This window comes from Salarias fasciatus, chromosome 20 (assembly GCF_902148845.1).
Source record: "Salarias fasciatus chromosome 20, fSalaFa1.1, whole genome shotgun sequence".
Classification (NCBI taxonomy): domain Eukaryota; kingdom Metazoa; phylum Chordata; class Actinopteri; order Blenniiformes; family Blenniidae; genus Salarias; species Salarias fasciatus.
The window spans coordinates 21,498,533-21,559,618 of record NC_043764.1 but is presented as its reverse complement, the minus strand read 5'-3'; the positions used below and the strand labels follow the sequence as shown (position 1 = coordinate 21,559,618).

Genomic DNA, 61,086 nt, shown 5'->3' with positions numbered 1-61,086 from the left:
GCCCTGACCGGATTTTTAATAGCCTTGGTGTCAGCTGGCGTCTGATCAGAAACTAATTTTATGGTGTCACCCACAATGACTGCAAACATTCACCTTTGACTGCATAAATGGAAACTTACTTTGCATTTCACAACTACTTTCTCCGTTACTTTCACTGTGCGAACCGCCATTGACTCGCGCTTCAATATAAGTGCATAACGTTCTGTACTTTGCGTGAAAAGCTCTTTTTGCACAGACTGCCATCGCTTTTCTCATGAGTTGTTGCATTCTACGAGCGACAAAATATCAAGGAGGCATTGGATCCTGGTTTGTCTGCAGCTTGGCTGCGGTTGCGAGAATCTTCTTTCTCCGTGTTTGACCGCAGTACGAATGGCGTGTTGACACCGAGCCTGTTCCACTGCACACAGTCCTAAAACCAACACGCGAAAACACAAATGTGCTTGACTCAAAGGCACCCTTCAAACACAAGGGCTACAACAAAAAAGGTCTAGAAAGGTCAAAGCTGTGCCAACGTGGGAGAATCTCCATGAACAATTAATGACTGCTCTCATCTCTGGAAACTGTTGTTCTGCTCCAAACAACTCAGAAATTCATGCTATTTGGCTTCTTCCTATATCTCCCAAACCCCCTTTGCACACAGTTGTCTCTGCCAAAGCCTCAGACACTTATGCTGTGTTGTACTGTTCTACATCTCAAGCAGTTTCTTGCTGTTCCTCTCACCCTGAGTATTCTCCTGTCCCTCCTGAACTGGGAGTACACCATTCTTCAAGAACAAGCATCAAAATAAAAATGTTAAGTCTTTATGCCATAGAGATGGCGGTGTGAGCTGCAGGCCTAGGGCATGTTCTGCATGCCAGTGATAAAAAAAAAAAAGAAAGAAATACAGACACAATTCTAAAGTAGAGCTCAACCATATCGTGAAGGTGGCAGGGAACAGGGAGGACCCGACTGTTTCCCACTCATAAAGACAAGTGCTGATTTACGCCAAATAACAGCACTCACCTCCCTGTCTCCCCTGTGATCACTATTATGTCTCTATCCTTGTCTGAAGAACTCCCCCACCGTAGGTGAAGATTACCTTCAGCTGAATGGACATTATTATTTCTCGACACAATCCGCTTTCAATTTTTTCTTTTCTGCTCTGCATGTGAAAACATGTTCTTTCGTAATCTTCTTTTATGCACCTCACTGTAACAACGCCAAGGAAAGCTAGGGACTGAGGGTTTACTTCTTCCCTTTTTCTCACAGTCTTCTGTCGGGTTTGATAAAATCCAGACTTCCAGCCTAAGTTTCTGGGATTAACTCCTAATCACTTAAAAACATTAACCATATTTAGAGTCTCCCAAATGTAGGGCAGAGTCGAAACTTACAAGAAGAAGATAAAGGGAGTAAAAGTAAATGTTGCCTCAGGAGAGACAGAAATCCTTTCTAAATGTAAATAATTGCTAATCATGTGGCCACAGCCGTGTGAGCGGTGCCTGCTTCTCTGATTTGCATTTGTCAGAAGCGTATGATCAGATGGATTCCCTCTATGCCATCTAATCCAGAGGCAGTCTGGCTTTAAGACATGTGATACAGTCTTTACACTCGGCCAGGCTGTACGGGAACATTTGTCTCTCAGAGCTCGCTGAGGAGGGACTCAGCGAGCGCCGCTGCTCAGAGGCTGCCTCTCACTGGAAGGATGCAGACGGTGGAGGGAGAGATTCCACTACAGTTAATTAAGGAGCACTCCGCACGTGCCTATAAATGCGAGGGGGCAAATGAATTCAGTGTCAGTGGGAGCAGCTCCTCAAGGGAAGCAGTGATATTTTCAAAGGTGGAATTGAAAGAGCTGTAAATCTATTTCCCGACTCCGGCTTGACGGTCATTTCTGAATCACTGGACTGTTGCTATCAAAGTGTGGAGCGGGGGACGCAGAGTCACCGGAGTTTTCTCCTCCAGCCGTATTCAGAGTGATTGGATGGGATCAACATGAGCAGAAATATGGATGGATTTATGTCACTCTGTTGAGATATTTATACACTCTTTGTTGGATTGCTCAGGTGAGTTTTTTTTCTTTTCTTTTCTGTCTGCTCTGGGGGGAAAAAAAAGTAATTCCTGTCCTTGTAAAAAGATTTGGATTTTTTGCATAAACCCAATAAATGCATGCATTTAGTCAGATAATCTGAACACATAGAACAGTTTGGAGCTGTAAAATGTATTTTTCTTTCTTCTTATTCCAAAGCATGACTCAATTGATTGTTCTGAATAATGCATGGGGTTGCATTAGCTATTTATCTACTTTATGATTATTTCATCCTGCTAAAGCTTCTCACAATCACATGAAGACAAAGACAGTCCACACCGCTCTGACTGAAGCTTCACATATTTTTTTTTTTTCCTTTTTAAGGTTTGATCAAAGTTTACTGGCTCTCTTTAAGGTTTAAAAATAATGTTTAATTCCAAAACGTGATACAGAAGTGATGTATTTGAACGATGGTTGATAAATCAGTTTGCTGTGATTTCTCAACATTTTCATTTTCTCTCTCAAAGATTTCTTCCCTGTGACCAGGAGCATTCCTCGCTGTTGTTCTATTTTTTTTTCCCCCCTCTTCTTATCTAAACAGTGCGGTGAAACATTACAAGCTTTTTGATTCCTATTACTGCCATGTCACTGTCACATTATTCTGACAGATACAGAAAAGCCTCGGCAGCCAGCTGCTCGCGAAATCTTATCTTTCTTTAAGTTTGATTTTGGTTTTGAGGCAGGAGCACAGCTCAGGAGTTGAAGGGAGCCAGCCTGTCAGGGGAAATCTCTGCTGCATGGGAAAAACTCCCCAGGGATCACTCCACATTTGCAGTGTTGTGGCTCAGGGACAAGACAGGGCAAAACTAGGAAGAGGAAACAGCGAAGAACTCATTCTTATATAATCATGCTAATGATAAAATCAGATGACTAAAGAAACTCCACTGAGGGGTGTTAAGTCTAATTACACACAGAAGTGCTTGTACAATTAACTGGATTTGCGTGTTTGTGTTTGTTGATGTGTCTGGTCGAGGTTGGGGGTTGAGAACAAAATGTTTTGTGAGTTGATTCCACCTGTGCTGCTTCGCAGCAGATGTGTCCTGTCATGTCCTGGCTGCTCTGCCTGTGCCTCTGGGTCAGCGTGACTGCCATCCAGCTGTGTCAGGCCACTTTCTACGACACCATCCAGCAGCATGGGACGAGGCCTGGCCGGACCACCATCCACATGATCGGTGAGTTCCTTCTTTAATTTTCTTTTCACGCTTGGCACAAATTTGACAAAAGAGGGAAAACAAGGAGAGTGTGTTTCCTCCTGCCATCGCCTCATGACTATTAATTGTGTTTCGGTGGTTGAAGTTACCTTAGAAATTAATTAAGTTGCAAGCTCATTGAAAAAAGGGCACAGTTTGCATTGCAATCTTTATTGTGTTAAGTCATTGCTTTCATTAATATATCACTGCCTAAACAAATTATTTAGCTGGCACATTGTACAGATACTGATTTCCATTAAGATTTGTGCCACATAGCTTGAGAATTTGTGCACTGCCCTGTTCTGACAATGAACGCGCTTTCCTTCTTGAGCTATTACAGTTGATATTCATGCTACGCTGCTCCTTCTCAATTTGATCTGTGCGATTGTGCGCCCTCTGAAATGGCAGCGAATAGAATATGACCGAAACATCGAACTTTTTTGTTTTCGCGAGGCGGCTGCGAGTCCTGGTTTATGGTAAATAATTACGATCTCAGGATTGGAGAGAGGAGACGGAGCTGAACGCTGTCAGAACTTCAAAGGGGAGAAGGAGCTGCATGAGCGTGCAGGTCCTGGGTGTCTGTTATTTCCTCGATGCGCCGCTGCACCTCAAGCATATCAGCAAGGGGTCTTTTCAATAGTCTCAATATTGTGAGTCAGAAGACTTCCTGTTCCAACACCCTCGTTTCATTACCAAGAGCCCGAGCGTGTGTGTTGGAGGAGAATAAGTGGAAAAATGTAAAAGAAAAGACGCTCGCAAATAAGATATCTACTCCAAAGTGTTCTCGTGTCAACAGAGGGGAAATGGAATTAATATTTCAAATGTCAGAGACCTCTTTGGAGAAAACAAGTTCAAAGAGAACAATTCGAATCCTTCAGGACCCTTTGCTACTAAAAGTGTAAATGCCCTGTCATTCCATTTACCATAGTCCTCACTCCTGGATAAATGAGATGCCAGTTTTATGAGAGGAGGATGGGATGCCTGTCTGGATTGATTCTGACACAGGGACATTTGTTCTCTGCTCTCTGTTGTGTGCCTGTTGGATTGGTGGGAGGATTGGGGTTGACGGGTCATGAATTGGTGGCAAGAAGGCCATTGGTTGCAGACCATTGGGCCAATCATTAAAGGCAGCAAAATGCCACAAGTTCACCGTGAGTGGTATTACCAGAGGAAATCGAGATTACAGAGGGTGAGAGATCGTCTGTGTCCTTGCCAATAGAAATTTAGATTCACAGGGAGACGTATCGAATCATTCTTATTTGATTTGGGGGCGGGGGCAGTTTTATTGCGACCTGAGCCTAAAATCTTTAACATACATACAGGAAAATCTTGAAATTACATCAGACATGAAAATTACCGAGAAGCAGCGGCCACACTTGTCAAGCAATTTCCATATTTTTTTTTTGACACAAGTACATGTTTGCAGCCTTTTATTGTGGAGATTGTGTGTCCAAAAGTCCATTAGCAGGATGACCCCCGAGTAGCTGCTTGCGTATGCTCAGTGATTCGCACAAGGTGGCCTGCTTTCCTGTCTAAAGCCTTACTTACAGATTGCTGCCTGCCACTCTCTCAGATATGCTCAGGGCTGTTCTCTGCCTTGCTGGTGCAGCAAGCGTTGCTCTCTGCGGCATGATTCATAAGGTCTCGTATTCATTTGGTGCAAACGGCATGAATGGTGCACAAAAGGAAAACAGATTGTGTTTGTCGTGCATCCTTAAAGTGCCGGGCGGAGAGATGCTGCTTTTGGGGTCGTGTATTTCTCAACCTCTGAACGTGTCCAGAGGAAAACCACAGACACATTTTTATATATATATATATTTCTAAAAGTTGGACTTTCTCGACAAAACAATCACTTCCCACTCGAAGGGGTTTGAAAACTTATTCCAGGCAAGGCTGTGCAGGTATAAAATCATTACACTGTAGAAGGATCGCCCCAGATTTGGCATATCAGGTAAAGACTAAGATATACAGTATGCTTCACTGCAGAAAGAACAAAGGTGTGTTGAATGTGCTGAGCAGCAGTCTATTTCCAGAGGAAGAAATAGTGCCATTGGTGATGCAGTGCATCGTGTGGAGGTGTTAGCAGAAAGTACGACAAACAGTAGACAGTGGCTGCCTGAGGTGGCCTTGCTCCCTCCTGAACTCACTCCCACCAACAGTTGGCTTTGCAGGGTCAAGCCGTTCAGAACTGAAAGGTCACCGATTCCTCTGCGCTCGGCGGCGGATGATCTCAAATCAAGTTTTCTGCGGTAAAATGCGGCGTCTGCAAATGAACATGCGTAAGGAGATGTGATATGCAGAGCAGCAGGACTGGGGGAACACGGAGAAGCAACTCGCTTGCAAGTATCCCCTGTATATAATAACTAATTCAGATCCCAGTCATAAATACTTTACACAGTGTTATATCCATTTCATTGTCTCCCTCTCGCCTTGCACCGTTACCCCCCCCCCCCCCCCCCACATGATCGCCTTTCATTGTTACCCTTCCTCTTTAGTTTCTTCAACAGCCCTCAGTGCATATTCTCACCAAGACCTGAATTGTGAATGTTTAAGCAATGAAAGTATCATTTTTTCCCCGCTTTTAATATATTGAATGCAACTACAGTTTCATTTCTTTGAAAGTACCACATAAATCCTGCATGTCTCTCCTTTCTGGAGCTTAAGCGAAGACTACAGGATGAGGACTTTTTCTCTTTTGCTTTCTTCATTGTGCTCCAACAAAAGAAACCACTCGCTTTAAAGAAGCTCACAGTGCAACAAACATGAAAAAAGGATTTTCAGCTGTCACAAACAAAGGTTGCATCCTCCATGCACTGTTTTAGACACTGACAATTTAATAGCCTTATATAATACATCCTGGAGGCACATTATTTTGACATACATCTTCCTCCACCCCTCCCCTAGACCTCCTCTCAACCACGCTCGCACTAGTGTCATTGCTGCTTCGCTGCAGCGCCAATGGGAAGTGGCGTGCAGCCTCAGCCCGGGGCCGCTCCACATCTGGAGCTCAGCAAACCCACTTTGTCCTGATGTTGTTACACATGTTACGCTGCGATGTTGAAGACCGCTGGACACTCTGTTAAACACCAGAAACTTCCTCTGTCAGCTTGAAAAGCAAACAAAAAAAAAAATTTCTATTATGAAAAAGAAAAGTTGGATCGTAGTTCAACTGCAGTGTAGTATTTGTGCAATTTCCTTGGTTAGCCCTGAAAGTAAAATATATTCCTAAGTAAATGAATCTAAAGACAATCAGTGGCCTAATTTTTACTGTATGCCCACAGCTACAAATAGGTTTTACATATTCTACCATTTCCCATTTATTTGCTCTTTCGGGCTATGAATTATTCATAAAAAAAAGAGCTCCTCTAAGCTTGTGGATATTTGTTTAAACAGCATGTTTAATTGAAGTCTTTCAGCCAATTCTGTGCTGAGGCTATGGTTTGTGGTCACAATGCTTATATGCAAAATGAATTTCTGTGGCCCACAGCTTAATTAATTAGCCAGCTTTCCCTCTCTCTCTTTCATAACTATGCCAGCTGTTTCTTGAAAGCCACAATCCCCAGGTATTATTAGCAGAGGTGTTAAAAGCACGCAAACTTCATCAGCTCGATCGTGGCCTCGTTGACGGCGCTCCAGTTATGCTTTAAAGAGAAACTAAATAAAATTCAACACATTGTTGATCCTTTTTTTTTTTTTTTTTTAGGGGGAACTGTTGGTCACTGGATAAAATAACTGACACACTGAAGAAAATAAAGTATTTTGAAGATTCTGTTGACAGCTGGAGCCTCTTCACCCCAAACCAGTGTAATTTTATGCCCCTTATTTTGTTTCACCAATGATTCAATGGTGATTGTTACTTTGTGTAAGATGGATGTACTGTATATCCTCTCAGTACTGTAAGTGGTTAACGGCTCCCACTTATTAGTCAGAATAATTATCTCATATCAGTCACATCTTGAGGTCATTGCAACGTGCCGCTGGTAAGCAGCCTGCTGTTTTTCTTTTTTTTTTTTTTCCCTTCTGTGAAGCTCATTATCTCCAAGGTAGCATTGTCACAGTCATATCTGACTGATCATCAGGAAGAAAAATATAATCCTCATCAGGTGCTTCAGCAATGTCTTCATTTTTAGATTTACTGCCTTTAAAGCCTCCATCCTGGCAACACAGAAAAAAAAAAAATGCTTGATTCCCATCACCGCAAACCTCGTGTGGCAGAAATGTAACAAACAAATATATTCATCTTCGTGTCTGCATTAATTTTATAGCATCGGCGGCCCAGAGTGCAGCACAGCGACACCAAGCATCCGCAGATATTACCTATATATCTTAGAAGAAGAACTATGCTCTTCAGCGTCTTGCAGCTCATGTTTTTGAGAATGTCGAGTTCATGGAAATGTATTTTACACCGAAATATGCTTTCTACCCTAAGCGCTATCAGTCTCATACAAATGAACGTTTGACTGAACGAATCACTCCCCCTGACTATAATTTTGATACATTTAAAATGATCAAAAATGAGATGGTGAAAAGAAAAAACCTTTTTGTGCTTTTTTCCTCTTTCTTTTCTTGTTTTGAATGAAAATGCTGAAAGAACATGAAAAAAAATGTAATTGCAGGTTATGTGCAGAGTGTCATTTCTGAAAACTGTTATATTCGGGCTTTAGTCCAAGGTTTCATCCAGACATCGGTGCACCTGTTGTATACATAGAAAAGGTGTTGATTTCCCATTTATTATTATTATTATTATTATTATTATTATGATTACTTTATGCATTATGAGCCCATTTTGTTTGATCTGAACATTGTCACTTAACCCGGCAGTGAATTTGTGCCTGATGTACAAACCTGCCTTTCAGAGGAGTCCAGTCAGCCGCAGCATCCAGTGACATGAACAGATTTCTAATAAAGGAGCAATGGGCTTATACTGGATTTCAGTGAAGGCTGGTCTTATGTACCCCCACTCACGGCTCTGCCGGGCTGCTTCCTCACTCCTCTGTGCCTTCGATGTATTAGGGAGAATGAAATACTGGATTACAAGTCAGCACCTCATTCAGGCACATTGCCCAGTGGTATAAACTCAGGAAAAGTTTTCCAAGCATGCTTCATGAGGTACCTGGATATTAGGCACACCTGTAAAATTGTAGCCCCACAGTATTTCTTAAATGAGATCAAAAGCCTGCAAATTAGTCTGCTTCTTTTGCACTTTTGATGCCTGCATAGCCTGCTCTAATTCCGTAAAGGTTCTGATATGTTTGGTAACTCCCTCCAACAACATGGAAGTAATATTATTTCCAGTTAACTGTCCTTGTGTAAACAGTATAAAACATGCAAAACCCCCATTTTGATGTTTGTGCATTAACAACAAAGAATCACACACCCGCCCAGGCGTACTCCCCTAAAGGCAATCCAGAGTCACCATTTCCCCTAACATGCATCTTTGCGGGGAGGAGTCATAGTAACCAGATTTCCAGAGAAAGGCCATGTAGACAGAGACAGATCATCATTTCTACCTTTCAGCAAATCAGTGTCTTCTCGCTGTGAGGCAGCAGGGCGAACCACTACACCACCATGCAGCCAAGCAGTCCGATACCTCAGATAAGGTCTGAAATCATTCCGACTTCAGCTAAATGTCACATTTTATTCTCTAGCACGAACAGCATCCGTTCAATAAGAAGATATCAAGGGAAAGGAATAACATTTATATGCTCGACTCTGAATGGCAGCTTTATGGAGATGCGCCCCATGAATGATGAAGCGAGTCGGACCCCTAGAGTCTGGGCCCTGGTGGTGCCGGCCGATGAGGAATTAGCCCACTCTCTGGCCGGCCCGGCTACTGAAGTGGAGCTGGTGGTTACTAAGGTTCAAAAAGGTATATTGAAAACATACATGGCTCCAGATACATCATCAGAACGATCACTGGAGAGGTGAGTTTGACTGTGTTGGAAAGGTGGAGTGACTTCAAGGATAGAGCAGAAGAAAAATGATTAATAGATGTTACATGTATCATGCATCATACCCCTTTAGCAGTCTTTAAATGATCACTCACATTCACCCACTTACACACCGTCAGGGACAAATTGTGCTCAAAGGACTCTGCGACACGTGGCCAGAGCGTCACGGGAGTTCAAACCATCAAGAGTGGGATTGGTTGATGACACAGTTCACTGAGTCACAGCCACCACGTTTAAGCATTAAGCTTCATTAAATAAGCAACACCTGATGTTTGGATCTTTTTTTCCTGCTCTGAAAAAGCCTTTGCAAACGAAAGGGTAGAGAAAATCTGCACAGGTTTTCTAGATCTTCGCAGGGAAGCACAAACCATCCAACCTGGTTGACTCACTCTCTTGCAAGTTTCATCCAAAGTGTCTTGTGAATTAAGCAGTTCATGATATTTTCAAGGACACATTGTAAGAGGAAAGACTTTTGCAGAAGAGGAAAGAGCACAAAGCAGACTTCCAAGTCAGACGCCTGGTGGTGGGGAAGTTTTGTAGTTACATTATGACAACAATTATTAACTTTTGTCGGCTGTATCTATTCAAAAAACCAGAGGAAATCATATTTCTTTAATGTTATCTTTCTAAATAAAATATGTTGCCATCACTGATCTTTTTTTTCACTCACCATCCAACAATGAAACAGAACAAAATCAATGGAAAGATTGTTACTACCAGTACTTGATGCTTGTTTCCCCGTGGACCATGCTCATTACTGTCTTTCTCTTCCGAGCTAGCAGTAACCATGCATGATCGGCTGACTTATGTTCAGCTCCCCAAACGCGTGTTCCAGCCTCGGTGAAGCATATACTTTTGAATAGTTATTGTACTAATTTGTAGCTCTTGGAAAAAACTACTTTCCCAGTGGTTCCTGTTGACAGAAGTACTTTGGGCCAGTCTATATCATGTAATGAACATGGCGGGTGTAGTGCCGTTTGGCAAATGCACCAAGGCGTAGGAGTGTCTGCATGCTCCCTGTGATAAGGACAAAAAGGCCCCTCAGATGTAACTTCCAGGTCATCTGAGGAGTAGACATGAAAATAAGGTCAATGGAAAAACCCTGAGTTTGAGAGCTGAAGCGTACCAGCAGTTCTTTGAGCTCTGTTTATCGAGTTAAATCTTTCACCGCTTTTTTTTTTTTTCTTGCTCTTGAAATGCTCCCCTGTTAGTAAGCATGTTTTGTTACCATGGCAACCGGCTCTCCAAGAGTCTTCAAGCTGGGTTTTTCAGCCAGTGTTTTGGATATTTATTGTGGCGGTTTGGTGGTTCGGTGTGTTTGAAAACACTAAAACAAAACCCAGTTTGTCAGTGAATCCATCTCTAACCGTCTTTAGCGCATTATTCAAAATCAGACAATAAATTACCAATGGTACAATGAATAATAGACCCTTAGATGCCCACTTCTTTCCTCTGAAGCCCACGATTAAGGAATTAAAATTCACTTCACGCCCAAATAAATCACCAACAACAAGCTGTCAAATGTTAATAAGTAAAAATGCAATATAACAGATGTAACCTGCAAATAAGCAGTTTACTGGCCATGACTAAGCCACAGCAAATTGATTTTGAGTTTTATGAGGAGACGAAGGAGGTGACTGAGATTAAATAAGACAATGTTAAGCTGGTTTTCGGCATCTGGACAAAATCAGATGAGTAGGTTGACCTTGGTGGATAAATCAGTGAGGACCCTACAAGTTGAGTAAAAAGCTGTATTGAAGGAAGACACTGCATGAAAGAGGGACTGATGTCAGTAAGCAGTAAACACCAGGCTGCTCACGGGAACTTGAAGGCAGCACAGAAAGCCACCGGAAGGAGCCAGGAATTGACATGGAAGGTCGATCTCCGAGCCCCGAGGACGGAAGGAAGCTTTCACGTGTCACTTTAAAAAAAAACTGTAAGCTATACAAATGCAAATCAGAATAATGGTGTGTGTGTGTGTGTGTGTGTGTGTGTGTGTGTGCGCGCGCGTGTGTGTTTGTGTGTGTGTTTGCAAAATAATCACTTTTCATGCAGCTTTTATAAGAGTAAAGTCTAACTAATAGCTTACTTTAAACTCGTACCTGAACACCTTAAATCTCATTCACTCTGCAGGGCAGCATGACTACAGTCACCTTTTCTCTTATGCTGCCAACCAGGGCGAGATGATGATGGATATGAGGCGCACGTTCCCGGCGAGCTCCAAACTTGTGCTGGCTTTCCATAGAAATGTCTGTCTGAATGGGGATAAAGCCAGGAAAGTCATACAATGACATAGATGTAGTGCTTTCTGGCATGACATTAATAACTAGCTATGAACTGCTTTATAATGGCAGGTCTTGGTTCTGTCAAAGGGTCAACAATGGGTTCCTCAGACTTATGCTGACGTTTCTGCGCTGCATCAATGCATAGAGTAGGTTACATTCAAATATGTTACCATTTGTATGAAATGGCAAAACTGGAGCGACTCAATTTGCAGGGTACACTGATGGCACGTTGTCAGTATTGCATGTACATCAAGCTCCTCCGTGATAATATGTTGAAATGGAGACAATGGCGTCACCGTATGTTTTTCTAAGAGGAGCCTTTCTGGAGACAAAACCGTGCTTGTCGGCTCTGTCGTCATGTGATAAAGCCCAAACCATTTTCCTCCAAAAATACCGCCAAATTTACCATAGTCACCATGTCCATGGAACACTGAGAAGGATAAGAATGAGGTCGAGAGGATGTGGGATGTCGAAGATGAACGAATGACATCAGGAAGGAATGAAAATTGATGAATACAGGTGGAATGCATAATAATACTGAAGTGAGGGATACAGGGCAGGGCTGCAGTTTGAAGATGAATGGATGAAATGGGGCATGCAGGCTGGACGTGAACTGATGTTTGCTGGATGAAGCAAGTGATGGCCAGAGAAAGCTGTTGAATGAATATGAATGGAAGAATTGAGTGAAGTTAGGAAAATGAGGACGAGACATTGGACGTATAAGTGAGAAAAGACAAATGAAGATCAATTGATGGAACATATAGGAGAAGGACTGTGCTATTGGAAAAGAAATAAGGGGAAAGAGGTTAGGGCTGTTGGGTTTAAATGAATGAATGACGCTGGATTAAAAGAGTAAAGGACAGAACGATGAATGGTTGAAGCAGTGTTTTATCAATTTTTTTTCCTGTTCTCTTCCACAGTCCACCAACGTGTGTTTACTGTAGTTTGGTGAATCTAAACGGAGGCAGTGGTGGAGTCTACAGAATGTAAATCCAGCCAGATGAGAAGCAGAGGCGTTTCCGTGCTCCCAGACTTTGGTTTCTTGAAGAAAAGTCAGTTCATGAGGCATCTGCACGGCTTCCTACAGTATTCACTGCTGCTCCTAAAATTAGTGCATTCACACTGAAGCTTTGCTCCCCTGAACTGAGGCCTCCGGCCAAGTGCGTCTCTGAGACATCATTAGGATTGCGCATACAGGACGTCTCCTGTTTAATAACTGCTGAGAATTGCGGAACATATTTTGCCTATTAGTCGATTGTTTTAAACCATTTTCCCTTCTCTCTTGGGTAAAGTAGGCGCCGCTTCCTCTTGGGGTCGTTAGGAAAATCGCACGACCCCGGTTTTGTTTGTCGTTAGCAGCAGTTTTTCTAAATATGTTGCAGTGACAGCTGACATAGCTCAAGGATAGTTGACTCTGAAGCCCTGAATCCTGATAAAAGTGTTCGTCTTGCTTTAATCCAGAAATAGTCCAGGACTGGAGCTCAGCTGTTAGAGACACAGTTCTTTTTTTATTGTGTGCAAACGGCAAACTAAATAAGCCACTTTTTTTTTTCTTTTGCTAAGATTAATGCTCCTGAAACTCATCAAGCCAGCTTATCTCTAACAACAATTATCCGCAGTGCAGAATGAAATTGTAGCGTCTTAACAGAGGTTATGGATGACATTAATGTTTCATAATAATTAATACATAATGACGATGTTAGGCATAATTAGTATTAAACTTTCAGCAGGGTGAATTGTACATCTCTGCTAGACGAAGTCAGGGATGAGAAAGGTTTAAAATGGGGCGAGAGTCAATTGAGTTGAAGCCTTCAGATGTAAAGGAGCGCGTCGTTTGAATGAATAAAGATGTGTTCACACTAAATAAACATTAAATTATTAAAGCCGATATGCTAAGGTTATAATAGATTCTATTTGTAACTGTGAATAGTTTAAAGCCATGGATAGACTATGAGTCAGCAGGCCTCTGGCCACAGACGTGTAATCAGCTGCCCACACCGGAGAAAAAACACAGACAAAGAACAATTAGTGTTTGATTTTCTCATTTTTTGTCTTTTTTTGTTTGTTTGTTTGTTTTGTCAGTGTCCTCTTAACATTTTTTTTATACTCGCTTTTGTGTCTAGTCTTGGCTATGTTGTTTTTTTTTTTTTTTTGTCCTCATGTCCCTTTTTGTTTCATTTCTGGTCCAGAGGCCGTGAGCCTGCACCCTGCAGGCCACACCCTTCCATTAGACAATGACAGGGAAGTGAGGACCACTAATCTAAAGCGTTTTACGGCCCCATAGCTGGAGTGTGCACATTTCCAGCCATAGGGCGTCCACGTTGGGTGTCAAAGCCTTAAACCCGCTGAGTGACAGGATAACAGACTGCAGCGACTGTTGTGCCAGACTCGGTGACAGCACTCCAAATTTCTCTTGATTATTAACACTGGGGAAAAAAATCAATTCAACCCTTCTTTTTTTTTGTCTTTTGTTCCTAAGCCAGAGAATCAAAACAAGTCCTCACACACTGGATGGGATCCCACCATCAGCACACTTCACAGTAATTGCCGATGTCAGTGGTTGCACAAGCCTGTGTGGGTTCATGTGTGAACGCTATTCCACTTTAATTCAAACATATTCCCCGCAAAACCAAAACGACTGGTGAATTAATGATAGTTTGTGGCCCCACTGTTTGTAAATATTATATTAGGAGGTTCAGACCTTCTTGTCGTCTGTGTAGTGAGTACTGTTCCAGCAAATATGCTCCCTGCCAGAGTAAAAAGCCTTCCCCTGGCGCCCGGTTCCCTCTTAACCCACGTTATATGGATGCGTAGAGATCCGGAGATACAGCAGAGATGTAACAAACTCCGTCATGAGGCTTTCTTCCTCTCTGGCTGCCTTTCTTCTTCTTCTTTGTGGAGGATTTTGAAGGTGTGGCAGCCCCCGGGCGCTCGTTGCTCCTGCGACAATTTTGTCACTTCATTGTTGGCCACTGGAGCCGGAGCCGAACTCCGATTCCGTGGATTTTCTGACCTACTTGTTAGACACAGCCTTTATTAAAATGCAGTTAAAGCTGGCCCTGTCTCCGTTATTTTATGTGACTCAAACCCCCCCTGTTGTTCCCAAACAGTATCCGCTAGAAGAGGAAATGACCTCTGTTAATTTGTCTTTTCTTGTCCGTAGTCGTGAAATTAAAGCTTAACTTTTAGATTTTCTCAATGAAAGAAATACTCATTGCAGAAAGGGAATTAAGTTTGATAGATCTCTTCTCGTGGCGTTGCGGCTGTGGTAGGCCTATTTTAAATGCTTGGCAGGAATATGAAATTCATTATCATTACTTAGACCTCATTAAACTGAAAAGAAGCATCTCAACTTACTAATTGGTTCCAAGGGGGAGGGCAGTATTAGAAATAAGCAAAGTAATTAATACTGAGTTTATCAAGCTCTCTTGCAGATTTCAGTCTTTTTTTTTTTCTTCCTGTAATATCTCCTTGGTGTGCCATAAGTCTTCTGGCATATTTACACTACAGATCCAATTACCTTTCCTGCAGAGACTCAAGCAGACACGTGTGAAAATGGGGGACAAAAGTGGGGATATTACATTTTTGTCAAATATGAACAACATGATGGAAGTCGTGCATCACCCGATGAAATTAAATTACAATAAAAAGACAGCACTTTCTTTCTCTTTTCTTTTTTTTTTTTTTTTTAAACAGAATCACATTGAAATATAATGCCGTACCCTGTAATTTAGCAAAATGTAATGAGGCTGCGTATAGGCGGTGTCTAATTCAAAACATGTTGGATATGTGCAAAGAGAAAAAAAAAAAAAAAACCACGACAGAGCAACACCTGTTCAGCGTCTTCCATAATAGCAGTAGGATGTGATTAAGATCATATGACACAATCTGTTCAAGAGTGGCATCGTGGCAAAATGAAGATAATATCTGCCGTATTCCTCCGATGATCAGCAGGCTTGTATGTTAATCCTCGCCATCTTTCCAGACCATGAAAGGTCATTTAGCTTCAGCGTTTCGTAAGTATACTACACGGTTTGCATGTTAGTGGCAGGTTGGCACCCTGCGCGGTTCGTGCGGACAGCAGAGGGCCAGCGGTCACATCACAGGCGGGCAGCCCTTCTGAAAAGACTCTTTGTCGGTTCCATCCCTGCTTCCTTTTCTTCTCGCTGAATGTAACACTTTCATCAGAGCAGAAGATCTAAAAATATGAAATACCAGTTCTGGACGTTTGCCAGACAGGGGGGGAAAAAAAAGGGGGTGAGATAGAGGGACGGGAACAGCTTGACATTTAAAAATGACACTGACAGAAGACATATTTTTACATTGCAATTTTTTCTGTTGGCACGTTTTTAGAGGACTCTGGAATAAATGCGAGCTACAAGAGGAAGCTAATGTAGACGGAGTGCCTTTGTTTATGTATGTTTAATGAACATGAAAGCCGCTGCGCGATGCTATTCCTCACTACCACACAAATCAAATAGCAGGGTTTTTTTTTCTTCTTCTTTTTCTTCCAGTGTGAGTTCCTTTTGGTTGAGAGCGAAAATATCTTTTAATGCTCTTGATGAGGACTCGCCTCGCGATGGCCCGGGCCCGTGCTGTATGTGACAACATGAGATGACAGGGGTTTGAGCCTCACATGCAAACGACAAAACCCATTCCCTACCCCACTACTCGCTCTCCGCTCCCTCTCTCTCTCTGTTGCATGCAGTTTTCATGCATCTTAAAACAACACCAGCTCTGCTCTGTGAGTAGTCATTTTGCATTTCAACAAAGTATCACCAATCCTTGGCCCACTGCACAGGACCAATCTCACGGCCCCCTTGCGTGACATGCTGTCAAATCCGCCAGCCATATTTCATGAATTTCTGTGCTTTTATTTGTCATGGACAGTGCCTTTTCAGAGTAGCAATTGGTTGTTTTCAATGCTTTTAAACTGTTTTGATTCTCTTCTCTGTCAGCCGCATGCACACACAAGTGCAGATCCAGGGAGCGGGCAGGTTAGAACAAGAGCCCCAGTTTGTAAAGATGAAAGTCATCCTCCCTTAATGAAACAAATTGAATATGTGAAGAGATGTCATTATCATCAAAAACATTTTAACGATTTGTGAAGTTTAATCTTTTACACCAAAACGTAGTTCATTAGCGTTTTTCACGAGCACGCAACAAATTTGCCTCTCACTTTATCGAGCAGTGTGTCGTTCACTTTCACCTCGGCATTAAATGCCCAGAATAACAACGCTGCTAGAGGGACTTCAGATGTTTCTCACAGGAGGCAGGGGAAGAAAATAGTCACTCAATTTGACACCATGCAGTCACATGTTTTGTGCCTCTCACTGTCTTCCATCTGCATTAATTTGACATTCTCTAATCTGACTCTACCATTTCCTGTCAGCCACCAAACCGCTGTGCCCTGCTGGCTCCGGCGTCTGCGGAGAGCGTGCACGGAGAAAGTGAAGCCCATTATGGGTCACCTTGGATGCGTTTCCCATTAAAAGGTGACAGGCATGGCGCTCGAAACATGGACTGCTGTGGTTTGGAGATCGGGGCCTGCTGTCTCCGCAAAATGACTTTCAAGCAACAAAATAATTAACCACAGGCGCTGCGGACTTGCGGGGACTTGCGCCTGACATGGACTCGACTCGGAGCTTGTTTGGAGTTTTTCAGATGTCACACAGTTATCAAGACATATTGTCACATTGCTCTCGTGTGTGTGTGTGAGTACACATTTAGTACAGGGTGCGCACACAGCGCCACTGGCTGCCAGTCACCGGATTCCAAAGCCCCAGGAGACAAACTGGTTATCTGCTAAATTGAGTCCCTTAGGCTTTCCATTTGGTTTGTATATGGAGTGCAGTGCCGACTACCCTCGGCGTTATCCTTTCTGCTCCACGCTGTGTTCATTAAATCCACATATTTCACTCCAATTATTACTTAAATGATAGATGGTGTTTAGAGCCTCCATATAAACTGCACTTATAGTATTTTTTTTTCTCCCATGTATACACTGTGTCGAACGCCTCAAACAGATGGCACAGGAGTGTTGCCATTCAGAGCGTATTCTCGCTATCAGCGTCTCCAGAGACAAACCGCAGAGTCTGGGCTCATTACAGTAGACAGCGAGTCATTGCATACTTATTGCATAGTGACATTTCTATTGAGATATACTGACCATTTTCCTCTGTGCAGTGGCTGTTTCATCAAGTCTGAAGAACCATTTACTGGTCCCACATGAACCCGGCTCACATTCATTAGGCAGACAGGACCGCAGAAACTCGGGATTGGTACTGCGCGTCCATGTCATGCATGATTTGACAGCGTTTGCCTTCATCCGGGCTCGCTGTCCATAACTCATCAGATTGCGATGCAGCGTTGTTGGCTTCCTGCGTGACTCATTGTGCCGAGGACCGTCGACAGGAGGACACTCGCTTGCCGTCCTCGGCAGCTGAGACCCTGTTGATGCCCGTCATTGTCATTTAATGCAGGTAACAGCATTACAGCTAAGTGTTCTGATGAATTATCTTGTGGTAAGCTTACAATCAGTCCCCCGTGTGAGAAGCTGTGGAGTTCACAGAGAAGCTCAATTTCAGTGTGAACATGCGCTGTTACATCTTGATTTGCTGATTCAAAGAAGCTCTCAGGTACTTTATGATGGGTAAAAAAAAGAAATTCTAATCAAAACAAATGAGATGAATCCAGAACTAATCCTACTTCCATTTATCTGACTCTTTTCAGACACAAAAAAAATGGGGCTCAGATAATATATTTCACTTTAATAACTGATGTGAAACTCTGCTGATGTGTCATTCTGACATGTTTAAATTTGATGAAGCGAGATGGAAGCGTTCGATAGTCTGTTGCTCTGAGTTCGGAGATTAGAAGGAATCATGAGACATGTTGTGTCTGCAGAGTGACGCGCGTTAAAGCGAGTTATTCATTCTTGACCTTGAAAGCAGCAGTTAACAAAGAAACCAAGAGAGCTCTGCTTGGGAAATTTCTCCTTTCGCTCATAGCTGAGGGTTTTTACACTGTCATTGAAAAGTAAAGTTTGCATTCACCTAAAATATGTATGTGTTTTACAGAAAGTGTTACCATCTGTCTTCTTGTGTTCAGAGGAGGTTCATACAGTGTTTGTATTTTGTGACTGTACTTAAGTTTTCAGGTATCTTTTTCTACTTCACTGCGCCTATTTTTCTGGTTGCTTTTTACCCAAACTTCATACTTTTGACCACAATTATTTATACTTTCTACTCTATAAATTCTTAAAGTGGACTCGTCTGGTGTTTTGAAGTCAGTCTCCTGGAGTCAAGTGAGACAAAAGAGTGTTTCGAATTGAATCCAGGAAGATAATTAATATTTTATTATAATTCAGAAAATGAATTTGCTTCTGATTCAGAACTACGATTCATGATCTGTGCAGTTGCTGAGAATTAAGTTGGTTTATTAAACATGGTTTTACAAACAGTAGCTACACTGTGCCTTAAAAACACATCATGTGCCAATAAATGTACAATTGCAGTTTTTCTTTCCCGAGCCAGTAATGTCTTATTTTTATCTGATTTGAATATTTTTTTTTTACTCTTACTAGTGTATTTTCTCCCACAATAGTCTGAACGTCTCCTGCAGAAAAGAGTGTATTTTGGCCACCTTGCTCCTCTGGAGCTTTCAGTTGCAGCATGTTTTATAGAAAGGTGAAAATGCAGGAAATCAGCATCGACAGGAACTTATTGAAAATCTGTCCGAATTCGCTGCACGCGTTGTTTCCACATTTAGTGGCTCTACATTTACAAAAACCCTGATTCCCTGAAGAGAAAAATATGATGCATTCTTTCACATTTTGGTGGTGAAAACCCAGAGATTTAACAAGGACTGACTTCATCTGTATCTCCAGCAGGTCAAACAAGTTATTCAGACAAATACGCATTTAAACTTTCAGAATAACTTGTCATAATTTGGCCAAAGGTGCTTGACCTTATGTGTCTCACAGATAGCTCATACTTAATACTTTTTTCTTCAGTTGTCCACTGTCTATATTTGCATTACAGTAGTTTTTTTTTTTTTTTTATAGTGCTGCATGAAGCTGCAGTCCATCCCAGCAAGAAAAAAAACTCATGCATGCACAGGAAGAACATGCAAAACTTCACAAAGAAAGTCCTCAAACCAACCCGGGTCTTCTCAATGTGAGAGTCCAACTAAACCACTGCATGGCCAGTTTTATCACATTGCTCAAAGCGTTTTATCATCCGTATTAAACATTAATCTCAACAGACTTTGCAATCGATGTTTAGGGAATTATAGTTTCAACACATTCTTATACTGAAGAAGACATAAGCAGGTTTATTTATCTCTCTTCAATGAACTACAGTAAGTCAGGCAAACACTTTATTACACGGCTCAAGAACATTTTACTGGACGTGAAGGCCTTCATCTGTCGATTTTTATTGAATACACATCCGTGCTCTTCTCTTTCAAAACATGTTTACTTTGCTCCTCGAGCACATGTGCGCCTTTTAAAAAAAAAGTTCACGTTTACCACAGTCAGCAGAGGAGGAAAATCCATTTACTTAAGGGTCATTTTTTGTCGGGTGGATTCCTGGATTTGTTGCTGTTTGATCAAACACACATACCCTTCATACTTACTGAGCCTACTATCTAGGAGTTTTTGAAATTGCATCGGCTGTCCGTTCATTTGAGTAAATACAGTCGACTCCCGTTTCACCACTGTATCAGTGTAAGTGTTGCAGTGTACTTGGCGGATAGGCTTCATTTCCAGCCTTTCTCCAGCATTGTGTGCTTGATTCAATTAATTATTAAGCTGTCATTGATGGCAGTGTCATAATAATTTGTACACATATGGGACATAGTAATTGTAGCTCTTAAATTAGTGCAGGCCACACACAATTGCAAGCAAGCCAGAGACCAGAGAAAGTAGTGCTGAATCACTAAACGCAGCAGATGCTCATTGTTCGAAGGGAGGATATTTTTTTTTTCTTTGTGACAAACCAACAAAAGAAATCTCAGCAGAAGAAATGAATCAACATAAGAAGCCAAACACCACGAAGAACAAATTATCTCTAAAAAAAAAAAAAACAATGAAATCTCCTTCACACATTACACAAATGGATGCGAGCGTGTGCGGGTTTAAAAACAAGATGTGCACTTCTGGGTGCCGGCAGTGTGAGTGGACACCTCGTTTCCTGACAGCCTTTGTTTCCCGGCCCGGAGTGAGAAAGAGGCAGGAGCACAGAGCATGAAGGGAAACAGGCCAGTTCCAGTCAGACCCTCTACTTCTGTGTGACCTCTGACCGGATGAATGACAATTTCAGGGAGACCCTTGTACCCTGCCAATCAGAAACGCTTCTGAAGGTACACCAAACACACACACACACACACACTAACACACAACCCCCGCCCCAAAAAAATCACACAGTGAAGCCATTTGTCATTTGGGAAGCTGGCTTTGTTCACGGCCCATGATAATGGGAGAAACAGAAATACAGAAAACAATTATACCCTTGCATGGTTCCAGCTCTCACCTGAAGAGAGCATTCATATCAAGCCATGTTATCCTCTGTCGTCCTCTGAAATATTTATAATTCCAAGATGGGGTCTTGGAGCGTGCGGCGGGCTGAAACTCCGGGCGAACTTGAAGAGCGCTCGTCAGTCTGCCATAGCTTTTGTTTAAAAGTACCCCAGTTCACCTGCCAGCTGGAAATACCACGCTGATTTGCATTTTTATTCGATTTTAATGTATTCTTCGGAGGTGATGATTTCCAAATATAGAGTATCCCTATTCTTTGCTCCGTTTGCTAGCAACACGCAATGCAAGTTAATTCTGTTGAGTAGTGTGTTTTTAATAGATCAAAGAGGAAATCTGGGGCTGTCTTATGCAATTAAGGAGATGCATTAAGAAGAACAAACCCCTGTGGGCTGTTGTTTTCAAATGATGCCCCACTGCTTCCACTGGTACATCACGATTAACGCTGTGCAGACATGCCCTTTTGTTGAGTGCATCAGACAGCAGGCAACATTCTCCCAGACCAGCTACGCGATCTGGATATTTTTCAGTGAAACCAAAGGCTGTTGATGTTTTCTGAATTACAGAGCCAGAAGTCATGATAACCCCGAGAAACTCACCAGACTTGGCAAGAAGGGAAAGAGGGGGGGAAAAAGAGGCATGCTTTATTAGCGTCATCCTCATCCTGCCTGGCTTTGACTATTAATTTTGTTTCTTCAAGCCACCTTAGCCAATTAAGACCTTCATCAGAAGCTGCTACCGATGATGTTATTATTACATGTTTGTTATAGGATCTGTGAAAACAGACACTGCAGGTGCGTGCTATATTAAGTGCAAATTACTACATCGCAGCTCAACCATGGTTTCTTGGGGAAGTTTTACATATATGAAGAGAAGAAAATATTTTTTATAGCAATAAAATCAAAATAAAAAAAAAAAAAGAAAGAAGGGAGAATCACAGTGAGATGAGACCAGTGATGTACTTTACCCAGCAGGTCATGTGGGGCTGTGGTGATTAATCCCCACTGGAGTTCACAGGATGGCTCACACATCTTATCTCATCCTTCCATTTTGAAAATTAAGCTACTTTATGACTTAATTTGGCCTCCCTTTGAAAACGCTGTTTGAACACACTCATTGTAATGCAGAGATCTTCACTGTGATGTTTTAGGGGGAAACGTTCCAATTAAAAACCCAGCAGCCACAGCTTTTTTTTTTTTTTTTCTGAAATGCCTTCATAGGATCGGTTGCATGCAGGGGAGAGGTTAGCACGCCGCAGCACACCAGCACCCTGCAATCCTGAGTTAGATAAAGGTCTCCAGTCTACGGAGCAAACAGAGACGATCACACACACACTCACTTTCACGCCCGTGGACGCAATTTAGGGTCACCAATTAACCTCAAATATATGTTGTGCTGCTGTGGGAAGGAACCAGAGGAGCTCGAGGAAACCGGCACGAGTAATCTTCACGCAGATTTGAACCCATGAGCTTTTCGCCATGAGATGAGAGTGGCATCCCTATTCATTCATTTAAGCGGTTTAATAGTGTATAATTCAATGGGAGTAGGTGGAATCAAATCCAACCCCATTTAAAAAAAAAAAATAATAAAATAGGTGGGGGGAAGCTGTGCCATGAAAATCACTGAAACACGGCATTGGCCCTTTTTCACACACTGTTGGATTGCTCTAAACTGTATCTTTTCCCTGTTTTTCCCTGTTGTTACTTTCATAGATTGAGCGCCAAGACGAGAATAAAACAAAAATGAATTGGAGATGACCTGCCACGAAATTGAAGCCGTGGGAAAAAGAAGAGCAACAGAAGAAATTCAGAGACAAAAAAACTGAAGCTCTTGGGAAGGGGCAGAACACAGAAAATGTCTTTCATTAAAGTCGTGAGGAGCCAGCTGAAGAAATGCCTGAAACCACATTAACAGCGACACGAAGGCTGAAATTAGCACCTCTTTTTCAAAACACACTCAGAACAAGCAAAATCATCAGCAACAAAAACATTTGCAACTCTTAGTCTCTCAGTTCAGTCTTCACTATAAGCAGGCTGTAGGTTTACTGATGTTTCAGTGATGAATGAACAGAAAGGAAGACATCAAACTTGACAAATCTTCCTGTGTTCTGTTTCTGCATCTTGCAGTTCTGTTGTCCACAGTTGTATGTGTGTGTGTGGGATGTGAATCCTCTGCACGGAGTATCATTCTTTTATAGTATTTACATTTTGCACAACATCCCAACCATCTGTCTTGTGAGCCCACTCTATCCAGATTAAGGTCGCGGGGGCTGGAGCCTTTCCCAGCTGACACTGGGCAAGACGTACAGTGCGCACTGGACAGGTTGTCAGGCCATCGCGGGGCAAACTCAGACATACGATCACCCACACAGAAATTCACACCGATGGCGAACTCGGTGTCACAGCTTAACCCAACAGGCGTTGCTTTTGGATTGAGGATGCTGGAGCGGTCGGAAAAACTCGCACATGCAGAAGGAGAATATATTCAAAATCAGCATACGGGAGGATTCAGCTCCAGATCCTCTTGTTAGGAGATGAAAGCGTAGGAATGTGGAACTCAGAATATATAAGGAAGAGCTTCATAATGTGTTCTCATTAAATTCCAGACCTGCAACCGTCAACTAAGTAGTGGATCACTCAAAATGGCTCGAGCTGATCTATTGGAGAGATGCGTGGATGAAAAGAGTGTAGTGCTGCCACTAACGATCCATTTTCCAATCATTAGTCTTTCGAGGAATCTGATCAATAAATCTGAACAACTACTTAAAAAAAGTCAAGTAGTTGCTATTTCGTTTCTGCTCATTTTGGTTTTTTTCCACAGAGACGTTTTGAACAATATTAATGGTCGACGACGTCGGCTACTTGCTGCAGCGCTGCTGCTCGTTTTGGCGACCGAAAGAAACCATAGAAGTGAAAATGCATCCATTTCATTGTCCACAAAATGTGCAAAACTCCTGTTTGAATACTCCTATTCGTCCCTGGTGTCTCTCAAGGTATTATTCATGATTGATGGCCCGTAAAACACATGCAGACTGAAAGCTGATCTTTTTGTGAATGCGCAGTTTAACAGGCGTCATGCTTGACCTTCGTAAATGAGGCCCTGGATCTCTAATTAATTCATTAACAAGTTTATTCATCTTTTATTTGTTTATTTTGTTTGATAAAAATGATCTGTATTTGCATATTACACCTTGATATGAGGCTATGATGGAAAGTTATTCATTTTTATTGTTTTTCCATGGGATTTATGAAACAAATGATGACTGAGGGGAAGTCTGCGCTGGCCCTCGGACCACCTGTGTGGAGCTTGCATGTTCTTCCTTTGCGTGTTTGGGTTTTCTCCAGCTACTCTGACTTCCTCCCACATTCAAAACCTGTGTGTTTAAACACTTTGAGATCAGCTGATGTCTGTAAACTGACTGTCGGAGTGAGTCACATGTTGGCGTGTTTGTCCTGCCTTCACCCTTGAATTGGCTCGGGATGGATGGATGGATGGATGGATGGATGGATGGATGGATGGATGGACGGACAGACATTGCAAATGTAACCTGCATGTTTTATCACTGGTAAAAATAATGAGTTGCAGCTACATCTCCAGCTCAGTTTATGCTTCCAGGCCTCTTGTGCAGTGGGGGCTGTATTCACATTTGTACATTCTCTGCATTTATGCATAAAACACATCGAATTTGTCAAGATAATTTATTATTCCTGCAGCTAATTATTATCTTTTTGTTGTTGTTGTTGTTTTTTTTTTTTTAGTTTGTTGGAGCAGTAAAATAATCGATGTGTATAATACTGATCAAATATTCATGGCATGGATGCACCAACGGATCATCAGAAGAGAGTCATACTTGTTACCAATAATCGCCTTATATCTGCTTACAGCTACACTGAAGGGTTTTTGCAGTTTAGATACAGCTCATGCCACATGGCATTTACTCGGCAGCGATTCAGCGCCGTTTGCTGCTCTTAACGAGAGCCGGTTTTCTCTTTAGAATAGTGTGCGGAGCTGCATCTCCGCTTCCGAGGAAGTGCTCTGCCTCAAGAAGACCTCACAAACTGAAATATTCAAATGTAGTAAAGCAATATATGCAAATCTAGCCATGACACGTTTCATAAACCCACAGCTCATTGTCAAACATTACTTCAAATCACTTTTGCTGGCAATATACCAGATACTTTCACCCTCTCGCTGCTCTTTCTCTCTACACCCTCCTTGATCTTGTGTCATGCTGACGGGTGTAATTGTCAGATGGTCCTTTGCCACACAACTCTCATATGTGGAGAGTCTGAGCGCAGTGGGTGGGAGAGGCCAGTGGTCGAGGCGGGTCGAGTCCGTTTGGTCCAGTCCTCTCATCCTTCGGGGCACAGTCAGTAGTTTGGTGATAATTGCACGGTGGATATAGTGTTCATATTCATGATAACCCTGAGGCAGGCCTCTCCTCCCGCTAATAGATGTCTCTCTTTTTTTTTTTTTTTCCTCCTGCTCGTTCTCACACATCTCTTCATCATCATTTTACATTCGACAAGCTGCAGGGGCCTCGTTTGTTCAAAGAGTGTAAAGCGGAGGAATAATTATTGAGGTTTACAGCAAACTTGTATCATTTTTTTTTCCCCCCCATTTATTTTACCAGGTGAAATAAACAGTTTAGGAAAATAGACACTGTGGTAACCGCAAGATTTATGAGTTCTTCATTTAAGGTGCCTTTTAACACATTTTACCAGCAAAAGCCATAAAGGAAATGAAACTGTATGTAAATAACTGTTGGGAGTCATTTGTTTCTGTAACGACGGTAATTGATGACCATAATAAAATTATAGTCGGGGCGAATGTGGCTCAATTGATTAGAGCAAGTTGGCCTCCAATCCCAAGGTTGGCAAATCCATCTCAATTTGTTGAAGTACCCATGAGCAAGACGATGAACCTCAAATTGCTCCTGAAGGAAGTCAAGCACGTTGCATAACAGCTGTCGCCCTGTGGAGTGTGTGAACGGGTGAACGTGATTGGCGCAAAGCAACTGCTCGAGTTCTGACAACGGTCCACAAATGTAAAACACATTTATCTTTTAAAACATGTTCTCACTATTATTATTACGTCGATAATTTATGAGAACGTTTGCGTGGCTGCTGTCTTTCTCTCCTGCTTATTGGCCAACTTTATCTCTGGCCAAATTTGTTGTCTTAACAGTGATATATTACCATCAGTCTGTATTCATGGTTCTTTTTAAACATTAGGAGCCATAAATAAAAGTTAGTTTACCAAAGTACTACTGTCTGGATGTTGATAGTTTCTTCTTGTCAGTTGTTTGGAAGTCAGTTTTTTTTTTCCAGGCATCTCAATTATAGAGCGTATTTTACTGAATAATAAACAACTTTAGCTGAATTTAATTTGTGATTCAATCCACACAGTGTTGAGAGCTCATGTAATCACTGCGATAAAGCAACTGTGCAGATCGAGATCTTGTAATTTTGCCAAGTATATATTATTGCAAGAGTTAGTTTTGCAGCCAATTGCCTGTTATTTACCAAAACTGGTAAATGAACTAAAGAAGTTATCGGTAATAACTGCAATGAAAAGTGTACATACTTGAACAACGTGTTTTTGAAGCAAGAGAAGAAGTGAAATGCACTGCAATAAAAAAAAAAGAACAACAACAAAATGTGCCCAAGGTGTTCCTAACCACGAGCACGGCCCGCTGCATTGGTCTGAGACTCACCCTACTAAACAGGAACGGCTGAATGAGGCAGAAATGGATCTTTTGAGGGGTTCCTGATGGACACAACAATGTCCAGCCATGCATTTTCTTTAGTTTGCAGCTCGGCCCTGTTTAATGGGCCTCTTGTACCCTCAAGGGATGGGGTGTAATGGTGGTATGTGAGCCAGTATTAAAACAGATGGGGTGAGGCCACTTCAACAGACTCTGTTTAACCGACACTGTGGGTTGATTCAAGAGTATCCACAGTTCTGAGCAAACAGATGAATATGATAATGCCATCCATAAATAAACCCACCTGCCAGATATGGTGTTGTTTCTGCGTTTGTGACTGGATGCAGCGCTTAGCCCAGATAAGCACATTCAGAAAAGACTGTAAGACCTAACAAGGGGGTTCAACACAGAAAATAACCTCTTATTAGACTATTAGCACAAAATCCTTCCAGTATTTTGCCCCATATTTCGTAGCATAAATAGCGTGTGTCGTTTTGCGTGTACATCAGTGGATCAGCTACCTCAAGTGTGCCACATCAGATTTTATTTTTATTGACTGTGCAAACCTGCAGTGATGGGGTTGTTGGGGATTGTAGCCGATTCCTCCCGACTGTGGCTGAAGGCAGGGTACATCCTGAACAGGTCACCACTCCATCACAGGACAAACACACAGACAGGCAATCATGCACACTCGTATTCACACCTGAAGGCAAGTCGAGAGTCACCAGTGAGACGGTAAGAGGAGACCCAGAGAAATCTCACACACAGATTCTGTGAGTGAGACGTCGTTCATGTGTAACACTGCCGTGCAGAGTTAGCATGTTGTCCATGTGTTCACGATTGGTTTTCTCGGAGTAATCCAATTTTCTTCCACAGTCCCACAAAAAAAAAAAAAAAAAAAAAAAAAAAGATGTGTTGGGGGTTAAACTCTGAAATGCCCACGGGGTGAATGTGAGTGTGTTGGGTGGTCTGTCTGTCTGTGTTTGTCCTGTGATGGACTGGTGACCTGTTCAGGCTGCACTCTGCCTTCAGCCATCGTCAGCTGGGATCCGCTTCAGCGCCACACGAGTTGGATCGGGCTGCACAGCAACGAAGTGGTTGAATACTAATAAGCTTCTGGTGGCTTAGCAGCTGTTTCACAGATTGCTCTTAACTGAGTTAAAGTGTAACCCCGCAGTTTGTCCAGTGGTTCCCAAACTATGGGTCGCTCCCCTCCTAAAGGTCCTGGTACGTGATAGGAGAAACGTTTCATCAGCAAACATCAAAAACATGCCAAGAGGCCCCCTCCCCGACTCTGATTATTGATAAAAGAGGCTTGACGGACAGACACAACTGGCTTGATTGTTCAAGGCGTGCTTCTTCGGGTTGTTTGTATTTTTATGTAAAAATTTGTATTTGTGATAAATTTAGTTGCGGGTCACAACACGATGTCTAAAAACTGTCTGTCACCGCTTCTCACACTCCTCAGTAGTCTAGTTTTGTCCGATCAATCAGATCACAGCCGTCTGGAAGCGGATACTTCTTGCCCTGGAGGAATTAGCACCAGTGGAAAAAGTCCCGTGTAAAAATACAGTCGTGATTATTCATTTGCAATTGACTCATTGATCAGCTCATTAGGCATTATGATCCACGTGTAGTGGTGTAGAATGTGCTGTTTTTCTTCGAGAAATGCGTTGGATAATAGGATGAGACATAAATACTCAAGTAAAGTACCTTTCAAGTGGTTTTTAAGTACAAAGGTCAAGTAAATTAGCTACTTTGGTTTAGTAATTACAGTCTGTGTTAATCCACAGAGGTGTTGGGAGAAGGAGATGCTTGATTACCCATGAGATGCCGACTTAATGTAGCCTGTTGTTTGTTTTTTCTCCTTATCAGAGGGGGGCACATGTGAAGTAATTGCTGCGCACAGATGCTGTAATAAGAATCGCATTGAGGAGCGGTCACAGACAGTCAAGTGCTCTTGTCTGCCGGGGAAAGTGGCCGGAACGACCAGAAACAGGCCTTCGTGTGTGGACGGTGAGTATTTCAGCGACTTAAGGAGCAGGAAAATATCTGCTTCTTACTGCAACATCAGGTTTACTGCCATCCTGTGCTTTGTTTGCATGAGGTAAAAGTATTTTCTTCTGAAGTAGGAGAATATTTTCCTTTTTTGATTTTTATTTATTTATTTATTTTTTACCTCTAATCCCCGTTAACATGTTCTGCATTGGACAAAAAGAAGTGAACAACCTGCCAGACAAAACTGCTATGTTTTGTAAAGATACAGAGATTTGTTGAAAGCTCCGAAAACCCAGAGTCACCCATGCAGCGCCTTGTCCCAAGTAAGATTAACATTACCTGGGATAATGTCACATCCAAATTCTGCTCCTGACAGACAGCAGAAGGCATCTGCAGGGGTAAGCTTTACTGCAACACCAGGCATGCAAACACAGCTGCTGAATGTAGCACAGCTCAGAGAAGAGTGGGGAACTGAAAAATAAAAAAAAAAAAGAAAAATCCCTCTGCAAAGCAACGGAATGAAAACAAAATAGGTTCTGATTAAAAATGTACCTAACAGCTTTTTTATTCGATGCTTCTATATCTTCCTCTGACAAATGCTTGATCACTTGTATAAAATTAGTTTTTTTGTGCTTTGGTCTGTCACAACTAAAACACATACTGGCTTTATGAAACCCTTCACCTGCAGCTTTTATCTTAAATCCTTCTGCAAATATTACTGCAATCTCCGTACAGGCTGGGGGAATTTGAGGTCTCTTGATGTCGGCTCTGACAGATTCTTTTCCTCTGTCACACACTACAAACCATTTACTGTCTACTTACCCTGTGTTTAAGGCAATTTTCTCCCCCGACGGCGGGAATGGGGTGTGCATTAAGTCGAGTCTCAGTCACACCTACCAATCCTCTCGCACAATGGAAAGCCCCAGTTTCACCCTCCACGCTCATGCATAACTGCATCTAATAAAGGAGCCGCATTGTAATACATACGTAATGTCAGGCAACAGTTGTGCTTTAGAGCAAGTTGTCCGGAGCAGAGGCGGGCGTGGAGCTAAGCGTCTGAGGCCACAGTGGTCTTTCAGATTACAATTCCCATGTGAGCAGTTCAGACTTTACCCCTTATTGAGAGTCTGTTTTAAATTACACATGTAGTATTGTTTTTTTTTTCCTTTATCTGGTCAAGTATGTAATCAAATCTGAGGTGTAGATTATTATGTGCACCTGACAAAATTCTGATCAACTGAGAAAAGAAAGAAAATTACATAAAAAAAATGGAAAGTACAGGTTTGAAATTATTGCTTTTTGTGAGGCAGTGACTGCTACCTTTCTACAGGAGGTGTGAAAGAGGTTGGTTCATTGTTTAAATGCGATCTTGCAGCATCCCGCCTCCTTCTGCATCGAATTGTGACGCTTGTCTCTGTAAAAGTGAGATAAAATGCAACAAGATTGTGCAGACCGAGGTCGCTTTGAAAAACATCAGATAATTATCCGATTTAGGACTGTATCTGGAAATGGCCTGGATTGGATTAAAAAAAAAAAAACTGATTTGGTTGTAGTGTAACATGACATCCATCTTCCATCCCGCCATTTAACTGGAGCCGGATCAAAAGCAGCACACGCCCTGGACGTCACAGGACAAACACAGACACACACTCACATCTGCAGACAACTTAGACTGACCGGAAAACCTCAAACACTTGTTTTTGAGGGAAGTTAGACTCCTTGAAGAAAATCGAGAATAATGCAAACTCTTCTCAGAAAGATTCCCCTCCTCAGACTCAAACCGGGGACCTTCTCACTGCGAGGCGAGATTGCCGCCCAGTGCGCTACCATGCTGCTCAGCGACACGTCGCACATTTTCCACACATGATTAAAACGAAACAAATCCAAACTGTCCCGCACCGTTACCTCTCTGTGCACACATTTGCGGCGGAAGTTACCTGCCATGCCATTTCTCTTGTCTTTGTGGCCCGCAGCATCCATAGTAATTGGGAAGTGGTGGTGTGAGATGGAGCCTTGCCTAGAGGGGGAGGAATGCAAGACGCTCCCTGACAACTCAGGCTGGATGTGCTACGCCGGGAACAAGATCAAAACCACAAGGGTAAGATAACCTCTCTTGACCGCGGGAAACAAGATATTATGGCAGGACTGTGGGAGAGGAGCGCGTAGCGGGCGACAGCCGCCGTGGCATCCGCAAAACAGCCCGGTTATTCAGATTGAATTTATGTGCAAATTGACTCGTTAAGGACACGGACTAACCCCTGGATTTCTCTCTTCCCTTTTTCTTGCCAGAACACTCAGCCATACACCACATCGACATATTAACGTTCTGCGGAGAAAGGAGGGAAGGGAACACCTCTGGTGCAAAGGTTAATTTGCAGGTCAGCCTCTTCAATTTTCCACTGGAACACTGGTGTACTAATTAATTTTCCTCCGCATTTTTAAAGGTCAAAAATCACGTTTTCTACTTATTCCTGTGATATTTACATTTTTTACGTCCCCGTGTCTTTCCTTCTCGTTTCAGCACATTCATTGGACCAATTATCACAAGAGACAATGAACCTATTGTTGCTTTAAGATATGTGAACACTTCTCAAATCAAGTGTATAAAGATGTAGAATACATAAAGCACATCCTGCTCAAGGCTCCTGAAAATACTGACGCTCCATGCTGCCTGTGGGGAACTTCATCATAACCTTGTAATGAAAATATTTGCATCTTTTCCTTTTTTCTTTTTTTCTTTTCCAAGAGAACAAAAAAAAAAACGCATTAACTGTCTGTACGTTTGGATTAATATCTGGAGAGTGTGTGACGTCCCTCCTCAGACATCAGTAAGACAGATGTCTACTGTGAAGCACCAAACAGGAGAGGAATATATCAAAGGACACGAGATGAGAAAGTACAGAAGCTGACAGCCCTCAGGATTTTCTTTTCTCTTTTTAATATTGTGGGAGGAAAAATATTGTACATAAACTGTTTGTCCTTTCCTGTGTACATGAACTTTAATGGTGGTGGTGAATCTTCCTTCTTCTTACCCACATGATGCGGCACAACCAAAGTTTGATGCGTTCAAGGACACAACGTTGGGATGAAACGGAGGAAGAAAATGTTTTATAAAAACAGCTTGTGCGTCTTGTTACATCTTACCATTTGTTTGTATGGTTCTCGTACGCCTCCGATCACCTCTTCAATGGCTTTACCAGTCAGATTTGGTAACGTGTCAGCTCCCCTGAACCCGATCGATTCACCAAAAATGTGATACCAGTAGGTCATATTCGATACTTGAAATGCCTTATTTGTGTTGAATCATCCTGATGATGACATTGTACATATGAAGCCATCTGTTGGTGTGTGCTGAGAATTCATTAAAGTCATTGTTCCTGTTGCTTACGTCAGTGCGTTTTTGATGATCAGTTAAATCTAAACGGAGAGGTTTAATACTTAATTAAGGATGAAATTATAAAGGACTATATTGTTTTCCTGTTGTAAACCATGGTATCTGCATGTATACATTCAATCATAAGCACAATCTGCTAAATTAATTCAACATTAGGGGCTTTAGCTTAAAAAAACTCATCACATCACATCTTTATATTTCCTGTTTACTACCTCCAAAACACCCATTTTATTGCCTTGCAGCTCTTAAACCTGGTGGGTGCAGTTCCTTGTTTTTGTCTCATTTACAAGTCAATAAATTGCCTTGTTCTTTTCTGCCTTTCGGGAATTTTCTAGATTGTCGTGTCACTAAACTGTCTTTGGAGCGAAGCGTTTGTGTGTTCAGTGTAGCTTACGGAAAACACATTAGCATACAACGAAACCGCCTTCCCGATTATGCTGCGACGCTCAATTAGGTTCCTGGCACATCACACGTGTTGTTTGTTTGAGACCGGCTGAGTCGCACAAGGTTGAGTAAAAGTTTGAAACGGCATCAATCATGGTAATTTCATGCTGGACATCAACAAAAATTTGAGCGAAAGCCAGCGCGGTGGACAAACATCCATCCATCCATCCATTTCCATATATTCACATATTCTAACTGGAAAGAGGCCGACCACACCTGGACAGGCCGCCGGTCGCAGGAACACACAGGAAATAGAGTGATCATGCAATTGGACTAAGCCTGCGTGCACGAAGTCCAGCGAGCGGCGCTCAATAAAGATTAAACATGTTCGATTATCTAACACACACAGACTAATCCAAAAATAAGGTAAAAGAGATAAGAGGCATGACAAGAAACAAGCCCTGCAATCCCTCTATATATTGCTTCAATTAAAAAGAAAAACACACACATTGAAAGATTAATACATCAAATTGTATTTATTTTACACTCCTGCAGTTTTTCCTTTTATTTCAGTACATATACCCTGTAAGAGTAACCATTTCTTTACCTTCATAAAGCAGCAATTTGCTCAGACAAGACAATTCCTCGTCCTTCGATCCTTCTACAGTCCCGATGCAGCAGACGACACGATGCTGCGTGGGAAGAAGCTAAGAACAGAAACTGACCATCAGGTGTGATATCTGAAACTGATAGTTTGGATGGCAGTTTGGGCAGGACGTCATCAAATATACACGAAAGAATCAACATTTCACCAAAGCAATTCAAGTCTGTGATCGCGTCAGTGATAAACATGTCAATGCGAGGACGGATGCCTAAGCTAATGTTAAGGTTAAACCCAGTTTCTAGTCTACTTCTTCATTTACTCATCTACCAAAATCATCTTCAACTCAACACTGATATTCTGAAAATCGATTCAATCTAGTTGATTGTGATAAACTGCAGAGCTACTAATCACTTATTTCATTATTTTCCATCAAGTCCCACTCGACCAACTAATAATATGAGACATATTGAGACAAACCGGCATCAGATGAGACTGAGAGCAGCACAGACGTGTTTCCACACAGGGAGTCGAGACAGCTGACGACACTGACGAATTAAATCATGGCGAGACACATGAAGGGTCGAGCAACAAAACACACATGTCACTACTGTCAAAACGCCATTGACTAGGAACACAACGGAAGTAAACATTGACATGGACACATTATTAACTTGAAAAATGAAAACATGATCCCAAACCATAGCCATGATAGCATGGAAAGAGCTGAAAAGATCCCAGAACAATATAGAACACAAAAGATAATGCAAGAATCATGGCAGAGAACATGCAAACTCCGCTAATCATCAGTTTGGTTAATCCAGTTTCAAGCAGTTTAATGGTATGGTTTGATCAGGATTCGACAAAAGTCAAGCGGCTGTTGTTATTTGTCATCAGATGTTTCTGAATCAGTCCTTTTTGTTTGCTTCTTCGACTTTCTGCTGCTCCCTTTTGGAGTCGTGGGTTTGATTGATCTCCTCCTGGTGTAACCTGAACAAGTGGCATCAGGAATGAGATTCGGGGATGACATTTCCCTCAGCTGACTTTTGCTCACTTCCCTAACTTGTAGCCCCATTCTTCTGATTTTCTGCCTTCCGCCTAATAAAGCTGCTGCTCCAGGAGTCGCAGCTGTTCTGGGCTGTTTTACCTAAAACACAGTCAATTATAGGACAGAATTTCTATATTATTTAAAAGCATCTATCTAAAGCATATTTAAACATAAAATTCAGAACTAAATACATCAGTGTTTGGTGACAACCAGCTCTTGATGGTTCTTAAGCGCTCTCAGACGGCGGCGGCTCCACACCTGTCTTGCACCTCAATGAAGCCGAAGGACGAAAGGTTTCTTCCACAGCTTAAGGTACTGGAGGTGCAAACGGAGGTGAGTGTGTGAACGGGTGGCACACACAACGCACTTTGTTTTTACCTGCTGTGTGCGAAGCCAGTGACAGTTTAAAGTGACACACCTGGTGACTTTTCAGTAAGACGAGCCAGGAGCTGTTGATGAGAGGAGAGGAACTTGCGACTTCCCTTTGTTGCACTTAGTGCAAGAAAAAGCAACACTAAACCTTTTCTCCGGTCGTAAGATGTCATTCTTGTGTCTCGTTAGAAGGATCTGGTTGAAGAAAGAATAAGAATGCTTTAATGGCTGAAATTCTTAGCCAGTTCAAACTAAAAAAAAAAAAAAAAGAATGGTGCATTTCAGCTTGATGCCAGAGATCATCAATTAGAGTTACTCCTGCTCTGTACACTCAGAATTACACACAGAGATGAATGGGGAAGGGGACAAGCCCTTGTATTTACAGCATTTTAATGCAGCACACAGCGGGACGCTGGCCATTGTTTCGGCCGCCTCGGTCCCTCGGGAATTACTCCAGGAGGAAGTGGTGGCTGCCGGAGCCGCGCGGGCCGTCATCCATCTTCTGGAAAAATAGCTGTTTGTCTGGACTTTCTCCTTGTTTCATTATTTCTACTGTCCAGTTATATTCACTTTTATTTTACAGCGTTGCTCGCCGGCTCATTCAGATGCACCTGAGCTGCTGTTTATGAGGTGAAAAATACATTCCAGCACTATTTTTTTTTTGTGTGTGTGCATATTTTCATCTACTTTCCAACTTTTAAAAAAGATTTTTATCCCCATCATTTTAACCACAATCTTTCCATTCAATTTGCGTATACAAATAAATGAGTAAATTCTTATTCGCCAACCTCCCGCACAGTTAAAATCACATTTATTTCGAAGGTATTAATCATATATAAAATAGTTTTTGAGTCTTCAGGAGTAGAATGTGAACACATTGTCATTTTGAAATAAATCACACCCAGACTGTACTCTATTGAGTTTGATAATGCATTGAGAGAGGACGAACGGTGATCCAGCACAAGTTCCAACTCCAAAAAGTACTTTTGTATTGTCAGAGATTTTTAGTTCCCGTCTGCAAGGATAAAAGAAGTGTGTGTTGTGCCAACAACAAAAAGAACTTTGTGTTACAGCTGCTGCGTGCGACACAGCAGTGAGTCGTACAGTCAATGGAAATATTGGATTTGAATATCGGCTCTGCCCTCAGGCAGGCGACGAACGTGAATTATCCTTAAAGAAGCAGCAAGCTGTGACATTACAGGTAGGAAAATAATGATCTCACGTTTAGTCTGAAGATGGTGCAGGGGAACACTACTGTATGTGGCCAAATCAAAGCCTCAAACTTGGAATAAATTTCAGGGTTTTTTTTTTTCTGAAAGACTCTTTGCCAAAAAAAAAAAAAAAAAAAAAAAAAAATACTAACCGCGCAACAACACACTACAAAAGCAAGAGGAGCACAACCCCGAAGAGGGGCAGGAGTTCAACTCTGAGAGAGACGCATGCAAAACTTCTCTGTGCAGCACCCGGAGTAATCTGAAGGCGCTGCTGCCAGTTGTGGCGCGCTATATCAGCAAACGCTGCCACAGTTTGTTCACATACAAATTGTGACTTTGACTTAGCGGAGACCTGTAATGAGTGGAGACAACTGTGTTTAGCTCGAACAAGAAGGGGCAAATTTCACTGTAAAATCCAGTTATGGGAGTCGTATCGATCAATGGCAAATTGCATCTGACATCTGAATAGCATGCGTTCGGTATTCGCCTGCTGTTTTTCTGCCCTTGGACACGTCGGCTGTTGGCTCCATCTGCACCGAGGATCATGCGGCATGAACACAGATGCCAAATTGCAGCACAATGTCCATCATTCATCGTGCCGAAATTATAATATTCAGCGCAGGCAACGCTGACAGCTGTATACGGCTATATGCGTCCAGGAACACGCCACTTAGTTCCTGCTTTATTTCTGTCAGACCCTCCACACTTCTAACTAGTAATAATAATGCTTTCTGTCAAACGTAAGACTGCTAAATGGGCATAATGCGTGCAAGATGGCAGCGAGCATGCATTCCTGTTTGCGGCTCTTCTGGGCTGCAGCTGTAGGCTCTGATGTCTCACATCACGCTGCAGAACGGCGAGAAATAAGACACGAGTGACGCTGATGTGCCCTGACTTCCTTTCATGACGCACTGGGGACGTCCTGGGATTCGAGGCTCCCATGGGTTTATTCCGAAGACACGTCTCATTCAAAACACTCTCGCAGTCAAGTCATGCTCGGCTCGGCGCGCTTGGAAGTCGCTTCTTTGTTTTCGTGACTATCAAGGTGCAACTTAGAGCAATGGGATATCGCGGTAAGGTGTTAAGTGTGAAATAGCTCCTATCAAGATAAAATCCCTGCACAGCAATAATTACCTGCTTGAGAGAAGATCAATGCCGGGGATGCTGCTTCATTAAAAGTGTAAAATCGGCCGCGTGACTCTTGCCGATGCGCCAAATACACAAGAAAACTGCCAGAAATATAATGAATGGCATGTAAAACATTTAGCGAAGTTAAAAACTTATCAGGTCCCTCTCTGCAGTTGTTTTTTTTTTTTCTCCCCGTAGAATCGAGCAATCGTCACGATTACCGAGTCTAATCACATCCTGTAACCAAGAACTGTCTCCACTTTCCCTGCAGGACTCTAGGATTTCAAAGTCAAGGTAACACAGACCAAACTGGATTCTAATTAAAGTTGACATCAGGTGCCTCGTGCTCCTTTCCCCCCCCTCCTCCCCGGGCTTTCATCTAAATGATTCATGCAGAGAACACCAGGCCTTTCATGCCGTTAGGTCCTCACAAAGGAATAACAACTTGATCACACAAAGCAAACATAGACAGATTTACAATGACACCGGCACAGTATCTGTTGCACTGGTTTATATCAAGTTATGTCAAAGCAATGCAGAATCACTCCGCTGATGGCTGATGGTTTTTGCAGGGATGCTTTTTGGAAAATATTCATGCTGGCAAACGGGTGAGCCCAAATCAAATCTGACTGCGAAAGATGTTTTCTCCTTATTGAATGAGAATGTATTACGAAGACAGAAAACAACAAAATATTTAGATTCCAGGTGTGGTAATTAAAAAAAACAACAAAAAAAAAGGCTTTAACCTGCTGGGAGCCTGATGTTATTTTGTTTGGAAATGAGCATGACAGGAGTACAGCGGCCATATGTGGAAGGCTGATCAGTGGCACTGTGGACGAGGAATTTGAACACTTCAACACGACTCTGGGAAAATAAAACCACACCTGCTAAATGTCGAATAAAAACTTAAAATTGAATCCTTCCCTGGAAATGCAGAAAATACTGGTAGGCTAAATAATTGCTGAATGGAGAAATGAACACTTGGAAGGGTTTTTTTTCCTCCCCTCTTATAAGTGGGAAGGGGATTTATCTCTGTGTGAAAAAAGCCTGCCTTGAATTAAAGATGAGCTCTCTCCTGTCTTTTGTCGGGCTATTGTGAACAGCACGGCGTATCGTACACAATACCTACAGGTATGCAAAAATAGGTCTGGTATAATGGTTCGGTTTTGTTGGGAAGCCGAGCAGACTTACCGCGACACGGAAGTGCCTCCAGGCTGAGCGAGAGGGCCGAGCGCTCTGATTATTTATGTTGGATTTGGGCTGGTAGTTCTGGTTTTTAATGTCTCACCTTTTGAAAATGAAAACTGTTGTGCCTCTGGAAGAAAGACTTTCAATTCCAGAGAAATGAGTTATGACCCATCTATTCACATGCTGGCCCCTCAGACATTCTTAGGTGGGGATAATATTGTGTTTATCACCCCGGAAAATGTCTGTCTGAAGATTTTTTTTATTTATTTATTTATTTTTTTGCGTCCGTGTGTTTCATGACAGACAATGACATAATGTGAGCGTCATCTGTCGAGGCGAAGCTTTCGAAATGAGCAGCGACCGATTCGTGTCCAATCCCCCCCCCCCTCGTCCTGGCCGCCGTGTCTTGCTGTAGGTTATTTTCTTCTCCACCACTCCGGCTTCATTCTCACGCTTGACTTTAATGGAGACTGGCAGTAAATCACAATTACCCATACAAGACACTTTAAAAATAGTTAAGGAAATTAGGGTGCCTGGATCCGAAAGGCGAGCGCTGGAACACATGGCACATGCCGAGCAGTGGAAACCAAGACAGTTCAGCCTTTTGAAACTCAACTATTATTTGAGACTGAGCCTCCTAAATGAAGCATGTGGGTTGATCACATGAGGAAACATCGATTTTTTTTATTTGCTAATTAATTAGTTTAGTGTTGGAGTTGAGTTAGAAGCCTGTAAAAGTAGCTTTTGCTCCTTTAGTTGAAGTGTAACATCAATATGTTTTTTCCAGGATTGAGTCTGTCTGAGGCAGAGCTTCCTGTCTGCCCCCAAACTCCCCCTCCTTTTCTCCTTTTGTGTTAAAATACTGGAAATGAGGGGATTAATTTTAGAGGGATTGTACAACAAACACATTGCTCATGAATGTTCAGGCTTATTAAAACATAAAGATTAATGAGTCAGTAGAGTTAATAATTATGGGCTTACGCATTGGAAAGCATGCATGATAATATTTCCACGATGCTTCCTCACTGTAATTATGTTTTATGCTTTGAAGGAGTCGTCTGACATTTTGGGAAGTGTGTGTTTGCGTGTGAGGAAATTTATTTTGGCAAAAAGATGACAAAAAATAGCAGCACATGCATCTGTCTGAAAGTGGTGGTGTTGGTGGGGGTGGGTGGGTGGGGGCGCATATCTGCTGCTCATCTCTTGTAAAACATCAGTCTTCATGAAGTCTTTTTTCCAAAATGCCAACCTGCTATTCTCACACCCTTCCAGCTGAGGCTGTGGGTGAAGACAGGAGTCACACACAGCCACATACTGTCAGTTCAGAGTCAACAATTCATCCCAAATCCTTGTTTTTGGACATTCGAAGGAAACCAGAGTACTCTGAGAAAACACGATCATGCATGGGCAGAACAAGCTGAGGATCCTCTAGAGTCCACTCCGCCGCTGATTAGTTATTTGCTTTCACACTTCATGTGTACAAGTAGACCATGTATGGAAATGTTTTCCCTGTCTCCCAATTTTTTGAAGTGTAAATGCATGGCAATCATGAAAGACACAATTAAATAGCCAAAGCCTGAGTTACATGCCTCTTTTTAATTTTCACAGTTTAGTTTTGGTAAAGCGTGACTACCTCCCAGTCAGTGCACTTGACTTGTTTTTATTGGTAGAAAATACTGAATTTCAACAAATAAAAGAAAAAAATTGAAAGCATCCTTTTTCAAACATGAGCAACTTTTCTAAGAAGTATTATATAGTGTTGTATATTAAAAGAGAGTGGTACTCAGTAGGATGTTGTACTCTTTTACAGAAATCCAGTAACTTGTGTATCATGTTTCTTTTCTAAAAGTGATTTCTTTTTTTTTTTAGGATGGAAAAGGTTAATTGTGGTCACTTTTAATGCTTTCCAACAGTTTGTATTTGATATAGAAGGCACATAAGGCTGTTTATCACACTTTAACATTTTAAAGTCTTGAAATATGCTTTAATCACACTCTGGGGTGGAAACTTTAAATTTCCAAGCATTTTTGATGAGTGCCCTTTAAAAGGTTAATAATATTTATTCACCTCTTCATTGATGATTTTAAATGCCTGTTGGAATGACATTACGTACTTTGACTGCGTACAAACCCTAAAAAGTGCACAACATTCAATTTGTCTTTTATATTTTCGTTAGAGAATGAAAGAAAAACACAAATACTTCACACATCAGCAGCGCAGTGCAGCCTTATTATCACTTGGCTGACGAAAGCAACGGCAAAGTGAAATTCGGTTGTTGGGTTTTTTTGTTTTTTTTTCAGCTTGTGGCAAAAAATAGACCAAAAAAAAAAAAATCCTTAAACAATAGAGGTATAAAATTTACACAACCAGAGAGACGTGGGGAGCGCCTCTGTATTGAGAATGCAATCCTCCTCACCCAGTGTGGGTGCGGGAGCAGCCATTGTTTCAGCGCTGCAGCATGCAGCAGGGAGGCTGAGCACACACCAACACACCACACAGACCTGATAACATTAATAGTGTCCAATTAATGTTTGTTCATTAAAGTATAATTGCTCTGCTCTTTGTTTTAATTAGGCGCAAAAAAAAAAAAAAAATGTAATCTCTATTCCAGATTGTCTGTATGCATAATGACGAAGCAAATAGATGAAACCTCTGAGCCATGAGGAACTACGTGCAGCTCGGCGCCGCTTATGTAGTTGTCAGCAGTGGGGTGAGGAAAAAAAGAGGCTAATTTAGCCCAGCAACACACACACACACAATATATATAGACAGAGAGTGTGAGAGAGGGGGAATCGTGTTTACATTTTTTATTAGTGTCAACTCCAGATGAGGGAAATGTTGTTAAAGGGGAATAGAACAGTGTTTCCATTATGTTATTCATGGGCCCCAGGACAGTTTATTTTCTATTAGTGAGCATGAGCTACTGTCCCCAGCAGACAGCCGCCAGAAAAGGAAGCTTTCCAACCACATATCACCCTGAAACAAACATCAAACTGGCTGCCAGATGTGTTATTTGTGAGTCGGCTTTGAATTATGAGAATTAGGTTTCAAACAAAAAAAAAAAAAAAGAAAAAAAAAATCAAACCTCCTTTTGTTCCTTTGCAAGAATTTTCCAAACACTGAGTTTATTTCTGTCTCATATGTGATTCTCTATTCATCTGCAGCTTCTTTTTTTTTCCCCTGTGCAACAAGTTTGTGATGAAAGTGTAGATCCTGTAACACACACACTTTAATTATCTCATTTTGATTGCTTTCATTTGGATTTTTTTGGGAAGTGGTTTTCGTTTTTGAAGCGGCGTGCTATGACAGACGCTGAGAGGGTTTTCACGAGAACACAGATAAAGCTGCTTTGATTGACTTTAAGAGTGTTTTAAAGATAATCGAGCAGCACAGCACGGCCTTCTTAAACTTTCTCAAGACTCTGCATGAGGGAGTGCGAATCGTTTGGAGTTTATCTGGTGCACATCTGATCTGTAAGTCACCTAATGAATGTCACACCGGCGCCTTTGAACGAGAAAAGCTGGGAGAGCTGCTGGTGTTTCAGGGGAATAGAAGCACAAATTTGGGAGTTTGTGCTGTCATTGTTGACAGAAACCCCGGTGGGGTGTAAAGTATTTTAGCTTATTTCAAACTTTCATTCGACAAAGTTCATTCATGGTGAGAATTCAAAGAATAAAATAGCTTATAAAAAAAAAAAAAAAAACATGGATTCACAGGGAAGGTGGCACATTATGTTACAATGTACAAATACGACAGTATAATCCATGAAGTGTTTACAGCAGTGAAAAAAAAAAAGAAAATCTTCATGCATGTCAAGAAGTAAACAGGAGGGAGTGTAAAGACGGCAGAATGAAGTGAGATATCAACTTTCTCTCCTGGACTCCCTGTGGATTCATCTTTTTCTCAGCATCCGTGGAGCTGCTGAGGAGACGGAGCTACACCAGTTGCTCATCTCTCCAAAGCTTTCTTGTCCAGGTCTACTCCAGCTTCAAACACAGCCTTTAACTGCAATGAGCTTTGCATTCCTGCATAACATGAAAAGCACAACGCCTGGTTCCGTGAGCGAAAACGGGGAAAAGACAAGTGTTGGGATTTTTGGAAAGCTCATCCAGCTCCGGAATTTAAGTTGCCCACTGATGGCAGGTAAAGTGTTTACTGTACTTCAGTACATTTGGCTGCTGGAGCCAAACTTCCCGGCAAATTGAGAGTCGCAAACAACCTCAAATGCATGTTTTTTTCTCACTGTGAGAGGAAACTTTAGTACCTGCACAGGGAGAACATGCAGATATAGCAGATGTTACAGAGATAATATCTAACTCCTGTGTGTGGAATTTCATTTTTCAGCTCAATTTCATCGGCCAGTGAAAAGAACGTTCACACCTGACGGGGTTGGGAACAGATTTAATGTTTATTCTACTCGGTTTGCGTCATTAAGAGGATTCACCTCACGAGAGCAGCTTCAGTTGTCAAACCTGAACGAGGCCGTGATTATTTTTCATTTCAAAGCCTGCGGTGACGGCTTCAGATTGGGTAATTTCTGACACTTCAAATCCTGAAGATATTGGGTTTTCTTCTGAGAAAAAGAAGGATTTGCAACTCAACACAACTGAGACGGTGGATTTCGTACTTTATTATACAAAAAGTGGAGTTATATACCGGGTAAATCTATGCAGTGGGAATGTTCTGAAATTAATACTGAGTCGTGGTGTTTCGGTGCAGCGGGGTATTACAGCACCTGTTACTTCCTAAACCGGTTCATACACTCACATGGTGACCGCCACCGAGTAATGTTACTAACTGTACAACGCAGTATGCTGCAGGTAATTGCATTTTCCTGAAAAGAGCTTCTATTATTATTCTGTCTACCTTTCATGTCACAATTTAATAAGCCCAGTTTTACATGTAAACACTACTGCCGGGGTTCCTCGTCCTGTGCTGTTGCACCGACGCCAGATGGGTTTTGTAAAACGGTCGTCGGCTGCATCTCCAGCGTCCGCCGCGACGATGTGACACACGCGACGGAGACACTTCTGTCCACAAAGCTGCTGGAGAGAATCACAGTCATGAGAGAACAATGTGTCGCGTGTAAAGAGATTAGATAAAACTCGGTGACATTTCTAATTTAGAAGACGGGTTTTCCTCATAATTCCTGCAAATTTGAACACTGTCTCATTATTTTCATCCATCTTCTGCACCGGTTTTATCTGCGTTAGGATCATGGGGAGCTGGAGCAGATCCCGGTGGTCTCTGCACTGGAGGAAAACACAGGAGAACGCATAGATTCCCACCTACCAGCAATTTAGAGTCATCAATTAATTTGACATGCAGGGTTTTGAGTTATGAGAGGACGCCATGCCTCCACAGGCAGAAGATGCAAACTCCTCACAGATATTGAACAAACCCAGATTAATCTGTGATTCTACATGCTAACCAATCACCATTTCTTTCTTTAAAATGACATTACCTAGCTGTTTTGACAGAGCGCCGCTGACACTAATCAATTAAAACGGGATTGTTTACACAGCAAGCCGATGTCCAAGTGGTGAGGAATCCTGTCACGACCGAAACAATCACTGAAGCTTAATTTTGTTACGCCGAGCAAACTGCTTATAATTCCGCCGCGTTCAACCGGCACAGCATGTGGCTTTCATACAAGCCCTTCCTTCCAGTGACTCGCAGCCCCTGCATTTGTGTTTATTACGTTTCTTCTTGAAACGTGTCTTCTTTGCAAAGGTAAAAAAAAAAAAAAAAAGCAAAGTGTGTGGCTGAACCCGAGAGATAAAAGTGAGGCAATCAGGGTGGGTCCAGGAGGAATATTATTCATACAAAGAGTATAGCTGATGAAGTGGTAATAACAGCAAACATTCTGTTTCCGTTAGCGACGACAATTTGCTCGGAGGCAGAGAATCGCCGACGTTTCTCATCATTACTATAAGCGGAGTCCCCTCCACAGGAACACTCAGTTTCGAGAGACAAACAAAAAAAAAAAGCATGATGTAAAGACTCTCAGCGGTGGAGAAGCTCCTCTTCTCTCTTCTCTTCCCCCTTTTCTCCCCATGATTAGCATTTCAAACAGTCCTTGTTTTGCATCGGGGCTTCATGCTTGTGTGCATGCCATCACAGCCTTGCAGGTGGCGGCCTGTCCAACCAGCGGACTTGAAAAACAGCCTTTGTGTGTGTGTGTGTGTGTGTGTGTGTGTGTGTGTGTGTGTGTGTGTGTGTGTGGGGATGAGTGTGTGTGTGTGTGTGTGTGGGGATGAGTGTGTGTTTTTGTGTGTGACTAGATGCATTTCGGTGGTGAGTACTACTCCAAAGGGATCTGACCTCTTTAGGAAAAAAAAAGAAAGAAAGAAAAGAACTCAGAGTAAGCTGAGGGACAGCGTTTTCTACAAATGCTAGATAATCATAAATTTCTTAGTATTTGAGGTCTTCTGCTTTGATCGCCGGCGAGAGTCACAAGCCACCGACTGGATTCACTCTCGGCGCGCCGAAAATCCACAAAATCTCTTTTTAAGTGTGTGCCAGCAGGCCCATCCAAACTTTGATTGAGTGCATCGCAATGTGCTCGGCATATCAAGCACACAAACACAGCGACGCCGGCCGGAGCGGAATCCGTCCGCGCCGGACGGGAAGAGGCGTGGTGTGGCTTTATCTCGCTGATAGATTGTCCACTCAGCGGGATTAACACGCAGCAAAAAATTGCTCCAAGACAAAAGTGAATTAAAATAATGAGTTCTTGCAGTTTTAATGCTGGGCCAGAACGTATCTAATGAGATCAGTATTGTTCTTTGCTCTATCTGACGCTGTCCTTGGAGTCCGGCGTTATCCGGCTGGAGAGCAGCAGGCCAGGCCGGGTCTCAGCTGATTAGACGGAGGTTCAGCGTCGCTACCGCGCCACCTGAAAGAAACACATGAATGAAGGGAAAAAATGATTGGGTTTTTAGATTCATTTACATCACAATGATGTTTGTTACCTGCCATCTTTGATAAAGGACTTTTAAAAAAGTGATGTGAAGTTTGACTCAAGAGCTGAAGCCACGATATACAATTATGAAAAAGCAACAAGTGTAGGGTGAAAATGGATTCAGTCACTGAAAATTAGGAATAAATGAGTTAATATGAATCAATATGATATTGCAAACAACTTACAATTTACCAAAAAAGTTATAATGTGAGTTTGAGATTTGCAACCTGACAATAAATATTATTTCCTGTATCCAGATCATTTTCAGAAGGAAAAAACTCTGGATATCTGACATTTAGCAGCATGAGTTTTGCTCCAGATGTCAGTCTCCTGCTTTACATACAGTCTGTGTATCATGAGGTTCAACTCCTGGCTGGTTGTCATCCACATATCTGAGTTGGAATAAGATTTATACCCAGTGCTTTCCCTGAAGAAGCTCTGTTTGATTTGGCGGCAGTGGGATTCGAGCTTTAACCACCAGCTCATTGCTCTGGCCTCTCCCTGATTGATATAAATTAAATCACAATTAACATTTATTGGACGTTAATTGCTACTGATGCAGATTTAAGCCCCACTCGGGACTCACACCTCTTTTAAGAAGCACACACTCGTACAAATATGTATCCGCCGCCACTACGCACCGTGTTTTCATTACCATCTGGATTACAGTCAAATGAGTGCTTACAGACTGTTAGTGCATCACTGAAGAAGACAACATCCTGCCCAAACAATATCCTGGTCAGGAAACATGTATTTAAGGAGTGTGAGTTCCAGTTACCAGTGGAAGAGAGATGACTGAATGTTAGAGAGGAAGGAGGAGCTGATGGGAGAAATAGACCGGTATTTTCCAACATGACTTCTTCTCTGTATTTTTTTTTTCTTCGGAAGAAAAAATATTGTAAATAAGATTGAAAAGCAAGGTAAAATTCGTAATATTTTCCAGAACTTTAACTGTGTGGTTATCAAGTAAAACCAATAGTATGATAGTTATGACAATCATTTTTGCCCACTAGTGATTATTAATTCATTAAACAAATAGATAAACTCCCATGTTTTACTGTGAAAAACAGGAATTTCGGCTCTGCTGTTCAGCATTAAAAAAAAGGCATGTTTGCTTTGTGAGGCTCAGGCTGAGTTTAGAGAGTTGGCAGCTCTGCCAAAGTGTATATTGTTCAGACAACGGCGTCCAGAAGAGCTGCTCATCGCTGAGCGAAGCTCTGTGGAAGAAAACAAGTCCGTCCAGAGCGACCCACTGACGCCCGGCTGTCATTATCATGATTATCAGAGAACTTCCTTCCTTCCTGTCCAAGACTTTTAACATCACATCAAGATCAGTGTTTTAACTGTCATTATATCACCTGAATGTTCCTGTTCAGGTGCAGCCAGATCCAGGCTTCTGAATTCTGTTGTTTGGGTAAAATATCAAGATGTTTGCCAATAAATTAAATCACGGGAAATTAAAGTTTGTTTTATTTTTTTATTTTATCTTTGGGACGCATATTTTGATTGGTTCAATAAAGCATTTGCTAAATCCTGATCATAAACATTAAGCAACTGCTCAAACAACAGCTATGCGTCTCATGGTAAATGTGGATTTTCTGCACAGCCAGATGAAGTGTGAAGGCGCTGCTCGAGGGAAAGCTTTGTCGATTCATTCGAAAAAGATCATCTCGAAAGAAGTGAAGAGTGTCGGCTGTCACTGTGCTGTATTTAGAGGGTTGAATTCAAGCAGGATCCTTTCAGATGTTGAGAATCGTCATCATTAGTGGCAAAGCTGAGAAAATCTGTTTGTGGCGGCTTTCTGTTGAGTTGACTAAAGTCCGCAGAGAAACGAAGAAAAGAAAAGAGTTTTGTTTGCTACAAACTAAAATTACCAATATTTCAAACTGTATATACCTTCTAAGGTTTCTAACAAGGAGTTAATGAGCTGTTTGACAGTTTTGTGTGATTGCAAACTGATCAAGTAAAAAAAAAAAAAAAAAAAAAAAAAAAAAAAAAGGAAACTTATAAGAAAAGTGCATTTCTAAATAAAGTGGGGTTTCCTTTGGCTGTCAGATTTAATTACATGGGTTTTAGTGTTCAGCATTAGTTCACAGCTTATTTCATGTCCGTCCCCTTGGCCTCATCATTCACCAGATTATAGAATTAGGCCTTCTGAGCCCACTGTGCCTGCTGAGAGCAGGAGGGCTGATATGGCCAATGGGAGCTGTGATTACGCTTGATTGTGGAATCTTTTAGCATCAAAGGAGGGCTTACTGAAATAAAGCTTCACGAAGAGAATTCACAAGTCTGTCGGAGCCAGTTGGCATAAAAGTCAGTGCAGTAAAGGAGAAGGAGATTTAACGTATGGCTGCATTTAGGCATCTATAAATTCAGCCGTCTTAAATGAAAGTCATTACGTCTCTTTTGCAGGGTCTTTTTTTTTGTTGCGCCGCTGTGTGACTGTGACTCACGCAGGCCCGCTCCTCACCTTTGTGGTCTTCACTTTGTTCCCAGAGATGCATGACCAGCCAGTCAGGTCAGGGAGAACTCTGCACTCCTCCCCCTCCAGACAAGGCTCCATTTTACACCACCACTTCTGACGCACAATAGAGGCTGCAGGGAAAGAAAAAAAAAAAAAAAAAAAAAAGCAAGGCAGCTGAAGGTCACTTTACAAATGGAAAGACTTTAAAAAAAAATTACTTGTTTGGGAAAAAATCATTTCAATCAGGTGTGGCAGTCTTTTAGTCCTTAAAGGCCTGGGCATCAGTGGGGTATGGTGATACTCTGCTCTAATAAATTCATGCAGTGTCAGAGTAGTTTGGTTTGAGGGAGTCAGAAGAGCATCCCAGTAATATTACCTTCCACACAAGAGGGCAGAGCCCTTGTTTTCCCCGCTACCTGTCCTGGGAAGCAGGAGCACTTGACTGTTTGAGAGCGTTCTTCAATCTTGTTCTTGTTGCAGCAGCGATGGGCAGCCACCACTTCACAGGTTCCTGTCCTCTCCTGCGATGACCCTGAAACAGACATGAGGAGAGGAGGGTGGCAGCTCCTCCACAGCTCAGCATCCGTGTGGGGGGAACATGCATGAGGATCACAGTCCAGATCTTCATGGCTTTATTTGATAGTACATAGAGAAATAGAGAGAGAAAAAAAACCCCCACTGTGGTTTATGTGTTTTGTTTTGTTATGTTTTGTTTTTTAAATACAAGTTGAACACTTGGTTGTCGAGCCTGAAGTCAGTGTTTTTAAAGCTATGGCGCCACCAAGTGGATAAAAAGTATCTGCATGAATGCAACAGGGAATGAACGTCATTCAGATAAGAAAAATGCAATTCAACCATCAGCAGTACGTTCATGTTTCCAAAAGAGATAAAAACATATCTCCTTCTGCATCATTTTCCCAAAGAGGTAAAAATAAAGTATTTCATTAATGCTGCCAATCAAATATGCTTCATGCATTAACATTTAAGTTTTAATAAGAGGTCAAACAAAACCATGTCTGAAGACAATTACAGAAAAAAACCTGACTGTAATTTTTTGGTTATTTAAGCTCATGTGTCGCCCTACATTAATCTGAAGCAAAGTACACCTGAGATTAAAGGCTTGAAGTTTAAAATCACACTTCAGTCCAAGCAGTATCAAGCAGCCCTGAACTGGACAGATAAAATGGATGGAATCCAACTTGAGGCAAAAAAGTAATATAATTTAGTAAAAATAAGGTTTCTAAAGTTGAAGGAACCCAGTTCCTGCAGGTCAAATGATATGAACTCAGATTTGGCATCAAGGGACAATTCAGAAGTGAATTACTGGCCTTTTTTATACAACATTTCAGCTGGATAATGTTTTCACCAAAAACGTAAGAAACCCTGCAAATGGTAATAGCTTATAGCACTCATAAAAAAATACTTGGAAATGGAAATGTCAGTCAGTGTGATTTTAGGATATTTAAAGTTTAGAGAAACTATTTCATGTGGCATTTATACATGATAAAATCTCTTGACAACAGTCAAACTGACCAGTATCACCCAGATTCTAACTTGATTCAAACTGAAAACATCTTTCACTGCATTTCCTGAGAAAAATTCCCCCAGGCTATTGAGTACAATGTCCCTCCATAAAAGGTTTATTTACTTATTTATTTTTGTTGCCCAAGGTGGGACTTTTTAGTAGCACGAGGTGAATGTAGATTCAACTTTACAATCATTTAAAATTAAATGAAAATAAACAAAATCTTCCATTGCATAATTTTTTGTTTTAATAAATTATCCTTATTGATAAGTTTGGATGACATGGCTCTTCACCATATTAGCATAAATACAACTAAAAAATGCACATTTATTTATTTATTTATTTATTTATTTATTTATTGCACCAGACTTGGAGTTTAAAACCAGTTGGATAAACCATATCTCAGCAACTATTTAATGTAATCTAGTAAAATAAAGCACAAAAACACATTCGCTGCAGAGAAGTCTTTTTTTTCCGCGTCCATAAACCAAACCTCTGAGCGGCACACAGAAGATTTGCATCATTCCCTGATGAAAACACAGTGTGTGTGTGTGTGTGTGTGTGTGTGTGTGTGTGTGTGTTACTCTCGTAACTTTGACTATGATTTGACTGTGTGAGACCAGCGGTGACCAGCAGGAGCCATAATGAGGCCCTCAGGGGGGGTTCTGGTCTGGCTGGTCTGGGGCCTACCTGTCTGTCCTCGGGAGCTTTGGTTGCCACTGGACACTAGCTGGATGCAGAGGAGGAGGAAACCCCAGTGTAAAGGTGGAGTCATGATCACCCTCAACTCGTCTGCAAAAGGAAAACACAGAATCATGAGGAGTGTTTTCCGTCAACCGTGTCGCCGTTGAGCGAATTAACATCCCTTATCAAATCTCAGCCATTAATCTCATCCTGCTGAGCCAAGACAAATGAAGAAAAGCTGATGAAGCCCTGCTCAGACGCAGAGGAAAGTGGGTCCTCGCACTTCTTTCCTCGGTCATTTTATCCTTTCAGCTGCTGTGAACATCTGTGTGCAAAGCTAAAACTCTCTCCAGAACAAGCTGGAGTCCAGAGGAACTCAGACATGCTACACTTTTACCTCAAATTACAGCAGTAAATTCTCCAAAGGAAATGGTAACAGATTGTAAAAGCTCATGGCCATGCTTTGACTTGAGGCGTTTTCATTCATCACTTTACCCTTTGTGTGTAAAGTTTACGAGTGCAACTATTATTGTAATTGCTCCTCCATCCAATAATCACTTTCTAAGTTGTTTACTCCATAAAACTGCTTTTTATGGTTCCTTCACAGAGAAGAGATCAAAAATAAATTTAAAAAGTCTATACAGCAGTGGTCCCTATGATTAAAAGGCGTTAAAAAAAACACTGCAATGAAGCAGGTAGTAGTCTGCTATTTGACAGTATAATATTTCACCACATTTTCATGTTCAAAGTTTATTAAATGAAGCAACTATATTCATGACATATCCCTTTTTCTTTTGCCATTTTAACAGAAAACAATGACAATATGTTTTGAAATGTAACAGAACACACATTCTGCACATTATAATCAGTCTTTGTTGTTTTCACTACTGTCAGTGTCCCCAAAGCTTAAAAAAATAGAAATGAATAAGAATAATAAGTTGACATAGCATGAAAACATATATATCTCAACTGCAGTTGCAGCTAATACAATGTTAACTCCAAAGATTACTAATGAGAAAATCTAATCTATCACATCCAAATTAAGTGAGAATCAACAAATAATGAACATTTGGCGTTAAAATCTCAGTTTCATCACTGATCTGATAGTAATTCTTGTTATTCAGTCACTTACTTTGAGCTCAGGTTATTGGTGTGCATGATAAGCCACAGATAAATCCTCCATCCGTGTCTGACACTGTATTGATGCAGCAAAGATAGGAAAGTTTACAGCAAATCCACTTTGTTTCTGAAGTTTTTCAGGCTGAAATGAGAGAGAATAAAAAAAAAAAAAGAGAAAAAGTGTTTGCCTCGGTGCTCCCGCTGATTACCAGTCAACACGTCTCCTGCTCCTTCACAGCTCAGCTGCTCTCCGGGGAGTTTCTGCACATTTTCTATACCTTTCAGCTGCAGGATGCCATGTGAGAAGATATGTTGTGTGAACCCAGTGTGGGACGAGCCTGTCAGCTTCCCCCCCATCAGGAAAATTAAAGCTCAATCAAGACAGAAACCATCTGTCTCCTGGACAATATGTGGCCACTGGCCACTTTCATTAGTGCCATAAGAAGCTTAAAGTGAGTATTGAGTTGCTGTCACACAGTGGATAAACTGCATCAGGAGGCCCAGACCTCTGGCCTGCTCTCTAAACACCTCTTTTTTTTTTTTACACTTTTCTCCTCAGAAACAAACAGAAAGCTGTTTTATTCACGCTGCCAGTTCACCAGAGCAGTAAATGTCACGCACGCTCGGTGTTGTCAAGCCTTTCGGCTACATTTACACTGATTTGCACTCATTTCCTGCAGACTTCTTTCCTAATCCTGACTGTTATTCAGTATAACTTTAACCATCCGTCCATCTTCTTTACCGTTTCATCCAGTTCAGGACCACAAGCGGCCGGGAGCTGTTGTCCCTCGCGATGAGGCAAACCACTTCACCACTGTAACATGTTTCAGTAAAAAGCTTTGATTTTCCTTATGGAGGAATCCTCGGTGTGTGAGTGTAAACATCACCTGACCTTGACCTTCTGTCCTCTTTTTCAGGGACGACTACATTAACTTGAATTTATTTTCTTCGGGCTTCATTGTAACTACTTTCCTCATACTAAACCTCTCCCTGACTTAACCAAGCCTCGTATAAAAAAGTCTTCACCTTAAAAAATGTATGCTTTTCCTGCTTCTTGATTTTTTTAAATCCCCATAATAACAAGCATCAAAATGTGTCACTCTTTTTGAGTGCTGTGCATTGACTTAAATGATTAAGAAGTCCTCTACAGATCTTTGCACTGCTGATCTTTTCCTACGATTTATGTCCTTGTAATACGTAAAGAGATGGATGTGCCCACAACAATTAGAAACTGACGTTCATACACACATCAACACAACTGAACACTATTCAGCTTGGTAGCTCTGGAAAACAGCATCAGAGTTGCAAACTTTTAATGAATAGTATTCAAAAACCAAATGTCAAACTGGAAAATAAACAGCCAATTAAATCAGCAAAGCATTGCTGGAATACTATGCGGTGAACAATTTCAATAATGTTTTTTTTTTTTGTAATATGCCATAGATTTTTGCAAAAACTGAGAGGGATAACAGCACATATTCAGCATAGTTTTGCATAAATACTGGAATCAAGGGCAAATGACTCATATAAACCATTCAGACTGGCCAATTTGTACATGCAATCGAGTTTTAAAGAACTGTGTGGTCATATAGAAGGCCTGAATTGAAGTGTCAATCACTCATACAAATTAAAATGAACTCTCCAAATGTGCAGGTTGGTGATTGTCACATGAATGCAGCTTTTCATTTGTTATCAGGACCTTGTAATTTTGCTGAACAACTGTGATAACAAAAAAAAAAAAAGTTAATATCATTCCCACAATAGAAACTGTATAAATCAAAGCAGAAATGAGTTCCAGTAACAGAATTCATGTTCCTTATATTTCTTACTTTGTGTTTTATGTGCTCCCTGCTGAGACGCCACAGTGGATCACGTAATCTGTGGATCAGATTTCTTTCTGCTCTTCTCCAATATCTTTCCAGAACCATTCTTCTGGGCTTGCGGACTGGCACCACCGCTGTTATGAGCTTTGATAGCCTGTTTGTTCTTAGTTATAAGGGTACTATTAATCCTCAACATTACTGGTGGTTTAGCAAACAAAATGACAGCAAGAAACTCTAAAAAACTACCATATCGAGAGTTCATATTGATTTATTAAATACCGACTTCCTGTGGACTTCAGTAACTCTCACCCGTTCAGCCATTAAAGTTTTAATCTTGTTTTTATGGTCTAATTGGCTTAATTAATAGGAACCAGATTTTTCTTGTCAGCTTGAATACCCGAGGAGCGATTTGAATTTCAAATGTCATACTTACACTGCAGGTGCACCAGCGGCGGGGCCGGCTTATTAGATTTCACTGTGCCTTGCTGTATGAATTTGTAGTTTATTAAAACCATTGTGAATTTATTAACTTTGAACCCACATCACAGCTACCTGTGTAACTCTTGTTTAAAGAGCTTTAATGTGATGTTACGGGTGTCATATGATCCCTTTTAATGCACTTAAAAATAAATGAATAAGACCATAAAGTTACCCTGCTGTAGATCCATCCTTCTTTATGCTTGGACTGATTTTGCCTCAAATGCATGACTCAGGACTGTCAGGGAAAACCTCATCCACGCACAGAGGAAACATGCAAACTGCACAGAAAATCCTCCAAACCTCGATTCAAATGGAGGTTTTTTTTTTTTATCACTGAGAAGATAATTCACCCCCACACCACCGTGAGGCGTTCTGCCCCGTAGTTTGTACACAACAGAAATAATAAAGACTGAGAAAGAGGCAGCTGTATGATAATAACTCTTCAGAGCATAGTGCACATTATCTGATTGAAATCACTACATTATATGCCAACACGAAACAAAATGCACAAATAGGTAAACATCACTAATAGAAAAAAAAAGAAAACAATGATATTAAATGATTCATACAACAGCCAGTCTGTCCCCCCCCCCGCTGAGAAGAGCGGCCTTACTCTTACTCATATTTACATCGTCATGATATCAAATGTGCAACTGCGGCGTCACAGCGGAGCCTGTGCTGCTGCGTTCGGTTTGCATTCAGATGCATCAGTGCTCTTTTCCTTCTAATGGAGCCTCAAGCTGTGAAGTTGAGCTTGAAGAGGACCGTCTGGGGTGTGGTGACGTCCGCCACGGCCAGCTCCTGTCCGTCCGACAAGCCCAGCTCTGCAGAGACGAGATAAAAAAAAAAATAAAAAAAAACAGGTTGGCGTGTGCAGACCGAGCATGTTTACAAAAGCCGCCTGACGTTTCCTTCTCACCCTTTAAAGTTTTGCAGAGGTTCGGCCTGGTCCGCTCCTCGATGGATTTAACAGACTGAGACAAAATGGTGATCCCGGTTTAAGTAATGGTCACGAATCATTTTGCGGAGACGTTTGTGAGGTTGAATTTATCACCTGCAGGTACAGCGTCTTGTTCTTCCCTTCCAGAGTTGTGGTGATGGCCGGCGATTTCATCTGTCTGGAAAATTAATGGATGTGATCGTGATTTTCACCTGTTAGTCTCGCTGTGAAGTGTGTGTGTGTGTGTGTGTGTGTGTGTGTGTGTGTGTGTGTGTGTGTGTGTGTACTCACAGCGAGGCGTTCTCCGTCAGGTACTCCAAGACCTCCTGTAATTTGGCCGAAGGAGGGAACTGGAGATCCTGAGGCACCTGGCTGCAGGCCGAGCAGTTTTCCTGTCCGTCGAAAAGGTTTCAGATTACACCTCTTATCGTGTGCAGAGATGAAACGCGCGACTGGAGAAATCAGTTTTGCAGACGAACCTTTCGCTCGGCTTCGAAAGTGTAGGTGTACAGTCCGTCCACGTCGTTGAAGACCAGGTAATTGTTTAAAGGAATATATGCGCTGGAAAACACATGAGATGGCTTTTATTTGACAAATCAAACTGACAGGAGACTCATGGGTATGAATGTGTTTGTGTAACCAACCTGGTGGCAATTTTAAAAACTTCCAGAGCGCAGGCAGCTGAGGGGGAGACATGCAAAAATAACCAAGGTTAGATTAATTGGTTCAAGGAAGAAGCAGAGTGGATTTCTTTTGCTTTTAAAGCTGTGCAATTTTACACACAATTTACACACCTTTCACACAGCCAGAAGAGGCAGGATGACTCGAGGTGAAACTGTTTTGACTTTATGTGGAGTTTGCATGTTCTTCCTGTACATTGCAGGTTTTTTTTTTTTTTTTAATCAAGGTACTCTTCCTTCTAAAATCCAAAATCATGCTCACAGGTGGATTGGTGACTTTAAATTGACCTGAGTGAGAAAATGTGTGTGACTGATGGTCTCCTTGTGTTGGTCCCACAACCGGAACTGGAATCCGGTGTGAATCAGGAAGATGGATCGATGAATGGAAAGGCTTCTGATGAAAGACTCAGAGCCAAAATGAGCAGTTACGAAAAAGTGGTGGTGCCCACTGAGGGTGAATTGAGTGAGTGAGTGAGTGAGTGAGTGAGTGAGTGAGTGAGTGAGTGAGTGAGCGAGCGAGCGAGTGAGTCTTTCTGTTGTGAAGACTGTAAAGCTGAATTTGCTTGTACTGCCAGAGTAAAGTGGGGAAGTGCTGAACAAGAGCTGGTGTTGTGACAGTAAAAGCAGGTGGTTTACTCAGTCGTCCGCTGCTCTTTTCACATATTTAATGAATACAAAACAGATCTGAGCGGCATCCTCAAAACCCTTCCTGAAACATACCAGCAATAACAGCATTAGTCGATGCCACGGCAGGAATAATCCTCTTCACAACTCCTGTGCAAGAAAAAGGAAATAAAAATAGTAATAAAAATGTGTGTTTAGCTTTGACGGACAGCTGTGAGGTTTCAGTTTTCAGCGGTTTACCTTGAGTGAGTCTGTACGTCACCCCTGTGATGTTAAACTCTGCAGCTCGTTCTTGGGATCGATCAAACACCCACTGGATGTGCTCCGGATTGTCTCCATCTAAACTCGTCTCTGACAGAGAGAAACATTAAAAGTTACTCCACCACAGAGCTGTGACGTGTTGGGATTACTGGTGCCGAGTCAAAGAGACGCGACTCCTGCAGCATACCTCCAAATGGCTTTTCTTTGGGCCACTGTAGAATTCTGGCATATTCAATGCAGTGTTCTGGTAACCTCGGCATCGACGCGATGGTGCACATCGGGAAGTTGATCTGTGGAGCATAAAGCTCGATTGAATGCTGCTGCAGATGCATTTAAATGAGAACTAGAAGTCAATTATTGGATCTGCATAATTGAGACAACCTAGATAGCAACAATAAAATTAACATTTGCACTTTAAATGATGAAGTCTGACTATAAAACACATTTTCCAGTGTGAGCTGCCGCTTCATTCCTGATTGTCTGTTTCTGTTCAATTGGGTAGTTTTTAATTTTATTATACTTCATCAGGAGCTCTGGAGCCAATACGAGCTGACTTGGGGTGAAGGTAGATCGCTAATCCATCGCAGCTCAAACACACAGATAATCACACTTCATCACGATTCAGGAAGCTCTCACACCAGCCACAAGTCGATCCAGTCAAGTTAGCAGTTGGCTGAGCAAAACGAAAGCAGGTGGCCTAATGAGGTGGACTCAGAGTGGCCTGAATACGGTGTGGAGGCAGTTATTTGGGGACCAAATGCTCCGAAGTGCAATGCCTTAAGAAATGCACATATATCAAAAGCACACAAGGGGCTTTAATCTCTCTGAATGAGTTTTTCTTCATCACAGCACATGCACCTAAGATGCTTTACCATAAAAAAAATTGTTAGCACATGTCTGAGCTACTGTGTGTTACTGTTCATAAACGCTGCCAGCAGAACGATCTGAAAGGGGGTACCTGTGGCGGGTACAGCTCCAGCGTGCAGTCAATGCATGCGGTCATGCCGGGCAGAATAACACGGGCGTTTCCTTTGAACCCCTCTGTGCCTCCATCGATGAGGGGGATGATGGAGCTGGGGTCCAGGACGCCGTCTTCATAGCTCAGGAGAGAGATCTGAAAAAGGTTAAAAAAACAACCGTCAGTCACTTCCATAATGTTTACTTATGTCTTTTTGTATATTTGTGTTCAGCAAACGTATGTTAATAAATGTTAACAGTGGAAAACATTCCCACCAGCATCCCGTTCATCCAGCGTCTGGCGATGATGGAGTCCAGTCCACAGACAATGATGTGGAACTCTGCAAAAGGTGCACATTTTTATGTTAGATCAGGTGTTTCTCATGTAAATACTGCTGATTCCTGGTACCAGGTGAAAGAAAACACACTTACGCCGGTAGAACGACTCATCAAAATCTTGGATTTTCTTAAAGTGACTGTGTTTTATAGATAATTAAGAAAACTTAGCAAAAAGTTTTTGTTACATTCTAGATAAAATGTGTGTTGTTATTGTTTCTTTTTTTTTTTAAGTGAGCAGAAAAGGATACGGGACAACTTTGCATCCTGGAACACGGCCGTTGATGAAGTCAGCTGCCACTTCTGCCTTTGGTCGACCGACATCTTTGGGTCTGAATGGACATAAAGAATTTTGCAGACATCTGTTCACAGGCTAAATTCATCACTGTAAGGAAAATTCAGCAACTGTCGTCATATTTTACCAGTGTTTTTTTTCCCCCCCAATCAAACACATGTAATTAGAAGAAAAAAGAAAAAGTACAAAGAATAAAAATAAAATACATTCTGGATGTGTCGTTTGTTGAAATGAGATTGTCCTTACCTGAAAAGAAACTGCCTGTTTAGGTTGGACACGTCAATAGTGTCCATGTCAACCACATGAATGAGGCGAAACCCGGACAGTGCCTGAGGGAAAAACACCACATGACAAAATATCCAACCTGGGACAGACTGCTTGTGTCTATTCACTTCAAAGATAATGAGGAGCAACATAGATACAAGTTGTCAATACCAGATTTTTAAGAAGTTCACACCCGAGTCCTCCCGCACCGATGACCAGTATCTTGCACGTCTCCAACAAAAACTGCAAAGACTGACATGAAAAGGCCACAAAGGCAAAGGTGTAAATGCCTGAAAGATCACATCAACGTCCTTTTAATCTGACAGTGATCATTTCATGAATATTGCTGTGAATACGTTACCTCGGTGCTCGATTCAAAGTCAGGATGGGTGAACGGGCCGGGTCTCTCCAGAAACTTCTTCACATGATTCCACCGGCCGTCCCAGTCGCAGCCACCGTCCCTGTGTCCGGCATCTACAGCCATTCTGCACACAAGATACACCAACATACGCCGACCTTGTAGTCTGACTCCCATCAGAAAAAAACAGGCAGAAACTGCTTTTATAGTTTATACACACTATTTATAAGAAGCTCCCAGAAAACTGCAGGAACACTCATATTCTGTTTCTTCAAGACATGATTAAAACTTCCTGGTTTCTGCAGGATTCTTTTTATTAAAGCAGTCATTCTTTTTACATTGCAGTGCTTCTTCACTTCCTGCATTACTTTTCAGCTCATATTTTTTTTGCCTGTTTTAAATTGTTTTTATGCTATTCTGTTTTTTTATTAACATTCATATTCTATATCTGTCACAATGTTCACATTTGTTTGCATGAACACTAAAAAAAGTCAGTGCATTGTGGAATGAACGTTTATAACAAGCTTTTTCCACTTTCTAAAATGCTGTTTATAGATTGTTCATTCTTGCATTTTGTGATTCTTTTTTTAAACTTTAATATAGAGGTTTGTAAAGGGCATTACCTTTATTTCATATTTTTAACATTGAGGAACACTGTGGAATTGCTGTTGTTCTGCAAAGTTGGACTGTGCAATGACAAAGATTTATCTTCCAAGCGAAATAATGAAATAATATAATGCAGTTCTCCAAAAAGAAGCTAAATGACTCAAATGGTCACAACAGTAGGAGTAATTGGCAATCAAGACATTTCTTTAACACCTCCAAACTGCAGTACTATCATGTCTGAAAAGTGTTTGCATTTGCTACATATTCCTGTCACTGTGATAAAGATTTGACTTAATTTTTTTCCCAACAATGCAGATCCATATGTGAAATCCTTCTGTCATTACACCGAGTCCTATCTATAGCATTCTATAGCCAAAGACAAATTTTCAAAAGTGCAATTTTATACTGTTGCACCTTCAACAGATTAAAAATATTTAACATGATTTAGAAATAGACATCTCTTTACTCTTAGACATACAGCAATGCATTCACACGGACGCTGTGTTGTTTAAAGGATGTTTTGCAGCCATTTATATATTATATACATGCATATAGAACATGTACAAACATATTTACTGTTTTATTCATTCCTAATGTTTTCAGCAGCAGCTGGTTTGTATTATACTAATATGATCTCTATTCAATGTGTGTTTTAAGGTTTCTTTAAGGTTTTAAATTCCCTCTTAGAATTAGCGTGTTGCGTTTGAGTGACACCGAGTAATCACGTTAATATCTTAGTAATGTCAGATTTGCGTTTTCAGCACGACCGATTACACCGCCGTTGCTTACTGTACCAGATTTACACGATGTGAATGGATACACAGTGAGTCGGGGTGTCTTATAATATCAGCTTGCAGGCTTTTTGTGGCTGGGTATGGGCGAAATGTTTGTTTTTGTGTCTCCTGGCCCAGCAGTCGCTGCTCACTGTGCAACGCAAACCTGCTGCCAGTCAGAGACCTTCATTTAGCATTCGTCACTAACTTCTCAGTCAGGTCCTCTATTCGCCTTCTTTTCTTCTCCCTGCAAGAAAGGGGCGACACGGGATTGAAGCGTGACATTTAAGGGTCCAAGCGCCAACGTTTAGGTGTATTAATATGAGATTTTCCGTTCATTGAGACTTACGGCTCCTCGACATCCGCCATACTTTCACGGTCCCATGTCCTCGATTCAGCGTGTTGCGTTCAGGAGCGTCGGAATTGCGCCGCATACTGCATCTGCACCGCTCCGTGCAAGGGAAGGGTTAATAAAACAGAAGAAAAAAAAACACAATAAGCGGCACAGAAACCACGGCAACTGCTACAAATACAAGAGAAACTCCAATGCGAGACACAGGAACCTTGACAGTCGCTGCATATACCAGATAAAATACATTGGGAGGGTCAGAAACCTTGATAATCCAGATAAAATATCATGGGAGGGTCAGAAACTGACAACCACGAGAAACACAAGAAACAAATTACAATGATTAACATTCACAGGAAAATGATGAAGCATAAAATAGCACATGAGCGAATATGGAACCATTTACCGACAATCCAAAGGCATAAATTAAAAAAATAACTTGTATAAAAACTTTACAAGCACACCGATATGCAACCTCCACACGTTTATTGTCCTTTTTGGGTAGATTATTTCACTGTATCAAAAAAAAAATGCTTAGAGTCAAACACAGAAAGCATAAAGACAAACACAGAAATAAAACTTTTGCAAACTATCCAACAAGAACAAACTGTTGACATGAATGGAAAACATGAACAAATGTCCGAAATATATTTTCTTAAAAACAGCATGAGAAATGTATTGACATACACTGAAAAATACTATACAGGGGAAATTATTACATAACATACACACAGATAAAGTTACCATACACACAGATGACATCATAATATATTATATAATACACCCTGGAGAGGTTGCCAGTCCACCACAGGGCAAATGTAGAGACAGACAACCATACCTATAGGGGCAATTTTAGAGTCACCCATTAACCTCCCACATGCATGATTTTGAACAGTGGGAAGAAACAAGGCTACCTGGAAGAAACCCACACTCACACAAGGAAGAACATGCAAACTCTGGCCCAGTCAGTATTTGACCCATGACCTCCTGCTGTGAGACATGAGTGGCAACCACTGCTCCACTGTGTGGCCCTACAGGGTATCATAGAATACATGATAAATATGAAGCAATATATACAATACAACACAATACATAAAAATTAATACTATACACAATAATACGGACACAGAGGATACAGCAGCATGAAACTTACCAACCGCTGAGACTGTGACAACACTCAGACTGGCTGTGGCTCTGGCGTTCCCATTTCCCATGTCACTTGACTCCAAAATTGTTCCCAATAAAGGGATTTAGCATGATGTGTGAGTTAATGGGTGAATGTCATTAACAGTCTAAAGGGCCATTACATTATACAAAAACAAATGCTTGCATAAAATAATACAAAAGAAAGAAAATATAAGAAGAAAGTGAAAAAATAATGGCACAATGAAAGCACATTAATGTGTATAGGAACAGATATATCATTACTATATCATGAAACAGTTTTAATTTTACAAATCGACGTTTCTTAAAAATAAATCCGTTCTTATTCTGTTTATTTGATGTCATTGCGTACGAAAATAG

General features: G+C 41.6%; 3 protein-coding genes across 5 annotated transcripts; 1 reads left to right on the top strand and 2 right to left on the bottom strand.

Annotated features, from left to right (window-relative positions):
* Positions 1–1,847: 1,847 nt before the first annotated feature.
* On the top strand, positions 1,848–32,117 carry LOC115408739 (chemokine-like protein TAFA-1). 2 transcript variants are annotated; one of them, XM_030119646.1, is made up of 6 exons: positions 1,848–2,042; positions 3,099–3,237; positions 28,609–28,749; positions 30,705–30,829; positions 31,021–31,109; positions 31,253–32,117. In XM_030119646.1, the coding sequence occupies exons 2-5, from the start codon at positions 3,099–3,101 to the stop codon at positions 31,051–31,053; spliced, it is 438 nt and encodes a 145-aa protein (XP_029975506.1). In that variant the 5' UTR covers positions 1,848–2,042; the 3' UTR covers positions 31,054–31,109; positions 31,253–32,117. The 2 variants fall into 2 exon arrangements, with proteins under 2 accessions (XP_029975506.1, XP_029975505.1); XM_030119645.1 differs by having other exon boundaries at positions 3,096–3,237.
* Positions 32,118–44,882: 12,765 nt separating this feature from the next.
* LOC115408808 (chemokine-like protein TAFA-4) lies at positions 44,883–49,996 on the bottom strand. The gene is made up of 5 exons (XM_030119734.1): positions 49,981–49,996; positions 49,704–49,805; positions 47,865–48,020; positions 47,478–47,619; positions 44,883–44,958 (listed from the first exon to the last, which is right to left on the bottom strand). Exons 1-5 carry the CDS (start codon positions 49,994–49,996, stop codon positions 44,883–44,885), a joined length of 492 nt encoding a protein of 163 aa, XP_029975594.1.
* Positions 49,997–53,841: 3,845 nt separating this feature from the next.
* LOC115407793 (NEDD8-activating enzyme E1 catalytic subunit) lies at positions 53,842–59,653 on the bottom strand. Of its 2 annotated transcripts, none has more exons than XM_030118291.1 (18): positions 59,563–59,653; positions 59,422–59,460; positions 57,838–57,961; positions 57,648–57,728; positions 57,459–57,541; positions 57,169–57,249; positions 57,014–57,057; positions 56,858–56,922; positions 56,583–56,738; positions 55,812–55,914; positions 55,604–55,714; positions 55,460–55,513; positions 54,704–54,740; positions 54,539–54,620; positions 54,351–54,451; positions 54,174–54,237; positions 54,039–54,093; positions 53,842–53,943 (listed from the first exon to the last, which is right to left on the bottom strand). In XM_030118291.1, exons 1-18 carry the CDS (start codon positions 59,580–59,582, stop codon positions 53,855–53,857), a joined length of 1,389 nt encoding a protein of 462 aa, XP_029974151.1. In that variant the 5' UTR covers positions 59,583–59,653; the 3' UTR covers positions 53,842–53,854. The 2 variants fall into 2 exon arrangements, with proteins under 2 accessions (XP_029974151.1, XP_029974152.1); XM_030118292.1 differs by having other exon boundaries at positions 59,398–59,460; positions 59,563–59,616.
* Positions 59,654–61,086: the final 1,433 nt, after the last annotated feature.

What these genes read in the sequence shown, in the direction of transcription:
- LOC115408739 (XM_030119646.1), top strand. Translation starts at nt 3,099, where the DNA reads ATGTGTCCTGTCATGTCCTGGCTGCTCTGCCTGTGCCTCTGGGTCAGC. An exon ending in GACCACCATCCACATGATCG is followed by an intron (nt 3,238 to 28,608) that starts GTGAGTTCCTTC and finishes TCTCCTTATCAG; the next exon opens with AGGGGGGCACATGTGAAGTA. An exon ending in ACAAGATCAAAACCACAAGG is followed by an intron (nt 30,830 to 31,020) that starts GTAAGATAACCT and finishes TTTTCTTGCCAG; the next exon opens with AACACTCAGCCATACACCAC.
- LOC115408808 (XM_030119734.1), bottom strand. An exon ending in TCTGCCCTCTTGTGTGGAAG is followed by an intron (nt 47,620 to 47,864) that starts GTAATATTACTG and finishes CTTTCCCTGCAG; the next exon opens with CCTCTATTGTGCGTCAGAAG. An exon ending in AAGGTGAGGAGCGGGCCTGC is followed by an intron (nt 44,959 to 47,477) that starts GTGAGTCACAGT and finishes TGTTTCTTTCAG; the next exon opens with GTGGCGCGGTAGCGACGCTG.
- LOC115407793 (XM_030118291.1), bottom strand. Translation starts at nt 59,582, where the DNA reads ATGGCGGATGTCGAGGAGCC. An exon ending in ACTTTGAATCGAGCACCGAG is followed by an intron (nt 57,729 to 57,837) that starts GTAACGTATTCA and finishes TTTTCATGTCAG; the next exon opens with TCTTTGCAGTTTTTGTTGGA. An exon ending in GTGAACTTCTTAAAAATCTG is followed by an intron (nt 57,542 to 57,647) that starts GTATTGACAACT and finishes TTTTTCCCTCAG; the next exon opens with GCACTGTCCGGGTTTCGCCT.